Genomic DNA, 72,089 nt, shown 5'->3' with positions numbered 1-72,089 from the left:
AAAGAGGCAAAAGACCCACACTAGCCAATACAATATTTAAGGAGAAGAATAAAGTTGTAGAGCCTCAAGACTTACTATAAAGCTACAGTAGTCAAGACAGTATGGTATTGGGAAAGGGTAGACAAATTGATCAATGGAACAAACCAGAGAGCCTAGAAATAGACTCACATAAATATAATCATAAGAACTTTGATCAAGAAACAAAGGCAATGCAATGGAGCCAGGACAGTCTTTTTAATAAGAGGTACTAGAATTGGACATTGATCTACAAGAAAATGAGTCTAACGTTCCTTATACCCTTCATAAAAATTAACTCAAATTATTACAGACCTAAAGGAAAATGCAATATTGTAAAACTCCTAAATAATAACAGAAGAAAATCTAGGTGATTTGGGGATTGGTGGTAAATTTTTAGACAACACCAAATGACTCATAAAACAAAAAAATTGATAAGGTGGACTTCATTAGCACTAAAAATTTCTGCTCATGACAGACACTGTCAAGGCAGTGAAGAGATGAGCCACAGACCGTGAAAACATATTTTCAGAAGGCACATCAAATAGAGAACTGTCATCTGAAATATATAATGAACTCTTTAAAACTCAATAAGAAAACAAAGAACCTGATTAAAAAATTAGGCCAAAAATCTTAACAGACATTTCACCACAGAAGAGAGACAAATGGCAAATAAGCATATAAAAATATTTCATATCTTATGTCATCAGGGAAGCACAAATTAAAACAAGATACAACTACAGGTCTATTGGAATGGCCAAAATCTGGAATACTGACACCACTAATGCTGGCAAGGATGTGAAATAATAGGAGCTTTCATTAACTGCTGATGTGAATGCAAAATGAATGGTACTGCTAACTTGGAAGACAGTTTGGTTTCTTTCCAAACTAAACATTGTTTTTATTACAGCATCCAGTAATAACATTCCTTGGTACTTACCCAAAGGGTTTGAAAACATGTCCACATAAAACCTTTACATGCTCATAACAGTTTTATACATAATTGCCAAAACATGGAAGTAACCGAGATGTCTTTTAGTAGGTGAATGGGTAAAGAGTGATATGTCCAGACCATGGAATATTTTTCAGTGTTAAAAGGAAATGAGCTATCAAGCCATGAAAAGACATGTAAGAAACTTTCATGCATATCACTAAGTGAAAAAAAGCCAATCTGAAAAGGCTACATACTCTATGATTTCAAATATGACATTCTGGGAAAGGCAAAAGACTATGGAGACAGTAAGAGAAGCAGTGATTGTCAGCCGTTTCTCAGAAGAGATGGATGAAGGGAAGGAACACGGAAGATTTTTAGGGCAGTGAAAATACTCATGTATGAAACCATAATGGTGGGTACAAGTCATAATAAACTTGTCCCAACCCATAGAATATACCTCACCAAGAGTGACTTATAAGTCCATGTAAACTATTGACTTTAGGTAATAATAATATGTCAGCAAATTTTAAAAATGTATCACTCAGGTAGGGGATATTGATAACAACAGAGGCAATGTATATGTGGGACAAGGGATAAATGGAAAAACTCTGTACCTCTGTACCTTCTGCACAGTTTTTCTGTGAACCTAAAGTTGTTTTAAAAAATATAATGAGATACTGCCACAGACCTATTAGAATGGCTGTTATCGACAAGACAAGTAATAACTAGTATTGGAGAGGTTAACTAGTATAACTAGCAGGGAAAAAAGAACCTTCATTTTCTAATGGTGGAAATGTATACTAGTACAGCCACTATGGAAAACAGTATGGTGGGCACTCAAAAAATTAAGAATAGAGTTACCATGCAACCCAGCAACCCCTCTTCTGGGTATCTACTCAAAAAACTTGAAAACATTGGTTCACAAGGATATATGTACACTATGTTCATTGCAGCATTATTCACGGTAGCCAAAACATGGCACCGAAACAGCCCAAGTGTTCTTGTCCTTCAATAAATGATTGGATAAAGAAGATGTGGTACAGCCCTGGCTGATGTGGCACCAGCCTGAAAACCAAAGGGTCGTTGGTTCAAATCCTAGTCAGGGCACATGCCTGGGTCACAGGCCAGGTCCCCAGTTGGGGGTGCATGAGAGGCAACCACACATTGATGTTTCTCTCCCTCTTTTTCTCCAAAAATAAATAAATAAAATCTTTATTAAAAAAGAAGATGTGGTACATATATACAGTGGAATACTACTCAGCCATAAGAAAAGATGAAATACTGTCATTGGTGACAACATGGATGGATCCTGACAACATCATGCTAAGCAAAAAAGTCAAGGACCATATTATTTCAGTCATTATGGGGCATAAAACAGAGAGTAGTAAATGAACAATTAAGACAAACAAAGAAACAAAAATTCATAGACACAGACAACAGTATGGTGGTTACCAGAGGGAAAGGGAAGTGAGGGGGGAGTAGTAAAGGGTAAAGGGGGTCAAATATATGGTGGCAGAAGGATATTTGACTTTAGGTGGTAAACACAGAATGCAATATACAGGTGATATATTATAGAATTTTACATTTGAATCATATAATTTTACCAATGAATGTCACCCCAATAGATTTAATTAAAAAATAATAAAGTATATTAAACATGAAAAATTCAAACACCATTTGCAGTTCACACATAAATCTTTTAATTTCAGCTCTTCCTGACAAAGCACTCTATGCTTTATCAGCAAAAATCAGTCTCTTGTTATTCCCTCAAGATCTCCCTCCTGTTTCTGGCTTTGCTGCTTTTTATTTTTCCCAGCTATACACATTATGAGGCTGAGCTGAAAACTTCAGGTTATTTTATGGTACAATCTCTTCCATGTGCCTCTTCTCACCTTCTCTGGAAAATACCCAATAAATGGCAATTTCAATTTTTACCTACAAGTGACTATAAAACATAGCTTGTTCCTTGTTTTTCTGACTGCTTCCCTGTTTGTCCACCAGTTTAATAAAATCAGAAGTCTTTCTTTTTCATTTCATCCAGATGTACAAGACTTGTCCTTTTATTTGGCAAACCTATTTTTGATGTTTACAATGTGCAAAACATTAAGGGAGATCCTGGGTGCACAGCAGTTTGAAGGCCTACGTTTGGAAGTGACATACCAGCACTAGTGCTGTACCTCAGTCATTGAGGCAGTCATAACATTTGATTCATATTCAAGGAGAGGGGCTGTATACCCCTTAATAGGAAGGGTGTAAACATCACCCTGTAAGAAGAACATGTGGAATGAGATACAGTGTTGGTCATCACAACTTACAAGAGCTTAAGAAGAATTGAGAAAGATGACAGGGCACGGGGTGAGTGTACATCAAAGGCTGGGTTTGGAGGAAGTATGTTAAGGGCTCCTTCACTCACTTGCTCTTCGTAAAATTGGTTTCCCCTGAATAAATGTTTGAATCCAAAAGTAAAGCAGAAAACTCCAAGTGAGTTTGGTTGGCACTTCAGTTTCTGGAATCCTCAGATGTCTCCTAACTCCCACCCCACAAGAAGACAAAATACTAGGAGAGAGGTACAACTGTTATCTCCATGTGTCAGGTAAGAAACTGAAGCCTGGTATGGTTGAGTCACTTTCTCAAAGGCCCACAGCAGTATTTGTGGGTTTAGCCCAGGCTGACTACAGAACCCATACTCCGGATTATCACATGAGAAGACACAAAGGATCATCCAGGGGTTGCATGGAATTGTTTAGTTTAGCTCCTGCAGTGAAGAACAGTGTAGTCCTTTTTAAAAACCAAGGGAATATTTATAAAAGTAAGTTTTAACTTCTCTTGAAAAAGGAGATCTGACAACAAGTTCTTTTTATGCCACCTACCTGGCCCCTGTGAGCATTTGAATATGTAACCTTATGTTACAAAATACTGCCTCTATCATTCTTCATTATTTCAATACTTACTTGCAGTAAAAACATTTACCTAACTGCTATTATGAACCATAAAATATGCTGATTTGAATAATTTCTTACTGTCTTGGCTTACCTTTTATAGTAAAAATATGAAAAAGGAGAAAAATGACCAAAAGGCCCAGAAGGGATAATTTACTAATTCATTGATTAATATAGTCAGAAATACAGTAGGTTATTTAAAAAGCAGAAACAACTAACAATTAAAAATTAATATATTAATTTAGTTTTCAAAAGAAATATCTTACTGTTGAACTATACATCTTTTTAAAAAATTATGTCAGTTTTACTGAGCAGGAGACTTATGTATGAACTTCACAGGACTATGATGGAACAATAATTAATATAATTTATTTTAAACAAATATTATCTTATCCTTTTATTAACTATGAACTTACTATTTTACTTAATTTAAATATCTTCATCTCTTTGTATTATAATTTTTATGTTTTGTTTTTCTTGGTGAATCAATTCACCAAGAGACAGAGACAACAAAACTAGTTACTCCTGTTTACTGTATTAACAAGAAAGGCAATTCTGTTTTATAAAGAAACAAAAGCCAATAGGGGATCCAACATGGTGGAGGAGTAAGTGAAAGCTACCCTAACCCCCTCCCAAGACCAATCTGGAATTACAACTGAATTGTAGAGAAATCATCTTGAATAACCAACTGAACACTAGCTGGAGAAAAACCTACAACCACAGATGGACAGAAAAAAAACACTTTAGCACAACATTACTGGTAGGGAATGAGGAGGAGGAGCCCTGAGAGAGCTGACCATTCTCCCATGGGTGGCAGCTGAAATGCCAGAGAGATATTTCAGTGGCCAGGAGGTTCCCCCTGAGAAGTATGGGGTCTAAATCCCAAGCTGGGCTTCCCAGCCTACAGCACCAGAGCTGGAAAAGAACCCTAATAACATCCAGCAGTGAAAAGTAGCAGGGGTTCTGCCAGCCAGGGAGGGACAGCTGGAGATGCAGAGAGCCCTTTAAGGGTCAAACCACAAAACTTCATTTATAACCACTTACCCTGGGTGCTGGCAAAGGGAGGGCAGAGTGGACTAGCAATGCTTGAGGAGAATCTGAGGTTGGTGGCTTGGGTGAGAGAACTGAGGGAACAGCTGCTAGGATCCCTGTGCTAAGTCGTTCCCCAAACTGCAGGGGCCATCTCCCTCAGGCCAAGGACTACTCTCTTGAATGGCATCAGCCTGAGGGGAAGCAATAGCCCCACCTGCAGGAATTACTCTGCCCTGCCCTGTAGTGCCTAAGCCTGACTACTGATTACAGATTGATTACATTAACAGCTGGTTGGTTTAACAGTTGATTAGTTTAACATATAAGGTGGAAAATTCAAAGAAGCAGCCAAAATGGTAAAATAAAGAAATAGACCCCAAATGAAAAAAACAAGAGAATTCTCCAGAAGAACTAGGTGATAAGTAAGCAATTTATCAGATAGAGAGTTTAGAATAATGATTATAAGGATACTCAACAGCATTAAAAAAAGACATAGAAACCATAAAAAAGAATCAGCCAGAAATGAAGAATGCAATATTTGAGGTAACTAATACACTGGAAAGGATAAACAGTGGGTTAGATGAAGCAGAGGATTGAAGCAGTGGTTTGGAAGACAAGGTAGAAAAAAAACAATCAGGTAGAGAAGCAAAAAAAAAAAAAAGAATTTAAAAAATGAGGAGAGCTAAGAAACACCTTGGACAATATGAAGTGTAACAAGATCCTCATCATGGGAATACCAGAAGGAGAAGAAAGGAAGAGATTGAGAACCTATTTGAAGAAATAATAAGTGAAAACTACCCTAATCTGGTGAAGAAAAAAGTCACACAAGTCCAGGAAGCTCAGAGAGTGCCAAAGAAGTTGGACCCAAAGAAGACTACACCAAAACAGGTCATAATTAAAATGACATGGCTTAAAGACAAGGAAAGAATCCTAACAGCCACAAGAGAAAAGCAGATAGTTTCCAATGGAGCACCAGTTATGTTCCTGATTACTCATCAGAAACATTTCAGGCCAGAAGGAAGTGGCATGAAATATTTGTGGTAGAGAAGAGCAAGGACCTACAACCAAGGCTACTTTATACAGCAAGGCTATCATTTAAAATAGAAGGAAAAATAAGGATCTTCCTAGACAAAAAAAGACAAGGGAGTTTGTTAAAACCAAACCAGTACTGCAACAAATGTTAAAGGGCTTGCTTTAAGAAGAAGAAAAATAGAAAGGAAAAAAAAAAACAGAGGAAAACAGTCTAACAATAAAATGGCACTATATCTATCTATCTATCTATCAATAATCACCTTAAATGTAAATGGCTTAAATCTTCCAAACAAAAGACATAGGGTAGCTAAATGGGTAAGAAAACAGGACCTGTATATGTGCTGTCTCCAGGAAACCCGTCTCATATTGAAAGATACACACAGACTAAAAGTAAAGAGATGGAAAAAGATTTTTCATGCAAATGGAAATTTTAAAAAGTTAGGGTAGCAGTGCCTTACTTATATCTGACAAAATAGAATTTAAAACCAAGACTATAGAAAGAGACAAAGAAGGACACTACATAATGATAAAGGGAACAATCCAACAAGAGGATGTAACCCTAGTAAACATTTATGCACCCAGTATAGGAGCACCTAAATACGTAAAGCAAATCTTGATGGACATAAAAGGACAGATTGACAGAAATACAGTCATAGCTGGGGATTTTAACATCCCATTGACTTCCATGGATAGCTCTTCCAGATAGAAAACCAACAAGGAGACAGCAGCCTTAAACAACACACTAGATCAAATGGCTTTAATTGATATCTTCAGAGCATTTCACCCCAAAGCAGCAGAACATACACACTTTTTAAAAAAATATCTTATTTATTCATTTTTAGAAAGAGGGGCAGGGAGGGGGGAAAGGAAGAGGAACATCAATGTGTGGTTGCCTCTCATGCACCTCCTACTGGGGACCTGGCCTGCATCCCAGGTGTGTGCCCTAACTGGGAATCGTGCCAGCAACCTTTTGGTTCACAGGCCAGAACTCTATCCACTGAGCCACATCAACCAGGGAAAACATTACATACTTATCAAGTGCATATGGAACGTTTTCTAGGAGAGACCACATGCTATGACACAAAACAAGTCTCAATAAATTTAAGAAGATTGAAATCATATCAAGCATCTTTTCTGACCACAATGCTATGAAGTTAGATATCAATCATAAGAAGAACACTGGAAAACATGCAAAGACATGGAGCTCAATAACATTTATTAAACAACGGATGGATCAATAACAAAATCAAGAAAAAATCAAAAGATAACTTGAAACAAATGAAAATGAGAACAAAACAATCCAAAATCTGTGGGACACTGGGAAAGAAATCCTAAGAGGGAAATTCATAGCATTACCAGTCTATCTAAAAAAAAAAAACAACAAAAACAAAAACAATTTAACTTCACACTTAAAGAAACTGGAAAAGGAACAACAAATAAAGCCCAATGTGAGTAGAAGGAAGGAAATAATTAAGATCAGACCAGAAATAAATGAAATAAAGTCTAAAAAATCTACATCTAATGTAGTCTAACAAAGTCTACAAAAGATCAGTGAATCCAAGAGTTAGTTCTTTGAAAAGATGAACAAGATTGTCAAACCTCTAACCAGACTCATGAAAAAAAATTGAGAGAGAGAGAGAGAAAGGACCCAAATAAAATCAGAAATGAAAGAGGAGAAATAACAACTAACACCAAAAAGATATAAAGGATTGTAAGAAAATATTATGAATGATTATATACCAACAAACTGGACAACCTGGACAAACTGGATAAATTCCTAGACACATACAGTCTTCCAAAACCAAATAAGGAAGAATCAGAAAATCTGAATAGGCAGATTATACCTAATGAAACTGAAGCAGTATTCAAAAAACTACCAAGAAGCAAAAAGCCCTATATAATAAAGGCCATATATGATAAATCCATTGACAGCATTGTACTCTGCAGGCAAAAAATACAAGCATTCCCATTAAGATCGGGAACAGGAAAGGATGTCCACATTCACCTCTCTTATTTAACATAGTAATAGAATCAGCAATAGCCACAGTAATCAGACAAGAGGAAGAAATAAAGGCATCCAAATTGGACAGGAAAAAGTAAAACTGTCTTTATTTGCAGGTGACATGCTACTGTATATGGAAAATCCCAGAGATTCCACCAAGAAACTCCTAGAACTGATAAATAAATTTGCAAAGTAGCAGGATACAAAATTAATATTGAGAAATCAGTTGCAAGTTTATATGCCAATAGTATTCTAATAGAAAGGGGAATTAAGAAAATGATCCCATTGACAATTGCTTCAAAAAAAATAAAATACCTAGGAGTAAACCTAATCAAGGATATAAAAGACCTGTACTCAGAAAATTATAAGACACTGAAGAAGATAAAAATAAGTAGAAGCACATACCATGTTCATGGGTAAGAAGAATTAACATTGTTAAAATGTCCATACTACCCAAAGCAATCTATAGATTCAACACAATTCCTATCAAGATTCCAATGACATATTTCACAGAACTAGAACAAAAATTTATATGGAACCACAAAAGGCCCCACAGAGCAAGAGCAATTCTGAGAAAGAACAATAAAGTTGGAGAAATCATGCTACCTAATATCAAGCTATACTACGAGGCCATAGCAGTCTAAACAGCATGGTACTAGCATAAAAACCGACATGCAGATCAATGGAACAGAATATAGAGCCCAGAAATAAACCCACACATTTATAGTCAATTAATGTTCAACAGAGGAAGCAAGCACATACAATGGGCTACAGATAGTTTATTCAATAAATGGTGTTGGGAAAATAAGAAAGATACGTGCAGAGAAATGAAACTAGACCACCTTCTTATGCCACACATAAGAATAAATTCAAAATGGATCAAAGACTTAAATGTTAGACCCAAACCCATAAAAATCCTGGAAGAAAACATAGGCAGCAAAATTTCGGACATTGCTCATAGAAATTTTTTATTGGATATACCCCACCCCCCCAGGCAAGGGAAACAAAAAAAGTAAACAAATGGAATTTCATCAAACTAAAAAATTTTAACATAGCAAAGGAAATCATCAACAAAATAAAGAAACAATCTACAGAATGGGAGAATATATTTACCAATACATCTGACAAGGGGTTAATATCCAAAATATAAAGTACTTACAAAATTCAACACTAAAATAAAACAAACAACCCAATTGAAAAATGGCATGGGACCTGAATAGACACTTCTCCCAAGAGGATATACAGATGGTCAATAGATATATGAAAAGATACTCAACATCATTAATTATCAGAGAAATGTAAATAAAAAACACAATGAGATATCATCTCATACCTGTCAGAATGGCTATCATCAATAAATCAACAAACAGCAAGTACTGGTGAGGATGTGGAGAAATGGGAACCCATTTGCACTGTTGGTGAGAATGCAGACTGGTGCAACCACTATGGAAAGCAACATGAAGATATCTAAAAAAATTGAAGATTGATCTGCCTTGTGACCCAGCAATCCCACATTTGGGTATATATCTGAAAGAACCCAAAACACTAATTCAAAAGAACATAAGCACCCCTATGCTCATTGCAGTATTATTATTTACAATCTCTAAGATACAGAAGCAACCCAAGTGTCCATCAATAGATGAGTGGATAAAACAACTATGGGACATTTACACAATGGAATTCTACTCAGCCACAAAAATGAAGAAAATCTTACCCTTTGCAAGAGTGTGGATGAACCTGGAGAACATTATCCTAAGTGAAATATCAGTCATATAAATACAAATACCATATGATTTCACTCATATGTGGAATCTAATGAACAAATTGGACTAACAAGCAAAATAGAGACAGACTCATAGATGGAGAACAGATATAGCTAATGAAGGGTGGAGTTTAGTGGGTGGAGGGATTGAGCAAAAAGGAAAAAGGACTCATGGACATGGAAAACAGTGTGGTGATTGCTGAGGGAAGGGCATATAGGGGGACTAAGTGATAATGGACAGAATATATAATAAAGATTTTTAAAAAAGAAAGAAAAGCCAAACCCTAATGTGGGAAAAAGTATATTATCAAATTAGCATGATAGTTTTGAGGAAATGAGTCACTATATATTGCTATTACTTACAGATATTTTTCCTTTAATACTCCCTTTAGAAGATAAGGACAAAAGAATATGTATGAAATAAAGGAAAATTGAGATTAAAATCCAAAACTTTTTATTATGCGACAAAACTTCTGGGAAAATATTTTAAACATAATATCATGCAGAGATACACACATATGTTGAACTAATTCATCATGAAACCAGAGAGGGAACATGAGAAAACAACCTCCTTTTGGTCTGACACTCTGATAGGCAGGTTAGGATATCTAAGTGCACGTTCCTAAGCTTATTGGCACGTCATCCACACAGATGGGTGGGGGAGAGACATTCAGCACCTTTGCAATAAACCTGGAATGTAAAAGACTTATGTGAAGTTACTGCCACAACTGGGGACAACAGGACAAAGTTGATTTATTTCTCTCTGGGAGACAACTATATAGAGACTAGCCCTATGAGTAGAAAAAGTAATGTAATTTGAGGGGCACCAAACTATTCTTCCAGTCAAAATATTTCTTGATCTCTATAGTAACGACAGATTCCACCCTTAGAATGTTGAGACAAACATGTTGAATAGATATTACTTTTCTTGCCAAATGAGCAAGTAAGAGCAGGATTGATGACTCTTGAATATTATTCATGGACTCAAAAATGCAATGTGTTATGCTTCCATATTAAAGAAGATGATTTATGTTGTGTTTTGAGTGTCAGCCCATGTTCCACATAATGACTGTGAGGGCACAGGTCCAGTGTGCATCCCCATGGCCTATTACAGTGCCTGTGACCAGCTGACTTGCTCAAAAACTATATTGAGAAAGAAAGGCAGGAAGGGAGAAGCACAAGGAGGAAAAATTAAGATTAAGATCTTGAAAGTCCAAAGGCTAAAATGGAAATAACTTACTTGGAAGGTGTGACTCATCTCAGCAGCACAAATCAGCTCAACAGCTATTTTGCCAGCTATTCAGCAGGAAGAAACCTAAAGGAATGAAGCACAAATTTAGGGAGCTATTACTCTCACACACACCAAAGGCCAGATAAGACCCCAAAAATGAGTCCCCTAGACAGCCAGGGGCAGCCTGAGGAGCCTGGGCTGTGCAAGAAGCAGTGGAACTAGAAGCAGAAGAGAGGAGGGCCCTGAAACAAGTTACATTCTCAGTTTTATGTTGACTCCACTAGGAGTGTGACTCTCCAAAGAATGCATCACTTGAGCCATCTCTTAGTCTTACACTGCCACAAGAAACAAATGTTGACTGAAATTTCTCATGACAAGAATTCTTGCAGAGGCAAGCTGTAAGCACCAGAGATGAAATCTTTGGCATAATTCCCTCATCAGTCTGAGGGTTGTCCTCCTTTGTAATGCCCTCCAACGCGTCCTCCTCCTGCCCTCCTATAAAGCGAGTTATTTTCCTTCCTGTCATCCCACGAAAGTATATACTGAGTTTAGTTCCTCTCAGTGTGGGAAATGATATGGTGTGACACATGGTAAAAAGAATTGCATAGGAATCCTTGCTTCTTAGAAATTCATCTAATGTAGGGTATCAAGAAAGAAAGAAAATTGTATAGGATATTTATAGTGCATTCAATATAATTGACATAGTATATTAAACAGAACTTCATTCTCCACAGTGCTTCCCACTCTCTTCTATGTTGTCTATTTAACTAACTTCATAGCTAAATATGTAGCCCTTGCTTACAGGGAAATTTTATCTTTAGAGACAGAAACACTTCTCTCCTCCTGAGGAAACATACACCAAGAAAATAACTTTCATTTGTTTGAAGACTGACAGGAGGAATGACAAAGCTCAAAATGTATTAGCTATGCATATGTGCATGTACTTACATCTGAAAAGTGAGTATTCTTGGTAACCAGATTTAAAAGATTAGCTCATAAAAAACAAAACTCTGTTACATAATCTAAATGTATTTATTTATCATGCACCATTCAGTTAGTACTTAGCATTCTATTATACATGAGGCTCTGACTAAGCATTTCTGTGCTATGAGTGAAGCCAGACAAGAGGAAAATATTAAACAAAACCATAACAATTTAATGTTTAATTGGATTTAAATGTCATTCATCTAATTATCTCAGTTTAATGTTATCAGAAGTTCTACATTCCAAATAGAGATATTAGACCCCTGAGCAGATTTGCAGAAAGTAGTCTAAAAATAGATCTTTGGCTTTAGCTCATTATTGTCCTCAAGGGGAGCCTTGGGGGTCAGTCAAAGTTTGGAGAAGTAGAAGACAGATGTTCTCTGGACAGATATACTGAAGGCTATGGGATTTTCCCTAGGCCCACCCATTGAAGTGAAGAGGGGGCCTGCCTCCCCTTACTCTACTAAGACAGTTAAAAGAGGTTTTACTCAGAGAGCTTGACACATTCACCCTGGACTCTGAGGAGACCATGGAAGGAAAATCTGACTCACTTCTGAAAAGTCTAAAGATGGAAGAACTTGGCTAGGTGGTCCTGAAGCAGAGAAGCATTGATACCCCAGGGTGAACTGGGAGAAACCTACGTTCTTACTGTTTAGATATCCATTAGTTCTTCTTGTTTCTTGGAGGCTAAATATCTTACCCAGAGAGGGGGCTGACAAGGGTCCCTGTAAAAAAGAACTCCTGAACAACCTGAAAATAATAGGACCCCAACACAAAGGCATTAGCCTGCCAGGACCCCAGAGACTTGGGGGAGGTTGTAAGCTGACAGCTGAAGGACAGACAATTTCACTTGTTAAAAGAACTGTAGTCTACAGGTATTCAGAGAGGTCTCTGAGAAATTCCCAAAAGTGACCCTGTAACAGGGAATAAAAACTTCATACTACTCTGACTTACCACAAAATGGAATTAGAGTAAATTGTACTAACAAACTGATAAAAATAACTCACATACCAGTAGTTTCTTTGTAAGCACACTGCAGGTGCCAGCAGTTTCAGCTCCTGCTTGTACAAGAGACTTTGGGTGACGCAGATCGGCCAGCTGCAGGGACTTGCCTGCCACTGGCCAGCTCCACGATGCTGACATTCAAGATCCACATCCGGACCAGCAAGGACACTGCCTGCACCTCCACAGCCTCTCCCCCTAGTGTCTTTGTTCTCCTCGTCCCTCTCCCTCCTTACAGAACCCATACCTGCAGTGAGATGTGGAGATCGGCTTTGAGACAAGAGTCCCCATCTTCCAGGTTGCCAGCACCTGAATAAACCACTTGTCTCTACATCAGTACCTGCCTCTCCAGTACTGGCTTTCAAAATGGTGTGCAGCTGGACCCGTGTTCAGGGGGGAGCCCTTAAAAGAGAGTCTGCAGTTGTGCCTGGGCCCACTACAGCCTCAAGGTGGGATAACAACTGTGCCAACCACATAAATAAAACTCTTTCCCCCTAATCTATTCAGCATGTGACCACGGAGGGGTCAGAAACATAACTGTCCATGTAGAAGAAAGTGACTACGGACAGACAGAAGGAGGTGACCAGTGCTCTCCATTCTGTAGGCCCCCTGGCCAGAGGCCAGCCCAAGCCAGGAGAGGAGCCAGTTGGAACTTTGTTGTTCTAGTTGTAATATTTCACTAACGGGCCTGGAGTGTGATTATCAGACCAGACTGAACTTTTTCATATCCCTCTCAAAGGTGACTTCATTAATTATTAAGTGACCCCAAAATCTACCTTAGATACTATTAAGGATGAGGAAAACAGGACTCATGGAGTTTAAAAGGCATGATAACAAATACAGACACTCTCAGCTTTGGACTTTATGGCCTACCATAGTGAAGAACTTCAGAGTTCTTAGAAATAAGTAAGAGAGAGAACTAACATAAAAAGATGATTGGGGAAAGCTTTGCTGAAGAAGTACATACCAAGCTTTGACTAGACAAATAAATAGGAATTAGGTAGGTAAAAAAGCGGGGAGTGAAGTAGAGTGTTGAGGATAGTCAGAAAAAGAAAACTTTTGAAATCCTGTGGGAGGAAACAGCATTGTTCTAGATACTGTGTATCATAAATGACTCCAAAATGTAGTGGTATAAGACTATTTATTATCTTTTACAGTTCTGTAGGTTGATTGGACACAAATGAGTGGTTCTTGATTGGAGTCTCATAGGGCTACAGCAGATAGTCACTGGGTCAGAGTTATCTGAAGGCTCAACAGGGCTGGACATCTGACGTGGCTGATGCACGTGGCTGGAGGAGGAGCTTGGCTGTCACCTGGGAGCTTAGCTTGGGATTTAACTGTAGCTCCTACAAAGGGTCTCTCCATGTGGCCTGGGCTTCACAGCATGGCAGCTGGGTTATGAGACAGAGCATCCCAAAAGTAAGTATCCTAAAGGCAAGTGTTCCAAGAGACTCAATTTGAAGCTGCATATAGCCTTATGTAACCTCATAGTATCACTTCAACCAAACTCTAATGGTCAAAGCAATCACAAACTTGCCTAGATTCAAGGGACGAGGACAGAAAGCCCCCCTTTCAATGGAAAAAATGATCAAAGAATTATAGAGCCACATTTTTAAACTGCTGTAGGCATGGCCCACTGAAAACACTCATAGGCCAGTGTGTCTAAAGTATAGAAATTGCTGGTCAGAGCATAAGGCCTTTTAAAGAGTTTGCAAACTATCCTAAGAGTAATGGAACAAAATTAAAAGATTATTGACAAATAAATAACTGTCAGAAATAATGTAGATCATAAAAATTATTCATTGACCAAGAATATAATTTTCTTTAAAAGAAATAGTTTATTTAATAGCTACTATTAATCAAGATAAACACTATTTCAGTAATCAAGAGAGAATTGCATAATAAGGAGCAAAGTTCTTTGGGAACAGGGCCTAATTGAAAATGTATGGTAAAATTTCCTATTGAAGAAGTTACCTCTTGATGAATGTGCCTTTGAAGTAAGAGGCATCTTCATTTTTATATCCTAAAGTACTCATGATTCTCTCCATTTTTTAAGCTTGTAACTTTATATAATAACACCTTGATTTCATTGTAGAACTTTACTTCATAGATTAAATACAGATAGGGATACATTGACTTCATCAAACTTCTCCAATAGTGCTATACTGTATTTACTTCTGAATGTGTCTTCTAACCAAGTCAACAAAAAAATTAAAACATTTTCTAGTATAAGCACTTATTATGAAATGTGCAAAAATCACAAAAAGCTAAGAGACTGAGTTTAGCTGTACATGTGGCATCACAACTGGCATAGAACTGAACCCAATTCCTCTTCCAGCGCAGGTGGGAGGAAACTACATCTACACATCTCAGTTACCTGGAAGAACCCAGCAGAGAGCTTTCCCTCCACAGTGTTAAACTTGAGCTCCTGTCAACCAATTCTAATTCTTTCCTGGAGACTTCAGTTTCAAGTATATATTTTACAATGAGGCTTTCTAATAATTCCAAGGATTAACATTCAGAATCCTCTTATTTCCTGAGACTACTCTTTGCAAGGCAATGTGGGAGATGTTAGGAGATACAAAGACTAGATAGGTATTAAGTTCTAGTAGTAAAGATGATATATACATATTAATCAGTTTTATATAAGGTATAAAGTGTATACTTTACAATGGGGCTTTCTAATAATTTAATGATTAAGATTCAGAAACCTCTCTCTGATTTCCTGAGACTACTTTGGCAAGGCAATATGGGAGATGCATAGACTAGATAGGCAATACATTCTAGTAGGGAAGAAGATATTCATACTAATTGGTGTTATATAAGGTAGAAAGTGATAAAAGCCACAAAAGTTTACTCAGCATGCTAAAAGGAATTCTAAAGAATAAGACATCTGAAATCAGCTTTAAATTATTCTATTTGGTAAAGAAATAGTTATGACTCTTTAAACTAATTTTAGTGAAGTGGTATGGGCAGGATTCGAATATGTGAAAAACAGTATTCCAGTAATAAAGATGGCAACAAAAAGCATGGATTTAAGAAAATGCAAACAGGGTACAATTAACAGTGAGTCTAACTAAAAAGCAGGGGAACAGAAAACGTTGCAAAGATAGAACCAGCTAATGCTAGAGCTTGGGTATGAGACTAAATTTAGACTATTCTAGGTTGCTTTTATAAGCAATGGGTAGTCTTTGAAAGTTTTTGAATAAAAGGCTGCTGTGATCAAATTTATGTATAAAAAGGATTACAGGAGAAAGAGCTGGTGACAAGGAATCCAGCAAGGAGGCTACTGTCATTATCTAGTAGCCTGAACTAGTAGAAAACAAGGGTTTTAGAGAGATTGGCATTATGAGAGTAGGATCAAGAAGTCTTGATAAGTTATCGAATACATAAGGCAAGGGACCAGGAGGAGTCAAAGATGATGTCACCACTGAAAGTCTAGCTGATGGAATAAACATAAAGAAAATGGGAATTGGAGAAATTATGAGAAGAAGATAAGTTTGCATTTGACCATATTAAGTTTGGGATACTATGAGAATATTCAAATGGAGCTGTCTTGAGGCAGTTAGAAATTTAGATATAAGTGTAGGAGAGAAGACAGGGCTGGGGATTTGAAATTATCTGCACGTTAGTAATAGCATTTATGGAAAGCTTAAGATGTGCTGAATGCTGTGCTAAGTGCTTTACATGTGTTATCTTATTTAAGTCCCACAACAAACATGAACAGTGATTATTATTATCCCACCAAGACCTACAGAAGTGATATAACGTCCAAACATTCTCAACCAGTAAAAGGAAGAGCTGTGATTATAAGCAGATATATCTAAATCTAAAGCAGATCTCCTGATGTGAAAACCAAGAATTAACTCAAGTAGCTCTGCTTTTTCACCTTGAATGGTGACTAGTACATAGGTAGGAGTCCATATCTCCATTCTGGGGTGGAGGAGAGGGAGTGCACACAGCACCTGCCACTCAAAGACTCAAAGCCTTTTCCTCTCTTTCCTTCCTCCAATCCTCTTACTGCAAATGAGGAGGGATGGGGAGCATTGTCTGGAGTGATAATTGGGTAGCTAGAATAATAAAATAGGGTTCACCTAATCCCAAAACCAACAAAGAAAGAAAATTATAGGCCAATATCCCTGATGAGCATATACACTAGAATCCTCAACAAAAATATTATCAAACCAAATAGAGCAATACACCAAAAAGATCATACACCATGATCAAGTGGGATTTACTCCAGATTTGCAAGGTTGATACAATATCCACAAATCAATAAATGTGATACATTACATAAACAAAATGAAGGATAAAAATCACATATTCATATCAATGGATGCAGAAAAGGCATTTGATAAAATCCTGCACCCATTTATGAAAAACAAACAAACAAACAAACTCTCAGTACAGTGGGAATAGAGAGATAATACCTCAACATAATAAAGGCCATATATGGAAAACCTACAGTCAACATCATATTCAATGGGCAAAAACCAAAAGTGTTTCCCTTAAGATCAGGAACAAGACAGAGATGTTTACTTTCACCTGTCTTATTCAACATAGTACTGGAAGTCCTAACTACAGTGATCAGACAAGAGGAAGAAATAAAAGGCATCCAAATTGGAAAGGAGAAAGTGAAACTGTTGTTATTTGCAGACAGCATGATATTGTGCATAGAAAATCCTACAGGATAGAACCTAATCAACAAAACAACAAGGAAGCAAAATATAACCAGAGACATTGAGATTAAGAACAAACTGATAGTAAGCAGAGGGGAGGTGGGAGGTGATAATGGGGAAAAAAAAAGGGGGAAGGGTTTTCCCCCTTTTTAGGGATATGTTCAAGAACATGTATAAAGGACACATGGACAAAACCAAAATGGGGTAGGATCAAGAGTGGGAAGTGGGGATGGTTGGGGTGGGGGGAGTGGTAGGGGTAAAATGGAAACAACTGTACTTGAATAAAAATTTTTTAAAGTTTTAAAATATAAAACAAAATAAAAAACTGTTGATAAAAACAGAAAAAAAAACCCTATAGGCTCCACCAAAAAACTACTAGATCTAATAAATGAATTTGGCAAAGTAGCAGGATATGAAATCAATACCCAGAAATCAATGGCATTTATATACACCAATAGTGAACTATCAGAAAGAGAGATTTTAAAAAACAATCCCACTTACTATTTCAACAACAACAAAAAAATAAGGTACCTAGAAATAAATTTTACCAAGGAGGTAAAAGACCTGTGCTTGGAAAACTACAGGACACTTAAGAAAGAAATTAAGGAAGATACAAATAAGTGGAAGCACATACTGTGTTCATGGATTAGAAGATTAACATCATTAAAATACTCAAAGCAATGTATAGATTCAGCTCAATTCCTGTTAAAATACCAATATCACATTTCACAGATCTAGAACAAATACCCCCAAAATTCTATGGCACCAAAAAAGACCACGAATAGCGTCAGCAACCTTGTGAAAGAAGAGCAAAGTTGGGGGTATCACAATACCTGATACCAGACTATACTGTAAGGCCACTGTACTCAAAACAGTCTGCTACTGGCATAAGAACGGGCACATAGATCAATGGAACAGAATGGAAATAAAGTCCACACCTTAATGGTCAATTGATATTTGACAAAGGAGGCAACAGCACACGATGAGTAAAGACAGTCTCTTCAATAAATGGTGTTGGGAGAACTGGACTGAAAATGAAACTAGACCAACTTACACCACACCATACACCAGAATAAACTCAAAATGGGTAAAAAACTTAAATATAAGTCATGAAACCATAAAAATTCTAGGATAAAACATAGTCAGTAAAATGTCAGATATCTCATAAAGCAATACTTTTGACAATATATCTCCCAGGGGTTGGGCAATGGAAACAATGGCAAAGATTAACAAATAGGACGGCATCAAATTAAAAAGCTCATACAGCTAAAGAAACCACCAACAAGATGAAAAAGGAACCCACTGTATGTGAGACCATATTCACCAATAATATGTACATCTTATAAGGGTATAATCTCCAAAATATACCAAAAAAACAAATGGTTTTTGGAGAACTAATACAAAGAACTAATATAATTTAACACCAGTACAACAAACAGTTCAATTTTAAAAAAAATGGGCAAAGGATCTGGATAGACACTTTTTCAGAGAGGTCATAGAATGGCCAACAGACATATGAAAAAATGCTCAACATCACTAATCATCCGAGAAATGCAAATTAAAACCACTGTGAGATACCACCTCACAGCTGTCACAATGGCTACCATCAATAAGTCCACAAACAAGTGTTGGCGAGGATGTGGAGAAAAGGGAACCCTATTTTACATTTAGTGGGAATGCAGACTGGCTCAGTCACTGTGGAAAACAGTATGGACTATCCCCCCAAAATTAAAAATGGAACTCCCTTTTGATCCAGCAATTCCACTTCTGGGAATATATTCTAAGACTCCCAAAACACCAACACAATAAAATATATTACATGCACCCCTATGTTCATAGGAGCATTAATTACAGTAGTGAAGATCTGGAACAGCATAAGTGCCCATCAGTAAATGAGTGGATAAAAAAGCTGTGGTACCTTTACACAATGGAATACTGTGCAACAGTAAAAAAGGAAACTTACCTTTTGTGAAAGCATGGAAGGACTTGGAGAATATTATGCTAAGTGAAATAAGCCAGTCAAAGAAAGACAAATACCATATGATCACACTTATATGTGGAATCTAATGAGTAAAATAAACTAATGAACAAAATAGAAACAGAAACATAGATACACAGAACAAACTGACAGATGTTGCGGGGTTAGGAGGACTGGATGAAAGAAGGTGAATGGATCAGCCAAAGAACATGTATGAGTATGCATGACCCATGGACATGAACAATGATATATGGATTGCCTGAGGATGGGAAGGTGGGGGCTGAGTGGAGATGGGCTAAGGGAGAAAAAGCAAGGAGAACTGTAATAGCATAAACAATAAAAGGCAAAAATGTGTTCAGCTGCCTCCAAATGAGTCTTGGAAGGCATTGTAGCCCCAATGTTTGAACTCTCTCTAGAATTTTTAAAGATAGTTTTTTACCTTTTATATCTTTGAATCCTCCTCTAAGTCCAGAGCAACAGGAAAACACTTCTGTGCAACTTACTATAAATGCTCATGAATAATAATGCCCAGCGGTTGAACTTACAGTGTGCCTGAAATCCACTGCCCCAGACTCACAGGCACAGAGAATAAACTGATAGTTGTCAGGGGCATGGCGGGTAGATGGATAGAAAAGATGAAGGGAATTAGAGGTACAAACTTCCCATTATAAAATAAACTAATCATGGGGATATAGTGCAGGGGGAATACAGCCACAAACATTTTAATAATTTTGTATGGTGACAGATGATTACTAGACTTATCACAGTGACCACATCGTAGGTATATAAATGTTGAATCTCTATGTCACACACCTGAAACTAACATATTGTATGTCAACTATAATTGTAAAATAATTAACCATCCAAATCAAATTGCATTGTGTGTGGTAGTAGTTGATTTTAGGAGACTGAGAACAAGCCACAGGAATCCAAGTTCCTCCCATCCCCTCAGAGGACCTGAATCCAATTTAAACAAGATAAAGACAGATTTTTGATGTAGCTAATCTTGAATCATCAACTGATACTTAGTGAAATCATCAAAAGACTAAAAATCCCACTGTTTGAGAAAAAGGATAAAAACATAAACTTTAGCAAGGTTGGCTAGAAAGCCCGTGTAATTGAGCTGTCTGTTTTGAAATGAACCCTAACAGGAAACCAGACTCCACCCCAAAACTAGGACTAGCCCCAGCGTTAATCCCTGCAGGCATGCAGCCACTTGACAAACTGCCACAGGTCCAATTCCTGTGTTTACTAGAGTCCAACCCCACAGGCCAGGCAAAGGCCACCTCCTCCGTGTGCTGTGTTAGCCTCTAATCCCAAACATTTATTTAGCTCTTACATTACCTTCTTATTTAACCCTCACGATAACATATCAAGGCACATACTATTTTATCCTCATTTTATAAGTCTGTTCTCAAGCATTTCTGGCTTGTGGAAAGGTTAATGCCAATCACTTATGCATCTGTCCTTTCTGGTTCTACCCAACAGTAGGAATGCAATGAATTCATAGGCAGACAGGGATCAAAGTTTTCATTTTCTTCACAGAGGCCTCATCACACCAAATACAGAATTCTTGAAAAGTACTGGATTAAAGAAAGTAATTTGGGATTGAAAAAAAGCAACAAGGCTTTCTACTTCCTCCTGCCAAATCTGAATCTTCGGACCAGCCACGGAGGTGTATTGGACCTGCAGTCAGACCTTTCACACACGTCTTCAGACAAGTGTGGTGGATTGGCGCCTGCCTCAAATAGCCAGTCATCTGCAGAAGAGCATGCTTCGGAAGCACAGGGCGGGAAATGGCTTCTAGAAAACAGGCACTGTGCCAGGTCTATTTACTTGACAGAGCCCACTGTCTCCTTCTAACAATCTGACTGGCAGAGAAAGAATCCTATTTCTTGCTTTTAAACATAATTTTCTCAAGCATATTTTTCAAACATAGCTATCCCACTGGCATCATTTGGAAAGGTTTAAAAAATTTCATTGACTTGGTCACACCCCACACCAACTAAATTAGAATCTCTAGGGCAAATGTATTTTTTTTAACATTCTTCATGCAGTTCCAATGTGTAGCCCAGGCTGAGAACTACAGCTTCATAGGTTTGACAGTCCCATCCCCTCTTAGCACAATCAGTCTTAACTAGCATTTTTTTTTGAGTGGCTACTTTAAGCTAATAAATTGACACAACCCTCATCACAGCTCTACGGGGCAGGTATGATAGCATTTCTCCGAGGGTAAGAGTGGGGCTGGGAATGGCTAAGTGACAGGCCTGGGACTGCAAACTTAGTATTCTGTCTCTAGGGCTGAATACTTAACCACCACACACTTTGTTGCTCTTTGTGGATGCTGATCCCAGCAACCTCTCCAATCAGGTAATACATTTCTTCTTTTGTAGAAAGGAGCAAGTGAGATTTGGAGGAACTGGAACAATTTATTCCAATACTCCCTCATTAAAGAGAGTGTGGAATTTAAGGAATAAAGTTATCTACTAGAGATTTTGGAAAATGTGTGGCAAGGAATAATACATCCACAGTCAGAAGTGATTAAAACTGCTAAGCAGCTGAAGTCAAATAACATAATCTATTTCCCAGAATCACTTTTAGTTCTGAACAGCCATCTTTGATACCTTGAGGCTGAAGAAAACTGGGAAGACAAGGCTAAGGACTATGAAGAAAGGCGCCAAGAGAAACATGGGAATAAAAGAATCAAAGCCCCTTGTGAACATACCAATGATAATACAAGCTGAGTAAAGAAAACCAAGAAAAGAAGCCTAAAAAACTGGGACTGAACGGTTCTGCAGGAGAGGTAAGGTCATGTTCACATTCTGAGACACTGAGTCAGAAGGTGAAAGATGTGCCCTGACCAGTATGGCTCAGTTGGTTGGGCATCATCCAGCAAAGTGAAAGGTTGCCAGTTGGATTCAGGTCAGGGCACATACCTAGGCTGCAGGTTCAGTCCCCAGTTGGGGTGTGTGCAAGAGGCAATTTATGGGAAGTTTCTCTCCTTCCCTTCCTTTCTCTCAAAACTTAAACATAATTTTGAATAAAAAGGATGAAAGGTGATGCATTACCCAAAAACTCAGATATTTTAAAAGATGGAAACAGAGAACTATCTTCCTCTTTGTACTTCATATTTTTATAAACTCTGCAAATATAGATAGGTAGATAGAATCTTTATAAAGTTTGCTGAAAGTATGTCAATGTTAATGTCAAATAATGTATTAATTTTGCTAACAAAAATGTTAGCACTAAAGAGGATTTAAATAACTATTACAGCAACTTCTATATAGCAAATAATCATTCTAATTTATTCTTTTTGCAATTTAGAATTTTCACATAATGAATTTGCAGGCTATTGGCATGTCATTTGATCCCAGGGGAAAAAAATGTATATCATTACATTGTGTTGAACACCAAATGTACAGCAGACTAAAGAATTCCTATCTATAGATATTCTTCCTTGTTTTAATTTTTTCAAGGTATGAATCATTATTTCCTAATAAGTACAGGTCTGAAAGGAGGACAAATGACTCCACCCATCTGTGCCAGGCAAAGCTGCATCCAGCTTGTGAAATAATTTGCATCTTCAGAACTGCACCCATTACCTGCTCCTTTAGCTGTGGGAAACTTTAGCAGGTGTTGCAGCTAGGAAATCAGGTTAATTCAACAGATTGTTTTCATTTCTGATGAAAGCCAATATGAGGGTTAAATTTAAAAATGCCTTCACACTAGGTACTTTATAGTCAACTGAAGATGACTGAATCTAGTAAGTTTTAACTGCTAGTCTACAATTTAATATCATCTTTGGAATAGAAGAGCAAACTCTAAATTGATTTATTGTGTGGTCTTCTCATTCGCACTTGTGCGACTAAATCTGTTCACCTGTGACTTTTGAAGTCTGTCCTTCCCCCAGGGCACGCGTGCACGCGCACGCGAGCACACACACACACACACACCAGGGCACGCGTGCACGCGCACACACACACACACACACACACACACACACAGAGCAGGTGGAACTTTAACACATTGCTATTAAATTTGTGAGACTCTGGTGTATCGGGACACAGACACTAGGCTTGGTTAATTGAACAAATAAATTCTTCCAGAATTATTGTGCCTTTTTTATGGTATGTTAACTTTTACTGTTTTTATGGCTATCTTTAAGAAATTTGGAAATGAGTATTTTGCAAAAAAGGATATAGCAGATATTCATATCATTTACTCATGAGGTTAGGAACCGTAAAGTTAAGATTTTTAAAACAGGCTTCTTACATTGCCATAAAGTTCATGTTCTGAATAATCTGAAAATTCATTTTTCACTTTGGAGTTACTTTCAAAGATTAGCTGAAAGGGGATTAATAGGACTCTACTTGCCACTCATTTTATGTATTAGTTTAAAAATGGTTAAATATAAGTAATTCATATGATTCTACCTCTTTAGAGTTATGAGAAAGCTGAAAAACCAGTTTTCACATCAAATAAAGCACAGCCCTATGTAATCCAAAGAAAAATGTCTACACAGGAGAGGATGACCTCAGCTGCACTGCAATGTGCGTAAAATACCAACCACAACACATACTTAGCATCAGGGCTTATGGTACCAGCTTCCCATATGAAAGGATGCTACTGGTGAGGCTATACCACAAAGCCCAATTCCGACTGCAGTTACAGTCACAGGCAGCTCTGGAGTGATAAGAGGCAGGGACCACTGTTTAAAATAAGTCCCAATACAAAAAGACCCTGTTCAATAATTTTAAAATCCCATTCCCAAAAGTGTTTTGTGTTTGTTCGCTTAGCTTTTCTCCTGTCTACCTTCCACAGAAGGTGCTGAAGGGAAGCGAAACGTTAAGAGTTAGAGAGAAAACTGAGTAGCCAGCCATTTCACAGGCAATAATCAGTTGCAGAGCAATACTAGCTTTGTTGGAAGTCAAAAGCTCACTTATTATTTCTTTAATATAGAACACAAATATCCACAGCCATGAAGTGAATTTATGAGAAAATAGCCACATTAAGTATGAGAGAGATCACAAAACTACTTTGAAAACATAATTTAAAACTCTGAAACATAAGCGATAAAGAGTCTCTTATTTTCTAATGGGTGCAAGAGGTTACCACATTTCCGGGAAGATAAAATCGATACCCAAACTCTAGACATAAAGATACACCTATAAAGCGACAGTGCATTTCCACAGAGAACCACAGAGATACTCATTCAGATTCTTGTACTTTTTTATGCTAAGGTATTGAAATTTAAATCAACTGAGTCTCTTCTCATTTTTTATTTTATTTTTATAAAAGATTTAGTGTATTGTAAGAAATTACTAAATTACATTTTAAAAACTCTGTCAAGTGCTACAGTAATGAAATAAATAAATAAATTTTAAAAAAGCTCAATGTTTATAGACATTTATCAAAAAAATGACTGAATCAGAAGACATTAAATAATGTTGATTCACACCAGGAAGGGATTAGGCAAGGAAAGGCACATCATTTCACCACAAGAAATAAAGACCACAGTGAGAAGTTAACGACCATCCTAACTGTAGTAGTCTTCCTAACTCCAGAGGGTCTTTGTGGTGGACCATTCTTTATGGTATGCAGCTGAAATAAAGATAGCAGTTGGAAAATTGTACTCAGTGACCCCCATGTAATATTAAAAAGAAAGCACTCTTTGAATAAGCCTGGTGTGTTAAGGGGGAAGGAACAAAAATCCAAAATGGTTTGGTGGTACTGAAAATCCTACTGACTTATTAAGGGGAGTTTAAAAAACAAAATAAAATAAGGTTAATCTTGTTGTCTGGCTGCACTGGAATTCCTGCGGTTACAAAGCTAAAATTTCGAGTAAATACTGTTTTTCACTTTCTTTCTTGTAGACAGATATGGTGTAGATAAACAGCTGCCATATTTCATCTCAGTGACACTGTATGACAATATGTAGGGAAAAGGATTCTAGGTAATTTCCCTATTTTATGACCTTAAGTCTTTGAAAGCAGCACTAATACTTCTGGCTGACTGGCTTTCTATAACAGCAAAATGAACATAAGTTTTGAAAATGATGAGGTTTCCCAATAAAAATTAAATTTCCAGGTGAGTGAATACAATTAATCACTTTACTGAAAAGTCTGACAGACATCAGCAGAACTTGGTCTGGGTCAACTCCCCACTACCGGTTTCCTTTAACAAACTTGTGCCAAGTTCTCACCCACCTCCTTCTGTCTGGACTCAGACCCTAGATCAGTTTGTTTGAAATATGGAATCACTCCAAATAATGCATATAAATTTTAGTGTTTTTAAAAACTATATGAATAAATAAAGTGGATTTTCAAGATAAAAAATCAGCAAAAAAAAAAGTTAAATTAAAAACAGTTGGGAGGGGGAGACAAAGGAAAGTATTACTCTTAAAAAAGAATAAAAATGGCAATTGTAAAGCAGTTAGCCTCCCCCTCATGCCACACGATATGCCTTCATTAAGGTGTACTCTTTCCGGTTGGTGTGAGCTGCCCAGATGAAGAGGGCAGAAGCCATGAACTGTAAGGGAGCTGAGACGCAGGCCAGGCAGAAGGACCATCCAAATTCCCCGGACACATTCTCAGGCAGCTTCAGTTTCTGGTGGAGGAGTTCAATTCCAGCAACATAACAACTCACTGAGCCCAGTGTGCACAGACCTTGGAGAAAAATTTAGAAAACAAAACACAGGTAGATAAGAGGACCGTAAGTGTTCTTCAGGCAATGTGACAGGGCAGAAATCACAAATGTGTAAGAATTACAACTCTTTGGTCTAGGGAGACAGAAGGAGGATAAAATGTTAAATATGATGACAAGACCCACCTGCAAGGAGATGGAGAATGCCCGTGGCAATGGTGGGGTACAAGCTTCGGCAGACACAAGCACAGAGTCCAATCAAAGCCCCAAAGCACATCAAACCTAGACTCACAAAAGGTAACAGGAACTGGCAACGCCAAAGATCTGATTTTTAAAAAGAGAGAATAAAATTGTTACCATAATTCCAGACACATTTTCCACATAGCAATTTCTTCATATTCTAATTAGATCTTTTCTCAAAAGTGAGAAAGGAATATTGAGGATTCTTTCTAAAGTACACTGTTCAAAAGAATGTTAACTGTGTCCTGATACAAGCAAAAGGACACTAATAGCAGTTAACAATTACTGATTTCAGCAGGACAGGGCTTACTACATGCCAGGCTCGGCTCTACAGATGCTTTGTGTATCAATCCTCCCAGCATCCCTATGAAGCAGTACAGGCAGTATTTGAAGCACAATGCTCTGGCTCTACATACACACAAATCTAAGTCCTTATAGGATCCATGGCAGGAGTAACAAGTCAATGAATGGCAATGATAAAAAGCCTGCTGAAAGATATATAAAGTACAAAGTACAGGTGCTGGTATATACTTGGCACTCAATAAATGGCAGTATTAATTATCATAAATTCCTTCAAACATATGGGAAGAAAGTCAATGACTTTACAAAGCATCCAATTCCATTTTTAAATTATTTTAATTATTAGCAATGTATTACTATCAACTCCAAACCAAATCTACCCTTTAATGCTTAGTTTTACTTCTAGAACTACATAAAAGTCTTTTCTCTGACTTTCCTTCAAAATGTTAGTATAAATAAACTTCTTACTGTGTATTTGCAACACAAAATTGAATACTTGCCATTAAACCAATGTTTCATCTCATGACATGATCCTTCTTCCAGGAAAGCTCTAGTACGTCTCTGTCGATTGGAAACTAGGTCCAAATCTGAAGACAGTACATCCTGGGTAGCCTGACCCTCAAGGAATAGAATGTTCCTAGAAATGTTTTCATTTATTTTTGACACCTACACTTTTGTTACCACTTAAGCCTGGATTAACACTCGTGGCAGGCCTGACATGCAACTGAGTCATACAGAGCTTGTAGTCAACTGTTTTCACACATTCCTATTTGCACTCAGGTAACTGAAGTGTTTAACTTAAATATGGGAATTTATTATTTATCCCTATTAAACTTCTTTAAATGGGCTCACTAGTAACACCTTTTGAAGGGTCTGAATTTTGTCATCCAATGTGTTACTGTGCCTCTTTTAATTTCATATTTGCAATTTGGTAAGTGTGTATCTAACTTCTCAAATATGTTATCAACAGATCAATACTGTTAGAGATCACACTTCAAGTTGACACAATGTACTAACTCATCTTGTTCCAAAATCAGAGTTCAAAAAAAAGAGCAAAATTATTTCCTATTTCCCCTGCTTACTGTCCTGCTGATAACAAAGTACTCACAGGTCCGAAGAAGATCAATCCCAGCATTTTGATCTCCAGGAACAACAAACTTCTCCATGAACTGCTCACTTAGTGTGAAACTCATGCATCTTGTGACCACATCAAATGACTCTGGACAGGAATAACAATGATTATTTGCTGTTTTAATTATAAGCATTTAACAAAAATCTCTTTTGGGTAATTAAAAAAGTGACACAAACATTCCCAGAGGAGACAGCAACCTCTTTGGTCCTGATATATAAAATCAATGCCCAATAGGTGCCAGTGGTTCTCAGTGGCAGACTTAAAACATGGGCACAAGAAACGGGGGGGAGAAGGAGGCGAGGAGTAGGAGCAGTAAAATGAATGGAATAGATGTGTAAGACTAGGAAAGAGTAGGAGGGGATAAAAACTGATATAAATAGGAACTTTGATCTTCTTCCCTAACCTACTCCACCAGCCATCTTCCCCACCTCAGGTAATGGCAATTCTACCTTCCAGTTCCTCAGCCTGGAAACTTCAGTCATTCTTGCCCATATGTATTCCATCAGGAAATCCTAGAACAGGGTGTCAAACTCATTTTCACCAGGGGCCACATCAGCCTCCTGGTTGCCTTCAAAGGGCCAAATGTAATTTTAGAACTGTATAAATGTAACTATTCCTTAACAGTTAAGCGAGAGCTCAGTGCTGCGGCCAGGTAGAAACAAGGTGCCGGGCCAGATTCGGCCTTCAAAATATATCTAGAACCTGGCCACTGCTCAGTATTACCACCATGGTCTGAGTCACATTCATTTCTCACCTAAATTAGTGCAAAAGCTTCCTAACTAGTCTCCTGGCTTCCACTAATGCCTGACACCTGTATTCAACATACCAGCCTAGGTGACCAGATCAGCTTAACCCCACCCCCACAATGGATCCATCACATTCAGAGTAAAAACTAAAGTCCTCATCATGCCTACAGAGCCCTGCATGAGTTGCCTCACTCCCACTCCCAGAGTACACATCTCTGACAGAATCCCCACTCTCCCTCCATTCCAACCCAGTGGTTTCTTTATTGGACCTTGACTATTTTAGGCATGATCCCAACATAAGGCCTTTGCAGTAGTTCTTCCTTCCAACCGTATGATTCCCTCTGCCTCCACAATTACCTATTAGGCCAACATCTTCACATGTATCAAGTCTTGACTCCAGTGGTAACTTCCTGTTGGAGCCTATTCTGCCTATACTACCAAATATCATAACTTATGCCCACCAACATCATATGTATTTCCTATTTTGATGTATTTTTTTCATAACACGTCATCTTCTAATATACTATATAATTATGTATTGTATATACTGTTATGTTTATTGCCTGTTACCCTTTATTAGAATGTAAGTAGCTATCTCAGAAATAAGAATTTTTATTTTTACTTTCTCTGATGTGTTCCAAGCTACTAGGCCCTAGAACATAACATACAATAAATATTTGTTAAATGAAGAGTAAGCAGTTGCTAAGACTCAAATATTAAGTACTCCTCCATTCTCATAAATAAACCTAAACATCTTACAATAAACTTTAACCAACTTTCCCCTCTTCCAAACTATTTTCTTTTTTCCATTTGAGTCAAAACTACTATTCTTTTGATGTATGGCAACTCAAGACTGTGAGCTGTGAGAAGTAGTAACAAATAATAACAAAATGTAAGGTTGTTCCTTACAGAGAGTTCTAAAGTTTCCATTTTAATAACTGGAAATTAAAATTTTTAAATGTTAAGAATGCTTGCAAAATAAACCTGAGAGACAATTTCTACTAAAACACAGTTAACACATAAAAGAACTATCAATTCATATTTGTTGACTTGATTTTGGATACTAGTCCTTTTCACCAGTTACCAAGTATTTAAAATCTTCCAATATACTTTTCCAATTATATCCTCATCACGTGTGACATTACTAAAAAAGGCTTTCAACAAACAGGTAAATAAGTACAGAGATTTTAAATGTCTTCCCATGATAAAGAGGACAGTTACTCCTCCAGCCAATATTTATGAGTACAACGGTAAGCCATGGAAGGCAGAGGGGAGAGAAGATGCTATGGAAAGAAGAGACATGTAAGATTTATTTCTCTGAGGGCAGAAAGAACTCACAAACCTGCTTCAACATAATTAGGCCATCATTGTAACACTTTGTCTACTGTTGAATAGGTAAAGGAGACAGAGTTAGAAAGAGAAATACCTGTCCTTTCTTGGTTATTCCAGTCTACATTTTGGGGTACAGTGATACACCGTCTCCACAATCCCACTGTGCCATTATATCGAAAAAGTACTTCATTATAAGTCTTTTCATCTGCCTCATCGCTAGCGAAGTTGACCCAGATGCTTTTGTTCAAATCACTGGAATTTTCTTGAACTGGACTTCGATATTCATACCAGAAGTCTGTGCCAATTGAGGCTGCCATGTAGATGGTGGAGATGAGGCTAAGCACACAAGCTATTACAAATGCTGTAGCAAAACGGTTATCCATTCTGGCATTCAGACTGCTCTGTATAAAAATTGAAGAAAAGTTAGACTCAGTCAAGGACAAAGATTATTTTGAAAGAAATTAGTCACCTGTTAGTCCCCATTCTTTGGCTATTTAAAGTAATGTCTAATCATTAAGTTTTTTAATAGTTTGCTTTTAATTAAGTTCAAAAGAAAAGTCATTATCATATAAGTACTTATTGAAGGTTCACATACCCAGGATGCTACGGAGACAGAGGTCTTGTTCTCTAGTCTATCACCTGCACACTAAAACAGACAACACTGAAAAGGACATACACATTACAGATACAAACAACAGACAAGCCCAGAGTCAGCAATGTACCATGCATAAATTTTTAATTACAGAGGGAGTTTTCATACAAGCTGCAGAGCATTAAGACTTCTGGGTTTGAGTGTGAAAAAGGCACAGGAAAAGGAAGCAGAGGAAATTCACTCCTCCCAGTCTACTCTGAAGAGGGAAACCCCAAATCAAGGTTTAGAGTCTGGAAGACTGAGTTCAAGATATTTGTGAACTCAAAGAGTTGTTGCTGGTTCACAGAATAGCAAGGAGAACACAACAACACATAATGTTGGATGCCAATCTGCCCCTAATCCAGTAAAGCTAAGCCAAGCTCCTTTACATTGTCAAATTCTTCCCTCCTACCAACTCCCCATTCCTTATAATTTTGAACCTCCTCATCTGCAAACTAAATACTGTCACCTCAACCTTAAAGAAAACTTTGAATTAAACAAAATATGAACACTCCCAAGGCGTGGACACGGGCTCAGTGGCAGTAGTAAAAGGCCGCAATAAAATGACTCAAGGCGTATCCAGCTGAGTCAAATACTGCAAATATGTACCATGAGCGCACCAAACACCTTACAAAGCAGTAAGAAAACAGGCTCGCGAACTAGGGTTACAGAGTTTGGAAGACGGGGAGTGATTCCAGAGAGCTCAGGGCAATTACACTAATTAACGACAGCTCTCTAAGTTGGGTTTGGATTTTTATTCTTTTTAACCCTCTTTCAGCCTGGTGCTCTCAAATGACCTTAAGAGGTCCCGGCCTCCTTGGGAACGGCGGTTCTCCCAAGTCAGACCATCTGGCGCAGTCACCCCGCGAGGCGCACGAGGCGGCAGAGGGAGGCGGACGCCGTCGGTAGGAGCTAGGGCGGGGAAGCCCGGCGCTGCCCCCGGCCCGGGGCCCCAGGGACCCGACCAGGCCCCTCCCCAGGCCACTGGGCCGAGGGACGACCCCACCGTAACCTCGCCGCTGGGACCAGCCCACCGCAGCCACGCACCAGCAGGAGACCCTTCCCTAAACCGCTGGGAACGTCCAACGGCTACGCGACCCCCGCCCAGCGTCGCTGGTCCCTCTCACTCACCGCCCATCCTCCTACACCGCCAGCTTCACCCTCAAGCTCAGACCACAGCGCCCTACTCTCCCTGCACCTCCTCTGACGCACTTCCCTGCAGATCCCGCCCCCTCCATAACTCCCTCGCCTCCGCCTCCACCCCAGGCCTGGCCACTGCCTGGGGCCGAGGGGGCTTGTGGGAGTTGTAGGAGCCACAGAGGGGAAGCTGAGGGAGCAGGCGGAAGGCATTCCTGGCGCCGCGCGGCGCCTTGCGGGGGTTGTAGTTCAGCTCCAGAGGGAAAGCAAGCACGCTTAAGGGAGGCACGGGCTGATGGATTCTTACTTTTTAGAAAGGAAGGGACTGGTGGGCCATAGATTAGGGCGAATTGTCTCCGGTCACCGCTGGTCATTGATTGTGATCTTTGTAACTCGAGCTTTACAGTTTGAAAGAGGAAGACCCTACCTCAATTCAAAGAAAAGGAAACTGAGCTCAGGGTGAATAACTGACTTATCAAACTTTGCTATTGGGGAGAGCTGACTTATGACATTAGACAATTTACTTAACTTCTTTAAGTTTCAGCTTTATTTTATCCAAAATATGGATGTTGATATTAGCCCCTGTTCCAAGTGGTCATTGTGAGGATTAAATGAGAAAAAAAAAAAAAAACATATTAAATGCCCAGCACAGGGCCTGAGGTATAGTAAACAATTATTAAATTGTTAGTATTTGAAAATATTTGTTGACTATCTAAAATATTTAAGGAGGGTCAGTTATTAAAAGCTCCTGATTCTTCTGGAGGGTGGAAATAAGGCATTTATAGAGGTAGGTGTCTCTGCTCACTTCAGGTTTTACGAACCTGTGGACTAACCTGCGAAATGACAAGGAAAGACTTACCTGGATCAGATCTCAGGCATCCTCGTTTACCTCTGCTCAAGCATGCATAAGTCTTCATGATTTGGGATGCCTGTTTCCTGGGAGACCTGCAAAGAAGGGTGTTGCTTTCATCCATCAAGTCTGTGGAATGCCTAGAAAGCACGCAAGACACATTTCACTCACCAAATTAGTATGGACCTAGAAGTGTCTGCACGTTTGAAGCACTGACCATCCTACCTACTCAGCACAGAGGACTTGCCCTGCCTCATCACATGCAGTATCACCAAACACACAACCTTATGTCTGATTTATCTCTGCATCTTGGATGTTTTCTATTTTCTCTTTGTACTTGCTTGTTGTATGGGTAGGCAATAGAAATCCTTAATATTTAAAATAATGGAGTTAAATTTCTGCTTCCATTTGTTAATCTGCTGTTTGGGGAACTGTAGCTGGCCTGAAGTGTTTTCACAAAATGTTAAAGATAACTTATGCAACCACGTACAGATTATGCAACTTGTATTTAAAAGCAAAACTGAACTAGACCTCTGGCTTAATTTGTTAGGGATGGTTCTAGTTTCAGCGGAAAGATGTTACAATCACATTACAGTTTAAATAAACCAATCACTGAAGATCTAGTTATGTAGCTATTATGTACTTAACAAAAGAACTCTTCAAATGAGATTTTCCTTCCATAACAAATTTCCTAATCTACTTAAATATTATTTTTAATTGCACATTTTAGGAACTAGAAATTATGTCAAGCAATATATATCTACATTATGTTTTTCTCATATAATTTTATTGTGGGAGTTTTCCTTGTGAACCTAGGAGTGCAGAAAGGAGAACAATAGAACTATATGCAAGCTCTGGGTTCTAATCAACAATCACCCTTAAAAAATAATATCATTTAAAAAATGTTCTTGTTTCAGTTCACTGGAGAACAATAAGAAAATTAGCCAGAAGAACAAGGCAAATAGAAAAGTATATATAAAATGGCTCTTTCCTCAAGATGGTGGTGGCATAGGAAAATGCTGGGCTCACCTCCTCCCATAACCACACCAAAATTACAATGAACTACAGAACTACCACCCTTGAGAATCACCTGAAATATAGCTGAACAGAATTCCTACAAGTAAGGATATAAAGAAGCCATTGGGAGACTCGTGGAAGGGGGTGGAAGGAGAACCAACTGGTCCTGTTATGGACAGGGAGAGAGACCCAAGTCAAGAGGATCCCTCCCCTGCTTTGGTTCTTGTTTTGCTCAAAAGACACAAATTCAAGTAAGAGACAAATAAGTATAGTGGAAATGAGATAGCAAGTTTATTTATGAAACACACGAGCACAAAGCTGCAAGCAGGCACCCAGTGGTCTAAATGCCCAGCGTATAGAGAAAATCAAGTTGTTAGTTAAGTTAGTGAGTTTGTTCTCTACACTTGAGCCGAGGCTACAAGTGGGTACTTAGTTGATCTAAGTACACTGATTATTGGGGCTTAGGGGTTATAGACCTTAGTCAGCTTTTAGGTTCCCCCATTCTCTCCCCCTTCTAAATCTTGGGAATAATGTACAGCTACAAAGGCTTTCTTCCTCAGTTAGCAAAGTCTCTTTTTCTTAGTGAAATCATTAGAGACTTTCTTCCCCAGCATAGAATCTCAAGGACTATACCCTTTCTCCTTGCTATATTCCTGCTTGCAATGTTCAGAACCCCTGGCAATGTTATCAAGCCAAGCTCAGCACTGCTCAGTTAATTGGTGAGACTTGTCTTTTGCTTCTAGCCTCTTATAGTAAGTTCTCTGCTAGATTGTCATGGCAAGGGCTCTGCCTTTATTCCCCCTTTGGCCACTCATTCCTAGCTGCTACTTAATTGTCCCACACCCACGTGTGGAGATTAAAATTCGAGAGTGATATCTTGGCTTTGGAGGCCTACACTAAAAAGCGAGGGCTCCCAGCCCCATACCAGTCCCCCAAGCCCAGGGTTCTAGTGCCAAAAAAGGAAGTTGCCAAACTTCTGGCTGTAAAAACCAGTGGGTACAGTGGCTGAGTGAGAACAAGTGCTTCTGGAGTCCCAGGCAGTTCCTCTTAAAAGGGCATACATACTGATTTACTGGCTGAGGTACTCACTTGCTCTGAGCTCCAGTACTGGGGCAACTGCTGGAAAAGCACAGGGTCATATGGGGAGAAACTAAATTGTCTGGCTTTGAGCTGGGGGCTGGAGGGGAAGTTTTCTCCCAGATAGAAATACAAGAAGGTGCCATTTTTCCTTGGTTGAGGACTGTCCCTCCCCAGCTTGCAGACATAGGCAGGTGCCATATCTGAGTCTCCATCAACCTGGCTAACACCATTCCCCCACCCTGGTGATTCCCTGAGGCCCCATGCCACCCAACTTTCAGGTCACCCAAGCCACTTCCAATGGCTCTTCCATACAAATGGCCTATCTTGGCTCATACTATGGACTTTCCTAAAAGATATTTTGTGCAAATAGAAACAAACAAAAAAACCTGAGGTAACAATACTTATATCAAACAAGATAGACTTTAAAGCAAAGTCTATAATAAGACAAAAAAGACCCAGCAATTCCACTTCTGGGTATCTACCTGAAGAAACCCAAAACACCAATCTGAAAGATACATGCGCCCCTATGTTCTTTGCAGCATTATTTACAAGAGCCAACATATGGAAGCAACCTAAGTGTCCATCAATGGATATGAATGGATAAAGAGGGAGTGGTATGGATATACAATGGAATATTATTCAGCTATAAAAAGGAATGAAATTGCCTTAGGTGGTGTGGCTCAGATGGTTGGGTGTCATCCCACAAAGCAAAAGGTCATTGGTTTGATTCCAGGTCAGGGTACATGCCAAGGTTACAGGTTCAGTCCCTGGTTGGGGTGTATACAAGAGACAACCAATCGATGTATCTCTCTTGCTCTTTCCCTTTCCCATCCCCTTTCTCTAAAAGTAAATAAATTTTTTAAATTCTTTTGAAAAGATTGAAATCTTACCATTTGTAACAATATGGATAGACCTAGAGGATAGTATGCTAAGTGAAATGTCAGGCAGAGAAAAAGAAGTACCATGTAATTTCACTTATATGTGGAGTCCAAAACAAACAAACAAAACGGAAACAAACTAATTGGTAGAGAGAACAAACCGATGGCTGATCACCGGGGGTTTGGGGAGTTGGATGAAAATGGTGAAGGAATTAAGAAGCACAAATTATGGAGCATTTAAGATCTTGCTCCCCAGCATATGTCATCAATTTGGATGAAATAAACTCATAATTTTTTAAGAAGTGCAAATTGCCAGTTATAAAGTTAGTCATGAGGATATAAAGTACATCATAGGGAATACAGTCAATAATATTATAATAATTATGTATTGTGTCAGATGGTACATACTATGGTAATCACTTTGAAAGGTATAGAAATGTCTAATCATTATATTGTATACCTGATGCCAGTATAATATTGTATGCCAACTGCAATTGAAAAATTTAAAAAGTTTGATAAATAAAAGGCTCTTTCCTTTTAACAATTCCCATCAAATGCTACACAGAGTAACAAACTATAGTTGTTTAGATGTCCATGCTTCTGAAGGACAGTGAATGGACCATATGTACATGGGAAGTTTACATTTAAATTGTCCTTTATTTTAAAATCATCATTTGAGTCTTTGGTAAATGACCTCTTGCGGGGCCCCACCGTTCTCATGGTATAATGTTTGTACTGGATGACTACTAATATCACCTGAAGCTCTAAAATTTTTGGTTCATAATTCTGCTGGAAGAAGAATAACGTAACTCTAAAATATGGTTGTCATATAGATCCACAGCATTAAAGTTTCCTGGGGAATTCATGCATCCTTCAGTCTAGGCAATGCACAAAAGACAGAGATAATGGGAAATGCAGATCACACAAGGAAAAGGAGGAATGCATTCTGATTTAAAAAGATACAGCAATACAAACTTTTGCTGTTTCAATGATAAACAGTAATCATTGGAAAATGAAAACTGTCCAAGAATTTGCAATAAGTCCCAATCATTGGAAATGACTCAAAATTCAGGCAAAATCCAGTCCAGATCCAGAAACACTTATTGACTACCTATTGTATGCCAGACACCGTATTGGGTACCAGGAACACCAATACAAATAAACACAGTTTTTGTTATGGACACCCTAAGTCCAGATCAGATCAGCCATTATGAAGAAGCCTAAAATATGTGGGCTTCTAGAATTGTAACATCACAGCTCTTTCTGTAAATATGGGGTAACAAGGGATATAACCCAATAAATAAAGACAGGGAGGACCCTAAAAGCAGCAAATACTTAATTTAGTATGATATATTACATTATATTGTACTAAACTCTCCAAGTAACTGTTAGAATTTAAAATATCAACTCTTAGAGTATAAACAGATCTCTTAAACTGAACTATTTAAATGGCTGTACACTTTATATAACACTCAAGGAAGAAACAAAAAACAGTGTTTTTCTAACAAATATATCATCACTCTGATAAGATTAATGAAAAAAATTGCTTCATGATATTTGCCAGGGATTTCTTTCTGCTATGCTATATGCGATACTCTAATGAGTTCCTACTTAATACAGGGGCCACAGTAGTTGACAGAGAAGAAGCAGAAGTAATCTATCATAATGCCAGTTGGGGTGGCTGTAGTCACACAAAACCTCAGCTCACCTGTGATGCAGAGACAGTAAGTCACAGCTATGGCCACATGATAGATGAGAATAGGTCCACTTTAGCAGGTGTCTCTGGGGACAGAACCCTACTCTCCTTGTCTTCAACATCTGACCCAATTCTGAACATACCTCAGGAATTTGGACACAGAATAGGGAGAGCCCAGAAGTCTAAATTAATTTCTAAAATTTTGTGAGATCCAGGCTAGAAGGCATCTAAGAAGTTCAAATTTAGAGGTAATTTTTAAACTTTTTAAAAAGAAAGGCAAAATAATGACAAAGCATAACATACAAAGTTGACTAAGAAATTAGAAAAATTATTCTAAACTTCAGTGTGTGTAAAAATCACCCTGGATGCTTGTTGAATATAAAGTCCTAGACTCTACTAATGATTGTGATTCAGTACATCTGGGACTGGGTTCCGAGAGCTAGCGTTTGGTAGGCACCCCAGGTAACTCTAATATGAGTAATTATGTGGTCTGGCACCCACAGGTTCAAAACAATGGCTTTGAGAATCCGTAGAAGACTTTACTTGGGTAGCTACCATAAGCTAGAGGCCAGTGGAAAAATAACGATGGGCTCTCCCTTCGAGTTGCTCATCATCAGCTCAGAAGGTCAGACACGAAAACAACTAATCATGTGAAATGAGGTATAAGCAGTGTTGTATAAGGTCTTTGTAAGTGTTATATAAGGTCTTAGAAAACACAAAGGTGGAAGCAATTAACTGGCAGGGTTCAGGGAGGAAAGTTAAGCAATTTTTGGAGAGAAAAGCCATTCTTGAGATGGCATGTGTGCTGTAATTCCATTACTAATATTTACATCTTACTCTTTTTTTTAATCATACTGTTCATACTGCTTTTTTACATACTTATGTACCCAGTGTTGTTTTTGAGTTTTTATCTACATGTACTTGGTTATTTTATTGTTATTTCAAAGAGCATTTGAAGCCTGAAAAATGATCATTGTGCCAGAGCTTATTTAGAAAGATGACCTTCCCTAGTTTATCTCTTCAGCTTTTATTATGGATTCTAATAATAGCTTTGTATTCTTTGCGATAGTAAAAGCCCAGGACAATGCTATTCACTGCCCCCTCCTTTCCCCACCCCCCCTCAAATCACTTAATTTGTTTTCTAACTTGAGTCCCAAAATACTGTTGATTCATGTAGGATATTCTCACATTGCAGAATTCTACCACTAACTACTATATTTCAAATGACTATATATCATAAAACATCAGTAGCCCAGCAATTCTGAATGCTGAAAGATTTAAGGCCTTCAGAATAAATGTGCAGCCAGATATTTGCCTCTAGAGTATGAACATCAACTTTTTTTTCATTTTATAATTTTTATGTGGAATTCTTGAGACATATCTAAAAAAATGTTTTAAAATATCTTAGGCCCAGAACCAAACTTATCTTCTCAAATGCCAAAAGAACTTTTGTTTGCAGAATGCAAAATTCTAGCGGTACACTTCTAACAGTACATATGATTGCTACTTGAATACATTCCTACACACAAGCATATATATAGTGGTTAAATATTCCGTTTACCCCACTGGTCCTTTACAAGTTAATATTGTCTTACTTCTAACTATTTGGCAAAAAGAATTATTCTATTAAATATTTAAGGCTTTCCCAGTGGGGGAGACTTTCATCCCAGAAATGTCAAAGCATTAGTTCCTCTCATCTGCAGCCTATTCTTACTGAAGGGTATACCCCTCTGCCCGTGAACACCAAGCAGCCAGGGACACAGCAGAAGGCAGACCTAGTCCCCAAAATCAACTCCCAGATGACTTACTGGGGCTGCCCTAGAGCAGGTGAGCCCTCATCTTTCCCTGACCTGACTGACGTCTAAGACTGAGGTGACATGAGAACACAGTAGGAAAAGGAGAGAAGGAGGAAATATAGCAGGCAAGTTCATTCTTTCAACATATTAATTACAGAAAAAATAAACATTCAGTAGAAATAATTTCAAATGTTTAACAATTGTATTTTCATCTATAGACATACATTCTTCTACGCATTCAGCCTGAAACTGTAATTTTTGATGGTGATGAAATGAGATGGGGGAAAGAAAGGAGAGCAGAGTGTGAGAGAAGCTTGAGCCACTTCAGACAGTAAAGAACTGAAATACATGGAACCAGTTTCAGAGTTCGTTATATTTTACTATGTCTTTCTAATATAAGAAAGAACAGAACAGAAAATAATAGGATGGGATTTTTTTAATATCAGTCTATTTCTCAAGTGTTTTGAATGAACCCAAAAATCTTCCTTTTGTGTTGCCTATACTGGCAACATTATTATAATGTCTCTTAATATAGGTCTTTCTGTTGCCAGGTCAGTGATTCCCAAAGTAAAGTTCACTGTTTTATGGAGGTACTTGAGAAAAAGTCATAGCTCAAATGCTAAACAATGACCGCTACAAAGGAGAGGTATAACGAAGAGAGGAGATCTCGAGTCTGATGATGAATAAGTATTTCAGGGTTAGTAGAGAGAAAAATCTCCTAATCAAGGATGTTAATTCTAACAAAGAGAATGACCTTGGTTGAATTACAGTAGCAGAGAAGACAGTAAAAATTCTAATTTTTCTTTTAAACCTGTATTTATAAACTATATAAGTAACAATAATGCCTGCAATGAAACCCCAATGAATTCACCCTTGCTGATAGTATTAAATCACAAAAACAAGAGTTTTCATAAGTAACTCAAATAAACTAACATTTCCAAAGCCCCCACTATGTGCAAGGTACTATGTTAATTATAGAGGAAATTATTACAAATAATAATAAAAGCACAAGACATGGTCTCAGCCTTTTGTGTATTTAAAAAAAAACTTCTCAAATGAGACAAGATTGATTATATAAACTAAAAGAGCTAATAAGTGGAAAAATCTGATACTCTAACTGGAATCATTATGTTTGCCATAGATGTGCACTCATATGATTTAGGAGATTTTCAGTTCACTCTTCATGCAGTGAAAGACTATTTTCTTCACATTTTACCAATGATATAAATAAAAAGAGCATCTTCACCATCACCACCTTAAACTTCTAAAAGTAAAACAACATCCCATATGTGGAACAGAAGGCTAGAAAAGAATTCTCAGTGTCAGAAGAGCAAAAGATGTCTTTAAAGTAGGTAAGGAAAAAAAGTTAATTCACTTTATAATTTCTAGACTTAAAGAAACAAGTCAAATATCTTGAAAAAAGAAGTAAAAAAGCACTTGTTTCCTGGGCAAATGCAAATTAAAAAAACCACAACCACAACCACCCAACACCAATCAGGGCGATGTTTCTAGTGGGCTCTTCCTGAGCATTGGTAGAAACTGCTTTTTTAAATCTCTGTTTTTATGCTCATTCCAAGGTCTGTTAAGGGAGTGGGTTGGGGGAAGAGGCAGCACTATATAAAAGAAGCTGCCTTGAGATTTCTAAAATTCATGCAAAAACTTCCCTGGTAAGGAAACTTACCATATTTTGGCATCTGATCTTCAGTGATGGACCCAGAAGCAACCTCAGTTTATATGGATTATTTCTATGCTACAAGCCAAAGTCCTGATGATATGGAGGAAACCCAGTCCCATGTTCCTTACACATCTGTTTTCCTGCCCGTCTTTTACACAGCCGTGTTCCTGACTGGAGTGCTGGGGAACCTGGTCCTCATGTGTGCACTGTATTTCAAACGGGGCAGCCGAAGACTGATGGACATCTTTATCTTGAACCTGGCCACCTCTGACTTCATTTTCCTTGTCACGTTGCCTCTCTGGGCAGATAAAGAAGCATCTTCAGGACTGTGGAGAACAGGTGCTTTCCTGTGCAAAGGCAGTTCCTACGTGATCTCAGTCAACATGCACTGCAGTGTCTTCCTGCTCACCTGCATGAGTGTTGACCGCTACCTGGCCATTGTGCACCCAACCATATCCAGGAAATTCAGAAGGAAAGACTGTGCCTATGGAGTCTGTGCCAGTGTCTGGTTTATCTCCTGCCTCCTGGGGTTGCCTACGGTTCTGTCCAGGGAGCTCATCCTGATTAACGATAAGCCATACTGTGCAGAGAAGAAGGCCACTTCAATTAAACTGACTTGGGCCCTGGTGTCCTTAATTTTTACCTTTTTTGCCCCTCTGGTGTGCATTGTGACCTGCTACTGTTGCATCACAAGGAAGCTGTGTGTCCATTACCAACAGCCAGGAAAGCATAACAAAAAGCTGAGGAAATCTATAAAGATCATATTTATTGTTGTGTCAGCCTTTGTCTTCTCCTGGCTGCCCTTTAATACTTTCAAGCTTCTGGCCATCGTCTCTGGGTTTCAGCAAGAACTCTACTCTTCCTCATCTTTTCCCCAGTTGGGCATGGAGGTGAGTGGGCCCTTGGCATTTGCCAACAGCTGTGTCAACCCTTTTATTTACTATATCTTTGACAGCTACATCCGCCGGGCTATTGTGCACTGCTTGTGCCCTGGTCTGAAGAACTATGACTTTGGGAGCAGCACTGAGACGTCAGATAGTCACCTCACGAAGGCTCTGTCTAACTTGGTTCACGCAGAGGATTTTGCCAGAAGAAGAAAGAGGTCTGTGTCACTCTAAAAGGGTGTGTGACTTTTCAAGATCTGTTGGTGGATGGGAGAGTTCATTTGGTCAGCAACAAAGACAAAAGATATTGCTGAAAAGTGTTCATACTGCATCATAAATGCAAGGTAGAATTAACTATATTAAAGAGACAACTGAAAAGTTCTTCTGTTTGTGGATATAATTAGGCCATATGCTGGGTTTTGTTTTGTTTTGTTTTGTTTTGTTTTGTTTTGTTTTGTTTTGTTTTATTTTGTTTCGTCTTTAGCTGAATGGCCTTATTTGACCTTTGCCATATAAGTTCACTGGGCAAAATACAACTTCTATGTGTCCTTGAACTCTGAGATAAAGGCTCGTGCTTGGACTAGTGCCTGTTTTCATGATTCTTAATGCACATTCAGGCCCTTTCCCCTCTCAAGAACAACGGTACCTTGGCCCACACCACCCTTCATACTGGGCTCCAGAGTGGACTACATTTAAAGGATTCTGCCCACTTTCATCTGGTGAGAAATGTGGTGATAATGCAGGAGACAAAAAATATAACATACCTGTGCTCTGTAATGAATTGTTCCAAGGTAATGAAGTGAATCTCTGGCCTTATTCTTTAAAAACTTGTGTGGTGATTCTTTACCATCTTTCAACATTGTCTTTCAACCCATAACATTCAAAAATAGCTTTAGATTGGCAAAAAGCTCATGGGTTAAATCATTTTGTATTGTGTTTATGATTTGACTTTCATAATCATCTGGTCTTTTAGAGTATTTTAACAAGAAAGCATAAGGCAAGGTTTGACCTTTATTTTTATTATAAAATATATTGGTAAAAAATGTATCTCATTATAATGGTGTAGTAACTACTTTTCAATGGGGTTTTACTATGCTCTTTTGCTTTTATTGCCTTTATAAATTAGGATATGACTGCTTTAATTACATGTTTTTAGTTACCATGTTATCAAGTTATCAAATAAAAATGTTACTACTAATATAATTGGAGGTCAGCAAATGTTTCGCTACACCCTTGTGCAGATTATGATTTTGTATTTTAATTAAAATGTTAGTGCTGCACATTCCTTATAGTGTCATTTGCTCATATATATAATTTTAAGATTTGATCCAGTGATATAGGAAGGCAGGATGCTCTGTATTCACCTGAAGTAAAAAAGATAAAAATTCCATAACAAAATGATGTTGGTATTTCATATACATTTTTCCAGACCGAGACTATCCCAAATTCCTTTGCCCATTAAATATTTTTTAGTCTATTTGTACCTAATATTCCTTTCAATTACTTTGGAGTAAAAACTTAATTATCAGTAACTGCAAAAGGCTTTGCAGCAGCAAATATGCTATCATAAACATCTTTTGATTGAAGAGAAAATGGGTTGTTTTTACACTCACTGTTGACTCAAATGAATTACTGTTTTACTTGTAACTATTAAATTTAAAAATCAGAGAAAGATTATATTTTTTTCAGAGATGAAGTAATTCAAGTTTATTCTCTGTATATATATTCCACATTAGAAAAAATCTCAACCATCCGGTATCTTATTATCTTATAATCCATTTATAAGTTGAAAATATAGTTTTTTATTTTATGAATTGGTCAGTTGGTTAATTTCTATTAAACTTTTATTACATGAAAATATAATGTCCTTATTTAAGTATTCCATGTTATATTCTATTAATACATTAATATTAATAATTAACATAGATAATTATTAGTATTAATGTATTCTAAGTTTTTAAATTATTTACCATAGATATAGAAAAATTGACTATGTAAATCATAAGAAATAAAGCTTCCTGGAATACTTCAAAATGAAATTCAAAACAAATATATCTCCAAAGGTTAGATGAAAACAAAATACAAAAGGTAGAAGACATTCAATTTGTTCTGAATGAATCAGCAAAAACACTATTAATAATCACAAAAATTACTGCCTTTGAGAAATGCTACCCTTAAAAAAATAGCTCAGTCACTCAGCTAAGGTATTTTTTTTAGAAAAGAGAAAACATGAATTATTAGTTTTAACTTCATCCTTAATGTTGGAACATTGACCAAATCATTTTAGTCTTCCATACTTAAATGTATTGCTACCATCTATGTCTACAGAATTCACAATAATATTATAAGACTAGCCCTGACCAGCATGGCTCAGTTGCGTGAGCATTGTCCCACAAAGCAAAGGCCTATGATTTGGTGCCCAGTTAGGGCACATGCCTGCGTTGCAGGTCTGGTCCCCAGTTGGGGCATATGAGAGAATCAATGTTTCTCTCTCACACTGATGTTTCTCTCCCTCTCTTTCTCCCTAACCTCCCCTCTTTCTAAATAGATAAATAAAATATTTTTTAAAAAGAATAAGATTAATAAATATAATGCCTTTTAGAATATTGAGTAACAAATTATATAAAACTGTTAGGTTTCTGTTATTAATTATTGAATGTTGCTTAAAATTTTTCAAACTAAAATATCAAATAACAATCACTCTCATTTAATAAATATTAAGAATCTGTCTAACTTCTGTTTCATCCCTTTTTCATTCTTGCTGGAAATATTTAAAATAACATCAAAATATATTGTCCTTTTTAATACTTTAACTATACATCCTAGTTTTATGCCTTTAAAAAATCTGGGTGTATGGGCAAAGTCAATAGGCATGGATTCGAGGGTGGGTGGTGGGGAAGGGTGGGGCATGGGGATGTGGTGGGGTGAAAATGCGGACCACTGTACTTGAACAATAATAAAAAAAATCTTGGTGTATTTTATATTCATAATGTACCAAAGAGATGGAAGGAAAAAATAGACAAAATTTTATAAATGGCATAACTCTCATAGAAAAAAGTTCAAAACTTGTTTAAGTTGGTATGTTATGTTATATATGGATTCCTCTGGTATGAAATGTAATTTACATTATAATAGCATTAAAAGTTTTATTGTAAATTATTTGATTAGGTCTCATTTTGCACATTTTTAAACCATAATATTTCTACATTTTTAATATGAACAAATTCTATTTAAATACATATGCAGATAAAAATATATCCAGAAACATAGATATGTAATATATTAACAAATTTTCAAGATTTTTATCCAAACTATTCTGAGGGCTACTTTTCGGTTAAGTCATTATAGAACAAATAAACACACATTGCCACAAATTCTAGAAAATTACCTGACACCTTAACACAATCATGCCTTGTTGGTAACATCCAAAGTGAGGAAAAGAAAATGAAATTTAGTAAGAGTCAGTCTATAATGAAATCCTTGCCACTAACATTAGTTGTTGTCATTTTTTTGAGCAGTCCAAAGCTATTGTTAAGAAGTTACTGATAAATATAAAAGAATAGTAATCTCCCAAGCAGTTCTCAAGCAATTTTTTAACTTACCACAGAAGAGCTCTCCATTAAAGCCTGAGATGTTGTTTGATAACATAATTAATTTAAAAATAGATAGACTCAAGATGCACATAGTCACAGACACATATATACTCCATTTGGGCCATATTTAATGAGCAAAACTAACCTGGCAGTCCTGGGAGTACCCTAATTGTCCACTCTAACAAGTCAGATCACTACTGAGTAAGAATGACACTAGTTGAGAAAAAGTCTTAACAGGAAGCTATGTGCGTGACTGAGAGTAGACTATTATTAGGGGTCACAAGATAATTTTTAAGTAGATGAAGAAATGCACAGCGTGATGGCAAGCTGAGTGAAAGAAATCTTCATCTATGATTCATCTTGATTCCTCAAATCATTCTCTATTCCCTCCCCACTAGTAATCTCAGAGGTAAGAAATGACTCGTCAGATGTGTGTGTCACAGAGCAGTAAGCCTCAGTTTTCCCGCAGAGCTCATTCACAAAAGTCAAACAATGTTAAAAAAAATTACATATATATTTCTGCATCAGCCACTGGTGTAGCCTGCTAGCAAGATGATGCCTCCAGCCCGATGAGAGAGAGAGGCACAGCATCCAGGGACAAAGTAGGAGGATAACTCTATAAGAGCATGTGTAAATGTTTATGTGGCTTTGCCTTCCCCAGAAGCTGGTGTGGATTGGATTGTCCTTTACAAAAGCTTGTTCTTATTTTAAGTTCTTTTCTTTGCATCAACCTTCTTCATTTTTGTCAGTTCTGTGAGTAAACAATTATGACTAGACTTTACCAATATGTGTACAAGGAAAAACAACAGTGCCAGTGACCTGATTTCATACTGCAGATGTAAAAATCCACCTTAGGATGAATTACTCTGGTCTCTTGCTTTTTTGTCATTTCCTTAATAGAGCAATATTTCCTAAATGTATTTGATAAATGGGAATTGTATCCTAAGAGTAACCTACAGCATTTAAAAAAACCTCAACAACCTACTTTAAATACCCAATGCATCAAACTGTTACTAAAGTGAAGGTCCTTATGACAAATTAAATTATAATGAAATATAAACTGACATGAAATATCCATTACTGATTAATTGAAAAAGGGGGAAATAATTAAAAGTAGAGGGAAGTGTTCTATTAGTTGGCAGACATTATTAAACTAAAAAACTCTTGGTTTATATCCCTTATTATATCAAATGTTAAAGGAACTTATCTAAGAAAAAGCAGATGAAAAATATGAACAGTAAAATGACAATAAACTCATAACTATCAATAATCGAACATAAAAAAGAAAACAAAAACAAACTAAGCAAACAACTAGAACAGTAACAGAATCACAGAAATGGAGATTACATGGAGGGCTATCAGTGGGCAGCGGGGAGAGTCGGGGAAAAGGTACAGGGAATAAGTAGCATAAATGGTAGGTACAAAATAGTCAGGGGAAGGTTAAGAATGGAATAGGAAATGTAGAAGCCAAAGAACTTATATGTACGACCAATGGACATGGACTAAAGGGCAGGGGGAATGCTGAGGGGAGTAAAGGGGTAGGGAATGGGACAACTGTAATAGTATAATCAATAAAATATATTTTTTAAAAATTCTTGGTTTATATATATATGAATACCAAATTTCTAAGATACAAAGACACTATAAATTGCAGTGAAACTTCTTTGAGTTGGCCTTATGTGCTTATGTTGAGTTGTGTTTAATTTATGCACATAGTTAAAGGATTTATGAGCCCTGGTCCGGTGGCTCAGTTGGATGGAGTATCTTCCATACACCAAAAGGTTGCAGGTTCAATTCCTGGGGTGCATGCAGGAAGTAGCCAATTCATGCTTCTCTCTCAGTTTGATGTTCCTTGTCTCTCTCCTCTTTTCTCTCTAAGATCAATAAACATAGCATTGGATGAGGATTGAAAAAAAGGATTTATGATACAACATTCATATTATTTTTATAATGCTTTATAGATCAAATAAAGAATATCATCAATCTGATATTATTCAGTGATTTTATTTGCTAGTTAAGAAGATTTCATCATTATCTAGTTCCCTATCACTCCCATGTTAATGAGAGTTAGGCTTCATCTATGAATACTTAATGTTTGTCAATGCTGATGGGAAATATTAACATTTTTATCTGCTCGCTCCTATCAATTCTGATGGGAAAGATGTAATTTCTATATCACTATTAGTTCAAAATGAAGTATAAAATGTTCTCCTTGTTAGAATAGTTTATGACCTATATTTTACAAAAGCACTCTCCCATTAGCTCTTATATATAAGGGCAGAAGATACAGCTACTCTTGTGATATTCTTAGATCAAATAAAACTTTATGCATCAAAACTTATGTGTGACTAAAGACTAGTTTTAATTTTTAAAAAATTGTCTGTGGCAGTCTTTAGCAAGCAACTCTGTTCTTTTCCTTATAGAGTATAGACAGTATTTAAGTATTTAAATATATTAACTATTTAAGTTAATTTAACTTATACTAACTATTTAAGTTAATTTAATATATAGTTAATATATTAACTATTTAAGTACAGTATTTAAGCACCATCTATTGTAAAACTTTGACAAATCCTCAAATTTGCAAACCCCACTATAACATGTATTTTACTCTAGGCAAATTTAGAGCTACTTCATTATGTGTAGAAAATAAAGCAGAATTAAGATGTCAATCCAGAGTGTTTGGCCTAACTACCTAGCTGCGTCACTCATCCTGCATTGCATCATATGTCAATGGTTTAATTTTATGCCTTTTATGACACCGATTGTGAAGTTCCTTAAAAATAGTCAATATTGCAAACATTAAAGTATAAAGGCAAAGTGTCTATTATACACAATGCACTATGACAACCACAAATTTATTATTATAAGTGATGAATTCCATGATGCAAAATGAAATAAGTCAGTCAGAAAAAGACAAATACCATATGATTTCACTCATATGTGGAATCTAATGAACAAACTGAACTGACAAGAAAATGTGGACAGATTCATAGATGGAGAGCAGGCTCACAGCTAGTGCAGGGAGGTTGGAGGTGGAGGGACTGAGCAAAAAGAAAAAAGGACTCATGGACATGGACAACTGTGTGGTGTTTGCCCAACAGTGTGGGGGAGAGGGTATAAGGGGACTGAAAGGTAAAGTAAAATAATGCAATAAAGATTAAATTTTTAAGAAAAGAGCTCAGGGGCAAAAAAATAACATGGATTCTAAAGCAGGCACAATGCAGTTGCTCTGAAAATACAAAATCACACGGTATACAAATGCAGCTGATCAGCACCTACTTAATCTTGTTGCTAATATGCAGACTAAAGTGTTTGACAGAATACAAAAAAAAAGAAAATAAGGCAAAGAAAAATATAGGAAATACAAAATACAAAATAAAATGGCACATATAAATATAAATATATCAGCAATTACAACAAAAATACAAATGGATTAAAATTCCCTATTAAAAGGTTGAACAAATAGCCTGTTCCACAATTAACTACTATACAGGGTGGGGCAAAAGCAGGTTTACAGCTGTTTGTATGGAAAGTAATTAATAAATAATATAGGAAGAAACTGTGTTTTGTGTGCTCACAGCTGTGAACCTACTTTTCCCCCACTGTATGTGTACGGCACTATTAAACTACAGGATTTTATGAGGTAAACATGGAACTTGTTTCTTCTTTGAGTTTACAGTCCCCATAGTTACCTGTTTTTTGAATCAAACAGTGAATTACTGACACCCAAGAAGAGCTTGGTATATAAAAAGAAAATTGCAAGTCAAAGTACTTTCTTTCATCTTTTCCAATATTTAGGGAAAAGCCCATACTTAGTCCATATACATGTTACTTCATGTACCTGTTATTTTGAGATGGTTATTTACTAAATATTGTCACAGTTTTGTAGAGTCCACATTGGCATCTCTAAATGAAAACACTTTTGTTACCCTTAAACATTGTTAGGTGTAAAAGATCATTTTAAACACAAGAATGTATCTCGAACAGTATTAGGTTTAAATTTATTTTCAAGCAAACTACAGAAGGTATGCAAAGTACATAACTCTACTCGAACTCAGCCCAAATACAGTGATTTAATGAGGTGCCCTCTCTCTTACCCTCAGTGTAGACCAAAAGCAAAACTGACAACTCAGGTGGAGAAGTGGTAAATGAGAAATGAAACTTGGCCTGTGGTTTCATGTTTAAAGCAAGAAAAATAAAGATTCAGAGAAATGCAAGGTAGATGGAAATGGCTAGTTTATCTCTAATGAAAAAAATGGACATGCAGTAACTCATATGCATTAGTACAAATAGTTTAAATTCAGAAAATTAGAGAAGAGCTGCGAAAAGTCAGTGTGACAGTGTACAACATAGTGCTCACGGTCTCAGATCACAGTAACTTCACTCCTATAATTTAAACAAAAACTTACTGCCAATAAACTTAAGAAAATATTTAGTACAATGAATAATAAAGATGGCTAAATTAAAATAACAAAAATAAGCTTTACTTATTAGACTCCCAAAGATTTAAACATTAACTACTAAGATGGACCAGGATGGAAGGTGTATAGCCTGGGAGAGATTTCTCAGACTATTGACTGTAACTTTATTTAAGCTTCTTAGAGGAATTTAGAATATATCTAAAAAGCAATTTTACTTCTAGGATTTTATCCTGGAATGTAATTATGGCTACATGCAAAGATATGTGTACATACAATTTTACTGCAGCACTGCTTGCAAAAGTAGAAAAGTGAAAACTGTGTCTTCTATCTTCTAATAGAAAACTGACTGAATAAATTAACGTTCCTATACATCTTTACAATAGAAGACTATGTAGCCTTAAAAATATGGTACCATATACTGATGTGGAAAAATATTCATAATAAATTAAATTAAGTCAAATAAAAGACTACAAATCAGTATCTACAGGATAATCACTTTTATGACTATTTCATTATGCAAGAATAAAATTTTCATCACCAGATAGTGAGGTTACAAATTTTTATTATTATTACCTGTATTTTCCAAAAAGAACATGCACTAATTGTGTAAGAAAAAAATAAAAATAAGAACTAAAGTAAATTTGTTGTAAAACATCAGTTCTGAGTCATAAGGTCCTCCAGTTCTTTGTTGTACTGTTTGTGATTTCTGAGTAAGGAGAACCCCTACCCCAGTCCCGAGCCTTTCCTAATAATCTTCTGATTCTTTTTAGGATGGCTTTTCCATTACCTGCACGGGTACCTGATCCCTTAAAAGCGGCAATTTTAAAACTGTTACACATTTTAAATGATCATAAGGGGATGACTGCTGCAGCATTCAAGCAAGAACCTCATCTCCCTGCGCCATTCCTTAGCACCGCAACTATTGCAGCCAGTGAGTGGAGTCACCTGGTGGACTAGGGAGACCGCTCCCTGGCCGGGAGGGGTGAAGCCATGTCTTCACTTCTGTTTGTGTCCTTGTTTCAGGTCAGGTGCACATGCTTGTTGAACTAAAGTGAACATGCTAGAAATACCATGCCACTGGATAAAATTAAAATGGAAAACTTTTACAAATGTTAAATATTCAAGTTTTGTTCTCTTTCTTCTTTTGCTTGTGTTATATTGTAACCATAGGGGTCTAGAAATCTATACCAGTAATACTTCATTTAGGAACACTGATCTTGCCACTCCCCTTTAACTTTATATCAAAATTTAAGTATACTTGGTACACAGCATTATCTTAGTTTCAGTTACATAGCACAGTGATTCAACACATGCACTTTACAATGTGATCACCACGCCAAGTCTAGGTGCCATCTGTCACTGCTTGAAGTTCTGATATTATGACTATATTCCTCTTCATCTTTTTCACCCATCCCCCCATACCTCTCCCCTCTGACAACCATCAGTTTGATCTCTGTTTCTATGAATCTGCTTCTGTTTTGTTTTATTTGTTTGTATCATTTTTTTAGATTCCACATATAAGTGAAATTATTTTTGTCTTTCTCTGTGTGACTTATTTCACTTAGCATAATACCCTCTAAGTCCATTCTATTGTAAAAAATGAATTCAGTAAAAAAGCAGCATACAAAATTAATATACAAAAATTCATTTATTTTCATATACTAACAATAAGCAATCAGAAGGAGAAATTAAGAAAACAATCCTGTTTGCAATGGCATTGAAAAGAATAAAACACCTAGGAATAAATTTAACCAAGGAAGTGAAAGATCTGTACATTAAAAACTAAGGCACTGAAGAAAAAATTAAAGAATACATAAATAAATGGAAAGGTATACTGTACTCATGGATTAGAAGGATTAATACCATGAAAATGTCCTCCGTACTACCTAAAATCAATCTATAGATTCAATGCAATGCTTATCAAAATACCAATGACATTCTTCTCAGAATTGGAAAGAGTAACCCTAAAATTTATACTGATCCAGAACAGACCCTGAATAGCCATGGCAATCTTGAGAAAGAAGAACAAAGTTGGAGGTAGCAGGTGCCTGGACTTCAAACTATATTACAAAATTGTAGTATTCAAAACATCATGGTACTGGCATAAAAACAGACACAAAAATCAATGGAGAGCCCAGAAATAAACCATGCTTACATAGTCAATTACTCTATGACAAAGAAGATAAGAATATACAATAGAGAAAAGACATTCTCTATAATAAGTAGTGTTAGAAAAACTAGACAGACACATAATTTGACTTTTTAGGTGATTCTAGCTGTATTATGATTAGAGAAATAAGTGAAGCAGTAACTTTTACTTCATTTCTATTCAGCTCTTTCTCTCCATGACATTGATTCCCTATTTGAATGGAAGACTTTTCTTAATATAAATCCCATATGATTTGCAATAATAAATAGTGATTGCTAGTTATAAACATGTGATAGTCAAAAGTTCCTCCAGCTATTATGTCTTTTCACAAACTCCAAGCCTATATGACTTTTGGGAAGAAGTAAGAACAGTATTGTGGGTCAAATAATTAATTGGAAGATGAACTACATAAAGACTATGAAAAACACTACACCAGTTAATATTCTTTTACTAGCACTGCCTGAAAAAAACACAGATAATTCAAACACTAACACATAAAATGCTTAAATCATTAGTTTATAAGATTCGGCATGATGTAGCTCTACCACTGTGTGGGTAGTATAGCATTGTGGCTAAAGACCACAGACCTGAATAGATTTACTTTGCTGAATCTATTTCTCTCTATGAAATGGGGGCAATTATAGCTTAGGTAGTGACAGCTCTAATTAATTGAAGTGAGAGTACAAGTAATTTGACACAGTATCTGGTATATATTAAAAGCTTGATAAATGATAGTTAAGAAACCCCTTTCTAGGTGAAAAAATGGGATTAAAAAAATCAGATTTCACATACTTCTTAATGAACTGAACTAAAAATGGAACTCTGATGTCAATTTAAACCCAGATCTATGTAATTCCAAAGCTCATGCTTTTTTCACTTTACCATGATTCCAAGAGTCTTTAATAGATTGTTAATACCAAACCTTTCCTTCATTTAGGTTTTTTCCTCTCTCTCTCAATAATTTCTCAAATTCAAGCTATATTATTTTTTTTCTAATGGAAATATCTCAAATCACCAAACCCTTTGCTTATTCATGACTAACATAAAATTGACATTGCTTGAGAAAGCAGGAAGTCCATTTTATTGAAAATACAATTTTTTTCTAAAGAAAGATGTTTTCTTGTAACATATTTCCTTATAACATGACCTCTTAATTGTGATCTATCAGAAATGGTATCTTCTGTTTCTTCCAGTGGTCACTAAAAATCTTTATCTAGAAAATCAAATGTACGTTTCATGTAAGAAACAGAGAGATTTCTGTTTCTCTTCTCTCACACCCAATCCCACAATAAAGGGTAGTAGCACCTGTCACAGTGGCCCTTGCAGGAACATTTTTTTAAAGCATAAGTAAAAATTATAGTCTCATTTTCTTTATCCCTGAAAACTTCTCTAGTCACAGATTTCAGATTTCTTATAATATACCTATAGCAAGAAGAAAAAGTAATCTAATGCCTGTGTGTCTATGAGGTATGCAGCATAAACTGATATCAGAAATGTAAACACCCATGATCTTTCTTATGAAATTCTATTTGTTACAAAAAAGAAGCTGCATTGTGTGCAAAAGAAATCCAATAGATTATGTTCAGGAACTTTGTTTATACTTTTCAGAAGGTATATTTGTATAAATGACTTCCTAATTTTAAGAGAAAACCCCAAAAATAGTTTTAAGAAACAGGTGTTTCTCAAATTGGAAACATTATAAACTGTCCAAAACATAAAGTAAAAACATGATTTAAGCTTACTGTAAATAAGAAATAATATTTTCCATGCAGTGTTATCAGGAGGGGAGTTAAGAATGTTAAGAAGTATAATATTAATAGGGTTAATGATTACTGACTCACAATCAAAGAGAAAAGGAAACCATTTTTCAGAATAAGAGAGCTTGGCATTTGAGTGTTAAATCTGTTGTTTATTTTTTAACACCAGCGTGCTTTACTTAGGGAGTACAATGAGATGTTAACAGCAGTTGTTTTTAGTTAGTAGAACCAAGGGAAAATTCACCTTTAATTTTAATTCATTTTCTTAATATTTTATGAATACTTTACATTTTCTATAATGCAGATGTATTTCTTTTTTAAACTTTAAGGTAAAGGATGCCAAAAATAAGTGTCACATGTGACATAAATCACCTATTAATATTTCAGTATAATTTTGTTTTATCCTCTAAAGTCAAAATAGGAATTTCCTTAATTTCCTGTTTAATTTTAAATTTATATCCATAATTTTGGAATGATTTAATTTTGGAAAAAGCCTTATTCAATTGAAAATTAAATTTAATGCAGAAAGTTATTAGTTCAAAACATCCAGTTTATTTTCAGTACACTAACTCATTCATTAATTAAAAGGTCACTCTGGTTTTATGTATAGATGCAGTTTTTATCTTATTTTTAAATATTTCAACTTTAAATTAAGTACAAATTAGAACAGGTTGGATAGGATAATAGTTGACTGTGAGCTTTACCATTTATTCCAAATGCCGTATCTAAAATATTTACAAATAACACTATTTCTAGAAAAGTATAGATTATTTCCAAGTGAAAATTTTCTAAAATAAAAGTAACAAGTTTTTTATTTGAGCAATCATATAACAAAAAATATTGACTTTTAATGTTTTTCTCTTTCACTCGACTTTACCCAGAAAGTTTTCTAGTTTTGAGGATGTCTGAAGATTTTTTTCTTTGGTATGTCAAAGATGGAGCAAGCTATACAGTGGAATAATAAGTGTTTTATGCATTTTCATTCTGCTAAAGTCATATGCTAAGCAGAGAATTGTAAAAATGTGCCTCTGAGAAGTATCCGAATTAGCTGGTTTAAGAAAAGTCCTCACCCTGAATGATGTGGCTCAGTGGGTTCAACATCCTTATGGGAACAGAAAGAGTCACCGGTTTGATTCCCGGTCAGGGTACATTCCTGGGTTTCAGGCCAGGTCCCAGCCAATCAATGTTTCTCTCCCTCTCATTCTCCCTCCTTTCCTCACTCTCTAAAAATAAATAAATAAAGTCTAAAAAAAAATTCCTCAATGACACTTTAGGTAATAAGTCATAATTTAGTACTATAGTGATGACTGGTATTGTAGGTATCATGAGTTTTATCTATAACTTTCTACTATTTTCAGCCTCTCTCCCTTTCCCTGGAAACTAAAATGAGAATGTCTTAAAATAATGGAGTAAAAAAATATAGTGTGATACAATGGAAAACACAAAAACTTTAGAATCAGGAAAAAAATTGACTTGGAAACCATAAAGACAAACCACTTGTAAAGTCTTTGTCAATTTACATATTTTAAAAACAATTTTTAATCTAAAGTAGTTTAATTATGGTGACTTAAGATTTATAAAGTTGTAACTGGAGTATATATAAACTATACATAAGGTTATACGAGGTCTGTCCAGAAAGTATCCATCCATGTAATATGAAAAAATAGAGACATTTATTAAAGAAGATACAAGAAACATTGTACATAAGACAATGATGCATTAGTCCCCATCAAAGTAGGTACCTTAGGACTTCACACAGTTCTCCCCATCGCAATCAGCTACCCCATTGTATTTTCCTGAATCTCATCAACAGTCTAAAATCTCTTCCCTTTCAAAGGTGATTTTAGTTTTGGAAAAAGCCAGAAGTCACAGGGTGCCAAATCTGGGCTATAAGGGAGCTGAGTCACCTGGGTGATTTGAAGTTTCACCAAAAACTCTGCACAAGACATGATGCATGATAGGTGCATTGTCATGATGAAGCTGACAATCACCAGTTGCCCATAGCTGCAGACTTCTGAATCATCTGAATAGTTTCCACAGAGGAATGTTCAAGCTTAACTCAAAATTTGATGCAGATTTATTGCTTTACTCACTCAGTCATTTTGAATGTGACAACCACACATGCTCACACATGCTCAGTATACAATGCTCATTCAATGGTGTCTACCACCCCCACTGACTAGTACAGTGAAGTCGTCATTGTTCACATATGTGCATCCAGTCCACTTTCTTTGGCTCCCAGGTGACATCAATGTCACCCAAACCATTCTCATTATATTAAAAATGGTTGGACTTTTTCCTGACAGACCTTGTATATCAGGCATACTACTATGTATCCAAACATGCAGACCCAAGGAACCAGTGTCCTCATTCAAGGTTCATAAATTTATTTTAGCCTCTGAACAGCAAATTTTATAAATTATATTTGAGAGCTATTTTTATTCAAAGTGTTATACATTTACTTTTCTAGTTCTAGCTAGCACTATAACAGGAAATACCTTTGAAGGGATAAGATGTTAAGTTTCTCTCCCTGTGGCTCTATGTCTATCCTTAGAAATCTCTGAGTTTTTCAGTTAGGTTAATTAGTACAGATGTGTGTATACATATGATTATCAGAAATTATATCTAAAGAAGGAGGGATGGACTTAAGGACCCACAAAGCCACGATTTTGCTCTGAAGATGTGGCAGGAAAAGAAACTGCTCTCTGTAACTCTTGCAAGTTTTGTCGGGACAAAAGCTGAGTAAAAGTTATTTTTAGGTAAGGAGCCTGCTAGCAAGACGTTGCTATGTAACGTTATCTGAAGGTCACTATGCCCCTGCTTCTGAATGCCTGCTTTCAGCAGCTGGTCCCCCTCCCTTTCTGCCTGTGTATCTGGTATATAAAAAGGACTCCTAACCCAGCCTTTTCCGCTCAGGATTTGAGAATTAACCCCCTTGAGCCCCACGTGCGTAATAAAGTTTGTGCTTCGTTATCTCCCGAGTGTGGGTGGATTTTCCACAACAAAGATAGAAGAAAGTGCTAGTTGTAGACAAGAACTTCTCTCTTTGAAAGCCAAAGCTGTTCTTGGCTTTGACATTTCTGATGACTTAATGTACAGAAAAATGTATAAATACTGTATAGATCTATACATGTTTTAAAAGCTCCAAAGCAACCCCAAATTCAAATTATCACAATCATTTCATGCATCTCTCTATGTAGAAAAAAAGATAGAGATAAGTATCTCTATCTTTAATATATTCTTCCCTCTTGCCTATAATTCTGGTGCCTACAACACTGCCCTCTTTAATCATCAACTTTCTTTGGGGGCTGGGGGAAGGCGGTGGGGAGTAGGAACAGCAACATCATTGTTGCTGACTTTCCATTTATTTTAGGAAAAAGTTTCCTTCCCTGTGGTATTTTGTATCTAAGTTGACTAGTCAGATGAGAAGCTCAGATGTTGGGAAGGCTTCTCAGGGAGTGTTAAAGCACACAGGCAAAGCCCTGGAGCAAACACATGTTCTCTAACTGTGCTTCAGCTCTCCTCTTTGAGGGCACTCCCACAGTGGGAGAGTGAAACCACCTGCAGCCACTAACTCAACCCTACCATCCCTCCATCCTTGGGTAACCCTGCCAATAGTGGCTGCTGTGACTGAATTACTTCAGCCAATTGAACCATCTTCAGATGAATGCATAGCTTCCATTTTAACTCCAATTTTTCTTTAGCCATCTTTGTTTTTGTGTCTCTCTACTTTTCCTTAAGGTCAAAACAGCATCAATGTTTTTTTAACATGTTAAGTGGTTGTATCTTCCCTTGTTTTACTGCAAAACACAGAAAGTGAGAAACAACTAGAAACCCCCCATGGTCTTCAAAAATAATGTATTTGAAATGTTCAATTGTAAAGATCTAGTTAAGCCCTGACCAGTGTGGCTCAGTTGGTTGGAGCATCATTCTGTAGCCAAAGGTTGCAGGTTTGATTCCTCGTCAGGGCATATGCTTGGGTTGCAGGTTCAATCCCCTGTCCCAGTGAATCTGGGAGGTAATTAATAGATGTTTCTCTCTCTTCTTTCCTCTCTATCTCTCTAAAAGCAAGGAAAAAAAAATTCTCAGTTGAGGATTTAAAAAAAAAGAATCTGGTTATATTCAGACTTAAATTCAGTTAAATGTAACATGCCAAATTTCAAATGAAAATTTGATTGACTGCATTTTAAAATTCATAAAAACTGTACAATATTCTATTTAATGAAGATATATCACAATGTGCATGATAAAATTATAGCTTATTTCTATAAATTTTAATGGAATACAACACAAACATTGCTGTCAAAGGAATTGTAAAATCATCTAATTTAACCCACTAAACTAATTTAAAAATGGGTTGAAAATTTAACCCATTTTTCAAATCAGGAAGTTAAGTGAAGAGTCTTATTCACAAGGAAAAAATACTTTTTAAAAAAATCATTGGGCTGTTACACATGGGTACAATATAAACCTTATTAAGATAATGATATATTTCTCTTCCAGCTGGTATATAGCCACTGCCCTGAGTCCTCTGAGTGCCCACCTGTTGTAGCCTTCTCTCACCTTCCCTACAAGTTCCTGGACCCTTAAACATCAAGCAACTATAGGGTCAACATTTTGCAAGCAAGAAGGCTTTGGGAGCCAGATTGCTGTACTGACAGCCGTGTCCTTTCCTATCCATTGGTTCCCATGACAGTGTAGGTTGTTAAACAGCTTTGAGTATTATCCCTCCATGCAGTTAATGACAGAAACTTCAATTTCTAGCTGTGCTGGACATTTGCTGATCAACCCAGAATCCATTCTTACACTGTATTTCCACCCCCAGGCAATTATCTACCTGTTCTTTCCCACACAGCTCATGTGTTTTGGTAAGAGTTGCATCCCCTCTCAGCCCCATGGAGAAGCTTTGATATACTTAGGTCCTCAGTAACTCCCATGTCCTTCCACAGCAGCCACAAGTGAGCATGGAGCAACCAATCAGGCCGTTTGGAATGCTGGGAGAGCATTGCTTTCTCCCCCACTAGGTACGGTGGAAACTAGCAACCATCTTATTACATCAAGGGAGCCAGTCTTGGAATAGAACTAACATTGTCAACAGTAAAGAAGTAAGACTGAAAAATAAAACAAAACAAATAACTGCGTCCTTGCTGATGCGTTAAACTTAGGACCAACTAACCCTGAAGTCTTCCCTGCATCTAGACTTTCCAGTCACCTAAACCTAAGCACTTCTCTTGTGTAAGCCCATTCGAGTTGGGTTTTCTTTTACTTGAAATCTTGTGGGACCTCATGTATTTATATACTGGTCCTCCAGCAAAGTTTTGCCAACGCTCTCCAGTACAGCCCTATAGTTAACCAGACCACAAAGTTATAAACAAAATAGAATTTTCTAAAATGTGTTCTGAAAAGCACAAGTTCAAGAGAGAAGTCAGCAGCTTTTGTGGTCCTGGAAATGAACAGTTCAACAAAGTCAAATAGACATATCTGAATCACCTAACAGAGAACATTTGTGGTGTGCTCAAAACATCATTTTTATTTTTTATTCCCATCCAATCCTCTTCAAATTTTTTCAGTAAAGCAATCATTTCCTGCTCCTGCCCGAAGAGCTTGACAGGTCTATTAACTTTTCTACTTTTTCTCTGGGAAGAGCTTTAACTCTGAAAACATTCATCCAGAAAACAGAAGAATGTCACTTACACACCAGTTGCTCCAAGAAAGGTGGGGTGGAGGTAAAGGTGACATATTTAAAATGCTGAGTTAAATTTGAGTTTCAGAGAAACAGCAAATAATTTTAAATATAAGTATGTTTCAAATATTGTATGGTATATACTTATAATGAAAAGTGTTCATTGTGTGTCTGAAATTCAATTTAACTGAGCACCTAGCATTTTACCTACCAAAGAAAAGAGGTAAGGGGATTTACAATCCTTACTTCACTGAGAAACTTCATATTCTTTGGGCACGACAGGTGGTGAAGTGATATTTATGGGCCAAGTTTAAGAGTCCTTTGAACATTCCATCACAGGGGACCTCTCCAGAATCAACTCTCAAGGCTTGAGTGATACCTCTCATTCCCAGAGAATGTTCACCCCGCACCGTTAGCCCCTAGACCATCAGCTGGGAGGCTCCCCATCAGTTTCACCCCTTATAGCCCACCCTTGTCCATACGGAGCAATGAGAAGCAAGCTCCTAGATTGGCCACCAAAGTGCTAATAAGCCAACTATTGCTTCTCCATGTCGCAGGAGGGAACCAACTTCAGTCTTCAGAGTCCCTGACACATGGGACCATGCAGTAAGCTCTTTAAGTAGTCCCACTAAAGCCCTTGCTGACTGGGCTTGGTGTAGGAGGGAGCAACTTTCCCAGGTGGAAAAGTTTTCAGCCTCTGAGCACACTGCTAGTCTCCCCTAAGAAAATCGCAGCAAACCTCCCTATTCTTTGAAAGGATCTGAGTTGTAGATGAGGTTTCCAGATAGTATGCTGGTACAGTCTGCACATAGTGACTTAGCAACTCACTTGGGAATTCTGCATTTATTTCATTTTAATGCTTAGCTAAAATTTGAATTTTGTATTCTATTATATAGGTTTCTTTTCTAGGAAAATTCTCACAACTTTTAATATAACACACATGAGTCTACACAAAGAAGTTATAGTTTGCAGTAGGTCCCAAATGAACTTGACTATATGAAGTTTTTCCTTCTCCCCCCCACCCCAGGAGCTTTTAATAAAATTTGTGTTCTGGCCACATATTTTGGAATGTATTGCCCTAAAAGATTTTTTTTTAGCGATTAAGAATGGAACCTGTGAGTTCAACTTTTGAATTCTGTTTCTGCTACTTACTGTGTAACTTTAGGCTCTGTGCCTCAGTTTCTTTAATTGTAGATAATGGTATCTACCTCACTGAATTGTTGTGGAGTGAAATTAGTCAAAATAGCAAAGCACTTGGATGGATGCCTGGCACAGAGTTGGGCTCAGTAAACATTAGCTGTCACTACTAGTGGTAATAGGATCAGCATTGGTAGCAGTAAAAGTAGTAGTACTGAGCTGCTTGGGTGATGATCATGAATTGATAAGCAGAGTTTTAAATATGAGACACTTGTATCATTTTAAAAATTCACATGTTCCTGACTTTATAGTCTAGAAAACCAAATATTTTCATACATTTGAATATAGATAAATAAATTAAAATGCCTTTGGAGTCCCTATAACTTTTTTCCCTTTATATTTAACCATATAAAATGGTTTTTGAAATGTTGGACACAATTTTCACAGAGCTAGAAGATCTATAATTAGGAATTACCTTTATCATAATTATTAAGTAATTTTTAGTGAAAAAATACTTCACCCAAAAGAAAAAAATCACTAGCAACTTTGGGTTAGATTATATATATATAATAAATGCAAAACACAAAGTTGTCTAGTTTAAAACCAAATTTTCCAAAATGTGCAATCATTTTTGTTTTGTGATTCTTCAAATTGCACAGCTCTGTCTGAAGCCATGACATTACAACTTGGGGTGTAAGACATGCACGCCATCATCAATACTTTTTGAACAGTGTCTCACTTACACATGGGGCTCAGAAAGAGCAGAGAGAAAACAGCAAGCCCCACAAGCACACACCTCAACAACACTACTTTAAAAAGCACAGTTGTACCCTCACTTGTGGCAAGCAGCACACCAAATCAAGGTGGACCCTGGGTGAGCTGATGTAAAATACTAATCAGAACATTTGGTTCTGTGTAGCTCAGAAGCCTTGAGTAGTGATTTCATTCACAGCTTCAACAGACTGTGTTGTTATGGGCTGAATTGCATCCCTTCAAAAAGCTATGTTGAAGTCCTAACCCTAATATCTTAAGGCTGTAGCATCTACATGATGTAAAAAGATGGCCATCTAAAAGCCAAGGGATGCCTGAAGCCACCACAAATTTGGAGAGAGGCCAAGATTAGACCTTTCTCTAGAGACTTTAGGGGAGCATGGCCTTGCTGGCACCTTGCTTTCAGAGTTCTGGCCTCCAGAACTGAGAAACAACACATTTCTGCTGTTCTAAGCCACCCAGTGTGTTGTACTTTATTGGAACAGTCCTAAGAAAGAAATATACTGTATGAAATTATGTCCCTCCAAACGTGCAAATTTCTAAAAGCAGCTGTCCCTACTTTTCCCGCCCACTTTCAATAGTTCATCAAATCTCAAGACTTCATGTTTAAAGTTAGTAGAGATTTATACATTAAAAAAAAACCTACAAAATGAAGATAAAAAGGAGATAAACTGACAAGACTATCATTTTAGGGTCCTCTATTTTCATTTCAAATGGTTAAGAAATCATCACTTTTACTGAAGTGGTCACAGGCATATTCTACATCTGAGGTTGTGGCATTTAAAAATAAAATATTGGTGTTAGAGACCAGCCACATCACGTTAAGAATACATTTTAACTGCAGTGAATAATCCTGCAATCCAAGCAATAATAGCAAACCTGCATTGGCTGATTTACTAGCTCCACTCAGAAGATTATTCCCAGGAACTGGTGGAAGCTTGAGCCTAGCTCACCCCCGACCCCCAGCACACACCAGCCTTCTGAGACACCCTGGGGCCCTCACTTACTGTGCATGGCTAAAGCAGAGCAGAGGGAGGAAGTGAGCTGCTTTCCTGGGCTACCTGCCTCATGCATGACCCTGGCCCTTAACTATTTGCTGAAAATATCCTCCTTATTTAAAAAAAAATGGCAGGAATTTTTGGTGGCTGAATTGTTGTAGGATTCCTGGTAAAATACAGTCCTCAAAGCGTACCTCAAAAAATTCCCACAGGAGTCAAAAACATTTTTGTTTTTTTGTATTGTTCTCTTCTCGCTCTGTCTACAAAACTGCCACAGAGGCCGTTCCTCCTCAGACCTCTGATCTGAAGAGTGGCATGCGTCAAGTCCAGAGTTTCAGGACAGAAGGAGTAGACAAGGGAAAAACAGGGCTGAGGGTTTCACAGGATCTGACACTCACAGTGACCACTATCTACGGGGCTTTGCAAAAGGGCTTTCACCGTCTGCTTAGAGACCTCAGTTTCTTCTACATGAAAGGGGGAAGTTGTACTCTATGGTTTCAAACAACATTTGCAACTTGAACATCCTATGACTTCGATTCTAAATTCACAAGGGAGTAGTAGTTCATGGAGACGACAACAACCTCACACCTTTAGGAAGGTTAGCTTTAGGAAGATCAAAAAGAACTTTCACTGAGAAGATGGTGACATTACCAATGAAAAGTAGAGGGGTTTCATGGTAGAATCCTAAAGAAAGTGTTCAGTTTTCAATAATTCTACATGGAAATAGAGGAGTAAGACTTCTACCTGAAGTGGACCAAGCCAAGAAATGGGACCCATTGGGCAAGAAGACCTTGGTGTCTCTCACTCTCCCTGGCCCACTTTCTGCACTCTAAATTCTACTAGTTTTGAATACAAATCCCTATCAAAAGTTGGATGATTCCATTAGTGGGTTGTCACTCTCTCTCTCTTTCTCTCAGATTGATGAAATTCTTACTTCACAATGAAGATGCTCTTTTATTCTTTCATGATATTAGGGGATATATCAGGATCCCAGAAAGAAAAGAATGGCTTGCCAAAATTATGCTAATTCAAGGGGGGTACACTTAGTAACAGGGCATTGCATGGGACAGTGCAGTAGCCTGGGGTTGGTAACAGCAAAGCTTGTATTTATTTCCAAAAGGAAGAGGAAAGGGAACAGTTACCAGATCTCTAAAGAAGAGAGTTGTGTAGCCCTCTCTAAGCTGTCTCTAGAGAGGGCTGCCAGCATGAAGCAACCCCACACGGAGGGATTCAGGAGAATGAATACCCTTGAAGCCAATACAGGGCATTTTGAAGTACTTCCTGAAGTAATTCTCTTAATGTCCTGAAACTGTTGAAAGTGTATCCTTACTGAGGAGAAAGCAGAGGAAGAAAATTCTCTTACCAATGCATTCTCTAAGCAATGCAGACTTTTTTTGGTGTGGAATAGGTTTAAGTATACAAATATAAAATGATTCCTTACCCATAGAATATGCCCCTCTTCCAGAGATTAAAAGTTTGACCTCTCCTCCACCCCGCCCCCCGCAAAAAAAAAAAAGTTCCAAAAGTCTGCTACTTGTTATCCTTTGTAATTTAATACATGAGAGGCTGGTTTTTCTTTGGGTACACTCAGTAAACATACTCAACCCATGACCAAACTCCTACACTCAAAACTGGAGGGAAGTCACCCTACAGCCCTCTTTTAAACACCTAGCATGGTTTCAGAAGTCCACTGGGGTCAAACTTCTACAGCCGTAACATAGAGCTATTTCAGCCTGAGTATCTAATACTGTGTCCTGATTTATCCGGTGTTTTCCTCTATTAAAACCCCACAGCTGGAGTTATATTCTTAATTACATTTCTACCCCCCAAAATAAGCAAAATTCTCGGTAACAAATATATGGCAAGTCTTCCACTCTTCAATCCCATACTCACAACAGAAGTGGCTAATCAGCCGGTTCTGGTTCCTGGAAATTGTGAAATACGATAGTGAGTGTCTGTCAAAAATTCTGCTGAATTTGACAGACAAAAAGCTGATGCCGAAGGAATCAGCTTCTGCTTTCTTCCTCTTTTAGTCCTTCCAGGCTCCTCAACATGCAATTAATATGTACTATAAAAGCCTTGTAAGTCTATTACGATAAATTATTACCACATAATAACATCACTCAGCTGTAATTAACCTTCTGCTAGCAATACTTACAAATCATGCTTCTCTTTCTTATCTGCTTCTGTTAAATCTTGTCACATCCCTGGTGTTAAGGAGTAGTCATAATTAATCAACATTTATCCTCAGGAGTAGTCATAATTAATCAAACTATCCTCAGGTAGTTTACCAGCGTGCTATAAATATGCTGGTAAACAGTTTGTTTTCTTACAGGTTTGTTTTTTACAACCTAAGCCAGAATTCTTCCACATGTGAGTGAAACGGATTCGGCTGAAGCAGGAAATATATCAACTAGGGGATATATAATTTCTCTGTTTTATGCTTGAAGACAAATCCAATCAAATACTGGAATACCTGAGTTGGAAAAAAACAAACTCACTTTTCTTGATGCTGAAAACAGGTGATTTTTAAGATGTGAGACACTTAAAAAACTTGTCCCATACAGTAGGTAACATAAACTAATATCAGCTTCAAAGGAATGTAGATAATTATATGATGGTTGACTCTAGTCCATTCATTTATTCAAGAAATATTAATCATTACCAAGTCAAATATTTGCCAGGCACTGTTATCAGCATTGTTTTTTCAGTTCTTCCTAAACTTTAGAAGTTTTCAGGAGGGCAACCACCAGGCCACTACACATAGTACCCCTGAATCAGTCTGAAACAGATAGCATTATGGTGGGTGGATCATAGGTCTGGCCAAGTGTGTCATTTCTTATAATCTTATAACATTTTTTATCATGGCTATTGATTTACTTAAATACATAAACATGACACTGTATAATCCAAACCCTTTGATCTGTGTGAATACAAAGAATGTGAATACATAAACAAAAATAAACATTCTGACTCAAGTTCTGCTGTTCACCTGAAACTTCTCTTTTTTAAAAAATGGATGCTTCAGCCGAATAGTTGACTTTGTCATGTGTATTGGGCTAAGTCAGTTTCTCTAATCTCAAAGTTTTCTTCTGAACCAACTTTAACACTACTGCCTGAAGTCCTTATCCCCAACAGCTTTACTTTACCTAGTCTGATGATAATACACTGATTTCTTGCCAACAACAAAGAGCGTTTATGGAGTAGGATGATCAGTGAGTAGATAATTTCAAAATGCTATTGTTTTACTTTTTTTTTCTAAAGGATATATATTCAGGGGCAATAATAAAAGTTCAAAGGAACCCAAATCTTTTTTCCCCTCCCACCACATAAATGACTATCTCCTTTATAAACAAGTGGTTATCTACAAAACTGATTTAAAAAGCAGTTTAGATTTGGGTTTCATTTAGAATTTCTCAGTCACATATTTTGTTTTTCTCTTATTATTTAAAAATTATTTTATTGTACATAATATTCCAAGTACTTAAAACAAAAAAGTATGACTTTTAGAAACAATGTAGTTACAAAAGCAACAGAGGAGAAAACATGGTACAAGTCATCAAAACAGTCATTGAAACAAAATGTAGCTCAGAAACCAAAGGAAACCAACAAAGCAGCATAAGCAAAAAGATATTTCTAATACAGTTGGAAGTGACAAATAATTAGAAAAATAAACATACCAGACCTCTCCTACTGTTCAAATACCTCCTATTTATATGTAATTATGCAGAACCTTACCTGAAGAAGAAGAAGATCACAGGCTACTCTATCACTGCCATTTTAATTAAACTAAAAATCATACTTTGGTGTTTTAAAAATGTTAAATGAGCTCTAAAATGCAAACAAAATAAAAAAAAAGAAGGAAGCTAGATGTGTGCCTGTATTTCTGGAAGAAGGGCTTCTTAAAGGCATTCTTTTTTTTTTTTTTTTTTAAATCGCTTTAGTTACATGGGAGATTGAGGTTAGCCTGAGCATTGCGTGCCATTCTTCAAGAGTCCTACAGGCTGACTCATTTGCTTTTCTAGTTCTTGTGAAAACGAGAGGTGGCAACCATCACTGGAGAGCAAAGGGTGACTTGGTGACTGATCTCTCTACTACTCTGAGAGTAGCAATGACACGCAAGGTTCAGACCCTCCCTCCTCCCGGAGAGACCCAGCCGTTTTGTAGAAAGGGAGTTATTTCTATTCAAGGGGATAGGTAGCCACTGAAAATACAAACACGAAGAAAAGGAGAATAAACATCTTTTTCAGAAATATAACAATCAGGATTATTCTAGTCCTCATGTATACTGATCTTCTTGACTATGTACTGCAAGTTAAAATGGAATTGAGCACTGTTCTAAAAATTCACTCCTTTCTAAATGCATCACTTCACTTTTAACTGCCTAAAACACCCTTTTTAAGTTTACTTCCTCTAAAACAAGTATAATTTTAATAGAAGGATGCGGGCAAAAGCCACATACCCACCCAAAGTGTTGAGGAGTGAGCTGTGGGAGCAGTGAGCAGAGAGAGGTAGAAAGGGGTAAATGTCCTGAAGAAGCCGTGTGGAAAGTCAAAGTTCCCTTTTCCCTGGGGCAGTGGGCCCGAGTTTGGATTGAGCTGAACTTGCACAGACACAGACACAGACACAGACACAGACACTGTTGTCTTTCCCATAGATTTGGGAAGAAAATAGCAACAACCTTTCTCGAACACTTACTGGGAAGAGAGTGGAGGGCGACAGACACTTTTTCTAAACACTTTGCAAGCATATCTATTTTAATCCTTAAAACAACCCAGAGAAGTGCATGTTGTTATCCAGTTTTAGAGATGAGAAAATAGAGACACTGAGGTAACAGAAAAGGAGAGTAAAACTGTTAGAATCTAGGCAGACTGTCCCCATTGTTAATCTGGAGTCTAAATGTTTCAAAAGTACATGTGTTTTTAGTGACAATCAACATTATTGTATTACTTCAATTCATGAAGTATGTTCTTATACATTATCTCAATTTACCTTCATTAAGGCACTGCTAGGATACTCTATTTTCAGGCTTGTTATTCACGTGAGAAAAATGAATTTCAGGGAGTTCTCGATATCACTCAGCTAGGAAGTGAGTCATGACCAGAACACCAATCTTGTGCCCTCAGTTCTTTTGCTCTTTCCTTTTGCTTTTGCCTTTCATCTCTGCTCCCCGCCTCTCCCTGTGATTCAGGGGAAGGCTGTGATGTCCATATACTCGCACATCCGCCTGCAGCCAAAACCAAAGCTCGATCTCACAGCTTTGCAGCATCGTTCTCTGTTAAAACACAAAGGCCCCTGGGAGAGGCAGCACTTAAATCTTTCACCAGTCATTTCCACATTACTATCACAAAGGTTGTAGACAATTTTTTAATATACTTTATTTTTCAGAGCAGTTTAGGTGCACAACAAAATTGAGTGGAGTGCACATCTCCCTGGAGAAATTCTCCCATGGAGAAATCTCCCTGCCCCACACAGGCACAGCCTCCCTCCCCCCCTACCCATGATCACCATCCCCTACTAGTGGCACATTCATTACAATTGATTAACATATTAATACATCATCGTCATCCAAAATCCATTGGGGCTCACTTTTGGTGTGGTATAGTTTATGGGTTTGAACAAATGTATAATGTATTCACCATTGTAGCATCATACAGTGTAGCCTCACTGCCCTAAAAATCCTCTGTACTCCCTCCCTCCCTCCCACTCCCCAGACCTCTGGCAATCACTTATCTTCATACTGGGATGAGTTTTTGATGGGCGCACAGGGAAGAGAGTGAAAATTAGAATAGACAGTAAGCCATATAAACTGTAATTGGAAAAATATAATAAAAATTTAAAAATACTAGGGCAAGGGAAAAAGTAATCAATCAAAAAACACAGAAGATGAGAGCATTTAGAACCTAAGGTGCATGGGGAGATGTGCAGGGGAAACTGAAGAACCAAAGAGAACTCCACCAACTTTTTAAATGAGTTAGAGACACACCTCTTTCTGTTCCACCCTTCCCCACATTTTGCAAAAAAACCTCAGCTCAGTAGATTTCAAAAATTTTTAACAGTGAAAATGTATGTTGAAAAAAAGGTTAAATTTATATACATAATGTATTAAGTGATCAACATAAATTTATGTTAGAAAGCTTAGATATTTTAATGTAAGTTATAATCTCATATGTGCCTTAGCATTTACCTCAGCTGGCATCATCCAATCTATTTATTTTTATTTTTATTTAGTTTAATAGCATAGAGAAAAATCCAATTCACAACAATAAATATTCACAAATTGTTCTTTAAAATAAATCGTGTTACAATCTACTTCCATAGAATGAATCAGAAGTTTTGAAGGGCAGTAACAACTTGCTTGCATTCTTTAGTATAAATATAACATTTTGACATACACTTAAAAAGTACAATCAGCATTAACACCATTTATGTGAAAATGTTATCAAAATATGACCAAGTTATTGATATATGTTCAATTGCTTTTCTTCAACTGAGTGTTGGTGCATGAAGAGGCATTCACTAAAAAAGTATTCCCAAGTCTAACCAGGAAAATGATCATGTACACAGTTATAGTATGCTTGTAGTTATGTGCATTTCTAAGCTTAAATTTATTAAATGACCATTGCAAAGTTATAAATCTTTCTAAGTCAATAAGATTTCTGTAAGAGCATATGTGAACAGAGCCAGGGAAAACTCTGGAAAAGAAGACTATTGGAGAGAGCTAGCTTTGCCAGATATTAAAAAGGTATTATAAAACTCTAGAAATTAATACTGTTTGAGTGCTGGAATAGATAGGCAACCAATAAAAAATACAGAGTACAGAAATAAACCCAAATACATTAGGAAATAAGAGTGTGATAAAGTCGAGCACTTCAGTATAGAAAAAAATGAATTTGCCATTTTGGGGGAAATAAAGCCATTTTAAAAGCTGAATCTCTCTCATCCCTTATGTCAGAATACAGTTCCGGTGTGTTATGTGCCAGAGCTGGCATAGACCAGCCAGCAAGAGGCAACTGCACATTTCTCTTCCTAGCTGACTCTGTGTTCAGTGCAGTCACGTTGATAACTTGCAACTAGACATGGTGGGAGTATTTACACCACAGAAATTTGCAAATACTATAAATCAGGGCTTTGGGCTTTGTTTTGTGAGACCAAATTTTCCAGTCACCACTGATAGTAGGAAGAAACAGATAAGAAATGAACCACAAGATAATATGAGAGTTTTTATTTTAATAATATTATAGGTGGTACAGACAGCATTTTATAAAGCCCAAAATGCTTTTTAGATACAGTTTCCTACAAAAAATAAAAATCTTCTACTCTGGAAATAATCCATAAGTAATATTAAAATAAAAAATTCAAAATGTTGGAAAATGCATACATATATTTTTACTATAGCAGTATGCTATAGTAAAAGATTCATTTTTAATTTTAATTTATAGGCAGATTCATTTTTAATTTTTAGAGGTATCTCCATACTGCTTTTGTTTTTATTTATTTTCTTTTATTTTTTATTGTATTTTTCCATTACCATTTAGACCTCTTCTATCACTCTCACCCCCAGCAATCACTACTCTGTTGTCCTTGCCCATGAGTCCTTCTTCCTTTTTGCTCAGTCCCTCCACCACCTCACCTCCCTCCAAGAGCCGTCAGCCTGCTCTCTATGAGTGTGTCTTTGTTTTGCTTCTTTGTTCAGTTTGTTCATTAGATTCCACATATGAGTGAAATCGTATGGTATTTGTCTTTCTCTGACTGGCTTATTTCAGATAGTGTAAACTTCTCCAGGTCCATCCATGCTGTCACAAAAAGTAAAATTTTCTTTTTTATACCCGAGTGGAATTCCATTGTGTAAATGTCCCATAGTTGTTTTATTCACTCATCTACCTACACACACTTGGGCTACTTCCGTATCTTGGACAGTTTAAATAATGCTGCAATGAATATAAGGGTGCTTACGTACTTTTGAATTAGTGTTTTGGGTTTCTTGATATATTCCCAGAAGTAGAATCACTGAGTCAAAAGGCAGATTCATTTTTAATTTTTAGAGGTATCTCCATACTGCTTTGCACAGAGGCTTCACCAATCAGCACTCCCACCAACAGTGTAAAAGGGTTCCCCTTTCTCCACATCCTCACCAGCAGTTGTTTGTTGATTTATTGATGATAGCCAGTTCTGACAGTTTGAGGTAATATCTCTTCGTGGTTTTAATTTACATTTCTCTGATAATTAGTGATGTTGAGCAGTTTTTCATATGCCTACTGACTATCCTTATGTCCTCTTTGCAGAAGTGTCTGTTCAGGTCCTGTGTCCATTTTTAAACTGGTTGTTTTTGTTTGATTTTGGTGTTGAGTTTTGTAAGTTCTTTATAAATTTTGGATATTAACCCTTTATCAGATGTATTTGGCAAATATGTTCTTCCACTTTGTGGGTTGTCTTTTTATTTTTTGATGATTTCTTTTGCTGTGCAAAAACTTATTTAGTTTGATGTAGTCCTATTTGTTTATTTCTTCTTTTATTTTCCTTGCTTGAGGAGGTATATCATATAAAATATAGCTACAAACAATGTGCAAGATTTTACTGCCTATAATTTCTTCTGGGAATTTAATGGTTTCAGATCTAATATTTAACTCTTTAGACCACTTAGAATTTATTCTTGTGTGTGGTGTAAGGAGGTGGTCCAGTTTCATTTTTCTGCATATATTCGTTCACTTTCCCAACAGCACTTACTGAATAAACTGTCTTTAGCCCATTGTATGTGCTTCTTTTCTCTGTCGAATATTAATTGGCTATAAAGGTGTAGGTTTATTTCTGGGCTCTCTATTCTGTTCCATTGATTTATAGTCTGTTTTTATACGAGTTTTAATGACTATGGCCTTATAGTATAATTTGATATTAGGTAGTGTGATTCTTCTAACTTTATTCTTCTGTCTCAGAATTGCTGTTATAAGCAGGGACTTTTGGGGTTCCATATAAATTTTTGAAATATTTGTTCTAGTTCTATGAAATATGTCACAGGTATCTTGATTCTATAGATTGTTATGGGTGGCATGGGCATTTTAATAATGTTAATTCTTCCTTTCTATGAATACTATATGTGCTTCCACATATTTGTATCTTTTTCAGTTTGTGTCTTCAGTGTTTCATAATTTTCTGAGTACAAGTCTTCTATATCCTTGGTTAGATTTATTCTTAGGTATTTATTCTTTTTGAAGCAATTGTGAATGGGATTGTTTTCTTAGTTCCCCTTTCTATTAGTTCATTATTAGCATATACAAATGCAATTGATTTCTGAATATCAATTTTGTATCCTGCTACTTAGCTGAATTCACTTGCCAGTACCAGTAGTTTCTTGGTGGAATCCTTTGAGTTCTCTAGGTAGCATTTCATGTCATCTGAAAATAAAGACAGTTTCACTTTATCCTTTACAATTTGGATGCCCTTTATTTTTTCTTCTTGTCTGATTGCTATGTCTAGGACTTTTAGTACACTGTTGAATAAGAGAGGTAAAAGTAGACATCCCTGATTTTTCTTTAATTTAGTTGTAATTCCAGTTTGGTCTTGGGGGGAGGTTAGCGTAGCTTCCACTTACTCTTCCACCATCTTGGATCCTTCTGTACACTTATTTTTAAAATGCCTAATTTTCTAATTTTCTTTTTGAATAAAGACTTCTAACAAATTAAAAGGAACAAGATTAGCAATTCAGTATAAGTTGAGTAAAAAACATTAATTGACAGAAATATACATATAAGTGGCCAATAAATAATATGGAAAAATGCTCAAGCTCATGCATAACCAAGAAATCCAAACTAAAAAACAAATATTTCTAAACCTATGAAATGGCAAAAATCTAGGGTGAGCCATGGCATTGAGATACATATGGGGAAACACATTCATTTACTTTGGGGCATTGTTAAACTAAATTTGACATTATTAAGTGAAATTTAAAATTTATAT

General features: G+C 36.9%; 2 protein-coding genes across 4 annotated transcripts; one reads left to right on the top strand and one right to left on the bottom strand.

The window, feature by feature from the left end:
• Positions 1 to 24,522: 24,522 nt before the first annotated feature.
• On the bottom strand, positions 24,523 to 31,851 carry CLDND1 (claudin domain containing 1). 2 transcript variants are annotated; one of them, XM_045851722.1, is made up of 6 exons: positions 31,742 to 31,803; positions 30,575 to 30,640; positions 30,074 to 30,380; positions 27,878 to 27,988; positions 26,416 to 26,553; positions 24,523 to 26,252 (listed from the first exon to the last, which is right to left on the bottom strand). In XM_045851722.1, exons 3-6 carry the CDS (start codon positions 30,360 to 30,362, stop codon positions 26,032 to 26,034), a joined length of 759 nt encoding a protein of 252 aa, XP_045707678.1. In that variant the 5' UTR covers positions 30,363 to 30,380; positions 30,575 to 30,640; positions 31,742 to 31,803; the 3' UTR covers positions 24,523 to 26,031. The 2 variants fall into 2 exon arrangements, with proteins under 2 accessions (XP_045707678.1, XP_045707679.1); XM_045851723.1 differs by lacking the exon at positions 30,575 to 30,640 and having other exon boundaries at positions 31,742 to 31,851.
• An 8,800-nt stretch (positions 31,852 to 40,651) lies between these two features.
• Positions 40,652 to 50,668, top strand: GPR15 (G protein-coupled receptor 15). Of its 2 annotated transcripts, none has more exons than XM_045851417.1 (2): positions 40,652 to 41,841; positions 50,411 to 50,668. In XM_045851417.1, the coding sequence occupies exons 1-2, from the start codon at positions 40,772 to 40,774 to the stop codon at positions 50,595 to 50,597; spliced, it is 1,257 nt and encodes a 418-aa protein (XP_045707373.1). In that variant the 5' UTR covers positions 40,652 to 40,771; the 3' UTR covers positions 50,598 to 50,668. The 2 variants fall into 2 exon arrangements, with proteins under 2 accessions (XP_045707373.1, XP_045707374.1); XM_045851418.1 differs by having other exon boundaries at positions 40,652 to 41,629; positions 50,411 to 50,579.
• Positions 50,669 to 72,089: the final 21,421 nt, after the last annotated feature.

Source organism: Phyllostomus hastatus, unplaced genomic scaffold (genome assembly GCF_019186645.2).
Source record: "Phyllostomus hastatus isolate PE091 unplaced genomic scaffold, TTU_PhHast_1.1 phas_contig_86, whole genome shotgun sequence".
Classification (NCBI taxonomy): Eukaryota; Metazoa; Chordata; class Mammalia; order Chiroptera; family Phyllostomidae; genus Phyllostomus; species Phyllostomus hastatus.
Note: the sequence above shows the minus strand (reverse complement) of the source record. Positions and strands in the feature narration are given on the sequence as shown.

What these genes read in the sequence shown, in the direction of transcription:
- CLDND1 (XM_045851723.1), bottom strand. Translation starts at nt 30,362, where the DNA reads ATGGATAACCGTTTTGCTACAGCATTTGTAATAGCTTGTGTGCTTAGC. An exon ending in GATTGATCTTCTTCGGACCT is followed by an intron (nt 26,554 to 27,877) that starts GTGAGTACTTTG and finishes TTTAAAAATCAG; the next exon opens with ATCTTTGGCGTTGCCAGTTC. An exon ending in CATTCTCCATCTCCTTGCAG is followed by an intron (nt 26,253 to 26,415) that starts GTGGGTCTTGTC and finishes TTTTTCTCCAAG; the next exon opens with GTCTGTGCACACTGGGCTCA.
- GPR15 (XM_045851417.1), top strand. Translation starts at nt 40,772, where the DNA reads ATGGACCCAGAAGCAACCTCAGTTTATATGGATTATTTCTATGCTACA. An exon ending in TTTGCCAGAAGAAGAAAGAG is followed by an intron (nt 41,842 to 50,410) that starts GTCTGTGTCACT and finishes GATTCTTTTTAG; the next exon opens with GATGGCTTTTCCATTACCTG.